Genomic DNA, 71,936 nt, shown 5'->3' with positions numbered 1-71,936 from the left:
CATTCTAGCATCTACAGATAACTTCTAATATGCAAACAAGCTTGGAGAGGGGGGCTATGGGCTTGTTTACAAGGTGATTTCAACAACATTAATTGGAGTTAGTGTTCATGTAAACTAGTTTATTGTGAGTGATAACGTTGCGAGTAAAGTGTCTCAGGGCACATTTCCAGGAGGACAAGAAATTGTGGTAAAGAGGCTCTCATGTGTCTCAGGATAAGGCTTACATGAATTTAAAAATGAGGTGGTGTCGATTGGAAAACTTCAACATAGAAATCTTGTTTGACTTCAGGGATATTGTGCAAAAGGATATGAAAAGATTTTACTCGCCTCTCTCTTTTTCTTTCGGTCCAGCTTACCCCAGCGGTGGCACGTGTAGGCGCATCCCGCTAGGAGTTCACTCTCTCTTGTCCCTTGGAGGTTCTCAGTTGGTGGATTTCTTTTAGCATTCTATTGTAAGGGATGCGCTCCCTGTAGGGGTGCTGTTTACGGTTGGATGGAGAGCCGGTTCTTTGTGGAGGCGAAGTCCTTCCGCTTTTCGATGGAAAAAGGGTCTGCTAAGCTTCGGGTGGAGGAACAGAGGAAAGGGCTTTCAGGGTTTGCTGTTTTGGGGTTGAGTTGCACTGCTTGGTTGCTGTCGAGGGTGGAAGAAGCTTTGGGTAATCCTGGGCTCGAGGATTTCGTCAAATCCTTTAGGGAAGGGTCTAAGGCAACCATCACTCGGAGAAGAGAGAACAGGTCTAGCCGGTTCTTGGAGGTAGCGGTTTACGATGTAGGCGGCCGGAAAGGGTCGATTCTCTTTCCTGAAGGTCGATACGAGCGAGGGTGGAGCCATGTTTCTGGGGAGCTGAGCAAAGTTCTGGCTTTTCTTGGAGCCACGGTTCGGGTCTCGTCTTATGGTGGTCCTCCAACAGGATTTAAGGTGGGGAAAGGAACAAGACCTCCGACGTTCGCGGAGGTGGTGAGTTTGGCGGCTACCGTCTCTGCTTTGGGATACTGGCCTCCGGGTCAAAACTTAGGTTCTAGGGCTGCGTCAAAGGTTGTAGACGTAAGGCCTTTGCCGGATTGGTGCGAGTTGGAGGAACAAGCGGTTGGTCCCTTGGGTAAAGACTATCGTGTTGATGATCTTAGTAGTTCTCAAGGTTGCATCGGGAGTCCGGCTGGCATGTCCAAGGATGCTGCTGTTGAGGGTGACGTTTCACTGCAAGGGGATGGTGTGTTTGGAGTGTTCGGGAAGGTTTTTGAGTTTCTTGGTCGCTTATCCAAGGCGTTGGCTTGGGCTTGTGGGTTTTCGAAAAGTTTGGGCTTTAAGTCTTTGTTTGGACTTAAACGAAGGGTGTTCTTTGTGGCGGGCTGGGCACTTAAGAGGGTTAATTATGTTTTCAAAGGGTTTCGATTTCGGGCTGGGGCAAAAGTGCTTAAGCCCAATGCCAAGGTGGCGGTTGTTTCGGGCCCTGAGTCGTCTTTGGGTTTTGATGCGGTTTCTGGCCGGGTCTCGGGTTCGAGATGCATTCAACGTCCGTCGGAGGTCCACGGGAGTGCTCTTCGGCCGGAGATGACAACGGCGGCAGATTCTGGGGTGGTGTCAACTTCCGGGGGTGGGTCTAGATATTTGCAGCTCAATCCAATGGTTAAGTCCGTCAAGCAGGCCTTCATTTTTCCCCCCCATTCGACTCCGAAGTTGCTGCCTCCAGTGCCTCTGAGTGATCTTCTAACTAGGGCGAGGTCTTTTTGTGGACTTTAGCTCTTCCGGTTCAGGGCTCCTCCATCGGCAGGCAGTGGTTCTTCCGTCGGCTGCCACTGCCTTGGTGAGGTCGGTTGATGGGGACCCTCAGTTTGATAAGTTTGGAGCATCGTCTGGTGGTGTAGGGCATGCAGGGTTTGGGCAGGTCTTCGTAGGGGTTTCTCCTTCAGCAAGCCTTGTTTCTTCTGGTGTCTGTTCAGGGATTCTCCATCGGCAGACAGTGATTCTTTCGAATGCCCTTACCCTGGTGAGGCTTGTTGGTGGGGTTCCTTTTTGGAAAGTTTGGAAGTCCTCCCGGGGTTTCGGCTGCCATTCCCCCTTTTTAATGGGTTTTGTTTCCTCCGAGGACAAAGCCATTCTCCTCGTGTTTGGGTGTCCCCAATTTTTTCCTGGTATGTCTTGGTGAGAACAGCAGTCGTCTTCGAGGCGGGTGAATCTTCGAAGGGGGTTGGTCCGGAGGAAGGGTTTGTTGTTTACCCCAGGGCTGTGGAAGTTGCTAAGTCATGTTTTAGCACGATGGGGATTTCTTTCAAGGGGTTGGAGGAGGACTTTCTGGATTTTTTGATTTTGGTTGATGAGGGGCAGGAATCTATTTCTGCCTCTAAAAAAAAAAAGGAAAAATGGAGGTCAAGAATCTAGAATGCTCGATCAATTTCAATGCTAGGGGTGGGGACTCTAGCCGGGTTAAAGGCAAGAAGTTGGGGGTTTAATGTAGCTTATCTTCAATTTTTTGGGTTTTTCGGGTGTTCTTCCTTTGTTTTCTGTTTTTCTTTTGTTTTGGTGTCCTTCTTATATACTTCATGTATGCTTAGGGTCGCCTTTACGTTTTTTTAATGCTATTTCGTTTATTACTTACAAAAAAAAAAAAAAAAGATTTTACTCTATGAGTACATGCTTAACAAAAGCTTAGACTCATTTATATTTGGTTGGCATCTAAACTGAATTCCTAATCTCTTGTATATTTGATAGACTATATATATCTTGTTTACTGCTAAAATTATTCTCTTGAATGACAAATGGAAACCTTGCAAGATCAAAAGCTAAGCATGTGTTTGGATTGGGATATGCGTTTCAAAATAATTTTGGGAATAGCTCGTGGGCTTTTTTATCTTCATCATGACTCCAGATTGAGGATCATCCATAGAGATCTAAAAACTAGCAACATTCTTTTAGATGATGAGATGAACCCCAAAATATCTGACTTTGTCTTGGCAATGATGATTGAAGGCAAAGAAATTGGGACAAACACAACTAGACTAGCAGAAACTTAGTAAGTTTATTATAGACACCATACAGTGTAATTGTGAAAGCTGAATCAATCCTAACTCTATTTAGACAAAAAAAAAAAAATATACAAGTGCCTAACTTATCCACTAATAAACATTTTTATGTAGTGGCTATATGTCTCCGGAGTATGCATTAAATGGACTTTTGTCAGTTAAAACCGATGATTTCAATTTGGTGTAGTTCTACTTGAGATTATAAGTGGAAAAAAGAATTATGAGTCAAATCTAGTCTTGAGCGTTATAGGTTATGTAAGTGTGTTTACTTTTTTGTAGTCATTAATTTCTTTGGTCATTTTATACTTGATTACAATTCTAGTTTTAAGATTGTCTCGGGCATGGAGTTGTGGTTAGAAAACAAGGTGTTGGATTTAATGGACCAAACTCTACGTGAAGTTTGCAATGCATATCAGTTCGAGAAGTGCGTAAACATTGGACTCATATGCGTACAAGAAGATCCAAATGACCGCCCACCATGTCAACTGTTGTTACCATGCTTGACAGTGAAACTGTAACAATCCCAACCCCAAAACGGCCATCTTTTTTTCCAGGCACAGGCCTTTATAGCACAACTAGTTCTTCTACAAGACCGGACACATGATAATCCTTGATACCAATGCAAGTTTCTGTCCTTTACTAGACTTGAAAAGGTTCTAGTGGAAAAAATATTGGATTATATAAATAAGAAGGTTGTATTTGCCATTCACCCAAATGAAACTTTTCTCCCGGTATATATTGCTTTACTTGGAACTTCTCTATGGTAACTGTATTTGGTAATGATTGTAATTTTGTGTGCCATTTTGTTCTAGTCATTGTGAAGTAACCTACATGTAAGATTTGAATATCTTCCTTTACTTGAAACTTCTCAACAGTAACTGTATTTTGTGATGATTGTAATTTCTTTTTCTTTTTCTTTTTTTTTGGGTATTCTTCTTTTTCCAATTCAAGTTTGAATAAAATCTTTCTCAATAAGATCTTATTATTCATCAAAAAAAAAGTTCGAATATAATCTCTTCTGATTCAAGTGTAATATTTTTCTTTTCATTTTTTTTTTTAATTTTTTTTTTTTTTTATTTTGAGTGGGCGGAGGATTTGAGCAGTGTCAATCACATGCAAGAATCAAGTCAAGTGAAGTTGAGCGGAGCTGGCTGCCTAGGCTTTTGACTATATCAACTTCTTCAATCCTCCTAAAGCCTATATTTACACTTCCACCCTCTATTATTCCGATCTAACATTACAATGCCAATCAATAGTTGCCTGTTGGATTCCTTTCGCTTGAGTCTCATGTTTAATTAGTTGGCAAAACCTGGCCAAGACCGTACACTTTTTGTAGACACTCCACATCCTTGGCGGGCAACCATTTTCAAGTATCTTCACATAACTATCAAGCTAACAATTACCTTAGCACTCTCCCTCAGAGAAATTTTACCTTTTACCCTAGCTAACTTAAGCGTCAAAGATTCCTTAGCCAACACCCCCTCCTCCAAGTCTCCGATTATCTTACTCCTTGTAGGCGTCCACTGTCAGAATTTGACTGCGTGATCAATTGCATCATCAATTGTCGCCATCTTTGTGAATATTTGACTACTTTCTTAGGCAAAAGCTCGTATGGTGCAAACTAAAGGCCAGAAGTTTATGAACGCAGAAGATACCATGAGCACCCAAAAGGGTCAAGACCAAGGAGAGAGCAGCCAGCCCAGCAAAAGGAGGATACAGTCTGAATCCGCAAGACCCTGAACGCAAATCCAAGAAGGCCAATGAGTGACCTAAACCTCAACAAAGGAGCTCGGGTCCACCTAATGGTTCGCCCACTTCACACCACTCAGCACTCTTCTAGAGTAGGTGCTGATGCAAATTAGGGATGACCCAAAGGTTATTATTATCCTCAAAGGTTACTGCCTCTATGTTTTTACGTCTGCATATCAATTTAAATTCCACATGTCAAAACTCTTGGCCTTATAAATCCTCACCATGTTAAACTATTTAAGTAATCAAATCCTCTAGGTGTATCCATAAATCAATGCTTAATAATTCCTTCGTCAATAGAATTATTTACTTATTTCATCATATCACAAAATATTTATCTAAAACCACAGAATTTTGGATGCTCTCAGACACAATTAATAAGCTCCTTACCACAATTTCAAGGTGTTCTGTCACGGTCATTCTGCCATGGGTATACCAAGAAAGCTAAGAGCTTGAAGTAGAAGTGAGAAGGAGACTTGTTCTGCATAAGGATCCTTTCTAAATCAATTCTAAATCAATTCCATTCCATTTCTCTTCCATTTTCTCTCTATTTCTCCTTTAACTCAGAAAACCCGTAACAATTGATATTAGCAGCCTTCGATCCCTTGCGCATGAAAACTAGATCTATGGTCATGGCTGAAAAAAATGCACCCGTGTCCCGGTCGGAATTTTCTGGTATGGTCCAGGCCTTGCAAACCCAAATGGACCGGTTGGAGGCCATGATAGTGAAACAATCGGAAGCTGGAGGAGGCTCTAAATCCCCGATGCATCACTCTGATTATCACCCTCCACCATTTGGAAGTGGGGAAAAAATTTTTCCGAGAGGCACCAGTGGTGGGGAAGGTCTTTTGAAACCCAAATCTGTTTGTTTGGATTTCCCTCGTTTTGATGGTGAGGATGCTGAGACCTGGGGGTTGTTTGTCAAGGAACAATACATTACAGTACTGTTTATATACTTTTTTTTTCATTTTTTTATACTTTTCATTACTAATCAACATCAAAACATTCCCACTTTTTTCACTTTTTTATATCACATCAATAATTTTTTATTATTATTCAAATAAAAAAATTCACTACAATACAAAACTTTTTTACTTTTTTATACAAATTCTTTTTATTTTATATCACATCATCACCTTTTACTAATTTTAAAAACTAACAACCCACTACTCTGTTCTGTTCTGTTCTGTAATGTCACTTGCCAAACAAGCCCCTGGTGCTGCCGTGCAGAGCAGTTTTTTGACTATTACAGTACTCCCGATGAACATCGTTTGCCACTATCCTCTTTTCACATGGATGGTCGTGCTCTTATTTGGTTCCATAGCTGGAGGGAATTTGTCCGTGCTTTACAGATCCGCTTTGGAAAAGGGTCCTACGATGATCCTATGGAGACGTTGTCTAAGCTAAAGCAAGACGGATTGCTGGAAGATTACAAGAACCAGTTTGACACACTGGCTCTTAAGGTGCAGCACCTACCAGAATTTCACAAACTAAGTTGTTTTGTGGGAGGCCTCAAAGATGAGATTTGACTGCCTGTGAGGATGCTGAACCCTCAAACACTGGTTGATGCCTACTCCTTAGCCCGAATGCAGGAGGAGTGTGTGATGACAACAAAAAGGTATCCCCAATCTGCTTCTTATTCTAGTCAATTTCATCAAAGTAATCAAGGCCTTAGTGTCCAAATTCCAACTGGGTTTACTAGGGGAACTACCTATCCAGATTCTACTCGGACTAATTTTCCAGCCTAGTTTAAACACAATTTTACCCTACAACCTGGGGGTGACATGTCTGGTAAGGAGGGACCTAAACCGAACCAAGCTTTGGTTCCGATTATGAAGATATCTCAGGCCCAAATGGAGGAACGGAGGCGTAAAGGCCTCTGTTATTCTTGTGATTCTAAGTGGACGAGGGGCCATGTGTGTGCTGTCCCAAAGCTTTTCCTTATTGGAAGAGTTTCCAGAGATTTCTTTGAATGCCATTACTGGCACCCCAAGTCCAAAGACTATGAGACTTATTGGTTTTTTGCGATTTCAGCCGGTTGTTATTCTAATTGACTACAGAAGCACGCCTAATTTTTTGGACACAAAATTAGCTCTGAAACTCGGCATTCAACCTCTGCAGCAAGATGAAATAAAGGTGCAGGTTGCTAATGGGGAAGAACTTACAAGCCCGGGCCGCTGCAAGGATGTGGACCTGAAGATGCAAGGGTTTCTCTTTCGGACAGAATTATTTGATCTGCTGTTAGCTGGTTGTGATGTAGTCCTTGGCATCCACTGGCTTCGCACTTTGGGGCCAATCCTTTGGGATTTTACGGAGCTTCGGATGGAATTCAATATGGGGGAGGTACTTGTATTTTGCATGGCCTTAAACAAGGTCCACAAGTCAGCCTTGATGGGGGTCCTCATTTTAAGCTTCCTAAGCAAAAGCAGAAGGGAGTGCTCTTTTAGCTCATGGACAGTCCTTCCCATTCTTTGCACTTACACGGCCACCCTGCCCACCATGAGGACCAATAAGTGTCACCTCTAGTAGAAGAGGTTTTGCAGCAGTCTGCTAATGTACTCACAGAGCCTCAAGGCTTGCCTCCGAGGCGATCTCATGACCACTGCATTGCCTTACAACAAGGGGCCCAACCCGTTTCCGTTAGGCCCTATCGCTGTCCTTTTTATCAAAAGGAGGAAATAGAGAAAATAGTACAAGACCTACTGCACTCCGGGGTTATCCGGCACAGTCACAACCCTTTCTCGTCCCTAGTTTTGCTCATTTGAAAGGTCGATGGCACATGAAGGATGTGCATGAATTACCGGGCTCTCAACAAGGTAACAATTAAAGACAAATTTCCTATCCCTATGGTTGATGAGCTTTTAGATGAATTATGGGGGGCTAAGATATTTTCTAAGCTGGACTTAAGGTCCGGTTACCACCAAATCCGCGTGGTTTATGAAGACATCCACAAAACTACTTTTAGGACTCATGAGGGACACTATGAGTTCGTCGTTATGCCCTTCGGGCTAACCAATGCCCCTTCTACGTTCCAAGGCCTTATGAACCATATATTCAAACCTTACTTAAGAAAATTTATTCTAGTCTTTTTTGATGACATTTTGGTGTATAGTAAGGATATGGAATCTCATGCCACCCACTTATCTATGACACTTGACACTCTTAGGCAGAATTCTCTATTTGCTAAGATGTCTAAGTGTAGGTTTGCTTGCTTAGAGGTGAAGTATTTGGGACATGTAGTTTCAGCTCAAGGAGTTTGTGCTAACCCAGGTAAAATTAAGGCCATAGTGGATTGGCCTTTTCCCAAAACCCTTAAGGCCTTGCGGGGATTTCTCGGACTGAGGGGTTATTATCAAAAATTTATTAAAGGGTATGGGTCCATAGCCGCCCCTTTAACAAACATGCTTAAGAAGAATTCCTTTGCCTGGACAGCAGCTGCACAAGCTGCTTTTGAAGCCCTCAAGCTGGCTGTGAGTCAAGCACCTGTCCCCGCCTTACCTAATTTCTCCAAACCCTTCATTATTGAGTGCGATACAAGTGTGGTGGGTATTGGAGTAGTCCTTCTACAGGAAAATAGGCCCATTGCTTTCCTTAGACATGCCCTTAAAGGAAAAGCACTTCATATGTCGACTTATGAGAAAGAGCTCTTTGCTCTTGTGACTGCAATTCACAAATGGAGAACCTATAACTTGATGTGTGTTTTAAATAGTACTCGCAAGTGCACGAATCGTTTTGCAATATAGTGTTATGCAAGTGCGAGGTCGATCCCACAGGGAAATGGTCAAATATTGGTATCTTGCTTAATCAACCTCATTTTAACCTAGTTCCAAAGGTTTGAGAAATGATTGAAGAACAAAAGACTAAATTAAAAAGATGTAAGGAAATATGTAAATTAAAAGGAACTAAGGTTAAGGAATCCACCAAACCAAATCCTACAACTCACACTCTTGGTTTCCACTTGAACACCCAAAGAACATTAAGCTTAGGGTGTTATCCAAGTTTCTTAACCATAAACCCAAGAACCATTAAATGAATCCAACACATTGACAAATCACAAAGAGTACCGATTGAAATCAAAACATCCAATGTATCATTCAATCACAATGGATATCATCATTCAAACCGATAAAACAATGTATTGGTCGGTTGAAACACATAAAATGTCCTCTATCCACTACTAACCACATTTATTGCAAAAGATAAAGCTTTAAATGAATGGAACTTGAACAACTAACATGATATATCATTAAATGTGCAAGTGGTATAACAAGTTTGTGAGTGTCATCAATGGAAAGGTTTCATCCTCAACCCTAGTTGAGGTTACTAGCCTTCCATGACTAAGAACACCACAAGAAAATGATGAACAACCATGGAAATGAAAGAAAAGCTCTACAAAGAGAAAGTATCTGAAAATAAAATACTGAATTACACTAAAAGAAGCACGAAATTAAACCTATCTACAGAGTTTCTGCTCTATTCTTTCCGCTCCTACTCTCTCTACTACTCTCTCAACAAGGGGATGGCTATGGCTTTTATAGAAGAAAGCCATGGCAAGAAATGACTCCTCTACCCTCCTCTAGGGTTCTTCTGCAGCTAGAGACAACCCCAAACACGAAACCAGCGTGTTCTGCAGCGGAAATCAGAGGGAGGACTGCTTTTTGGCTTCTGATTGGGCGTTCTGGCGCGCTCTGCAAAAGCAGTTTTTGGGAAAATTCGATCGATCGACTTTTATTTCGATCGATCGACTTCGGGCAAATATTCGATCAATCGAATTTTAAGTTCGATCGATCGACTTGTTAGGGTCTCCGAATTTCCAGTTATCTTCTTATGAAATTTGTCATTCCTCTCTTATTGTCCTTACAGAAACAGAAAACACAAAAACTAACCAAAACGTTAGAAAATAACAAGGCTAAAGGTCTAACTAGTGCAAATCAAGGAGTCCAAATACACAATATTTGGCACTCATCAAATACCCCCAAACTTACATTTTGCTAGTCCCTTAGCAAAAACAAATGAAAAACAAAATCAAAGCATGAAACATAAGTTCTCTTTCGTGGGAGAAACGATTGCATTTAGCATATGCAACAAGCCTTTTAAACCCCTAGGACTCCCTAGTGGACGAGTGAAGTCTCGTGAGGGTTTGCCAGAAATGATACCCACAAACATTGAAATGCCGTATTATCAATTGAGCGAAAATCATCATTCAAACACATGGTTCACACATCATGAGCATGTTTAACAAAATGAATGTCACATTGTCATATTATCAAAAATCGATCAACTCATAGATGGAAAATTGAGACAACACATGTTCAAAAGTGTAAGGTGTGAGTAACATAGAGTCATGGGGTTTCGATTTTCCTCAAAGCACATATATCCAAAAATTCGCAGGACTTCCGTCAAATAACCAAGGCTTATCTTACATTTATTATCATTTATTATTATTTTGTGTCGGCTGTACAATGTTTGACTCCTTTAAGCTTTCTAATTGACCTATGTAACGAGTGTTGGGCCAGTGACTCCCAAACCAGATGGTCTTAGGGCACTAGATGTAAAAATATCCCTAAGGGCTTAATTACTCAAGTAAAAAAGGCTACGAAGTTAAACTAGCCAAACAATCATCCAAGCTGAAATTCTCGTCTTTTTACGCGAACACCCAATGCTTAATGAGGCAAGGGGCCCGATTACTCAATGAAAAGTCAAATTGGTGATATTATTCTAAGCATTTTTTTTTTATATAATAATTAGCCAAGGTTTCATCAACAAGTTATCCTACAAATCTCAAGACACATAAATTTTAATTCAAATCTCATACCCCACAGAAACAAATGCTACTGTGCTTGTGATGAACAGTTTAAACATGTCAAGTCTCTCTACTCCAAAGATGAGTCAAAAGATCTCAGATTTTAATGATATGCAAAATTTAACATTTTAAACAAACTAATGAGATGCAAACCATAGTAAGATGTAACCATGCTCAACTAACAATAAAGCATTTTTTTTTTTTTTTTTGAATGAGTATTAACAAGGCAACACAACAAGAATTAAATGAAAACAGACAGAAATGTCTACCCCACCCCCAAACTAGAATAACACATTGTCCCCAATGTGGCTAGAGATACAATACCGAAGGGTGATGCAAGTTGGGCTCACTATAAGAGAAGCGCTCCCCCAAACTTGAATGGCGGACACTGTCCTGAAAATCACAACTAAAACACAAGAAAATCAAATGATAGGGAAAAATGATGATGAGGGTTGCCTCCCACAAGCGCTAAGTTTTCAGTCTTCAGCCAGACTTTCCATCATGACGACAATCACTCCGAGTAACTCGGGTCCTCTAAAAGGGTCGTCTCAACCTCCGAGCTCTGTAACTCCAAAAATGGCTTCAGTCGTTGCCCGTTCACCTTGAACGTGCTGCCATTTTTTGGATCCTCAATCTCAATGGCCCCATAGGAAAACACTGATCGAACTATGAAAGGGCCTATCCATCGAGATCGGAGATTCCCTGGGAACAGATGCAGACGTGAATTGTAAAGAAGGACTTTCTGACCAGGCTCAAAAGATCGTCTCAATATGTTCTGGTCGTGGGCCTTCTTCATCCGTGCTTTGTACATCCTAGCATAGTCATAGGCATCGTTCCTCAGTTCTTCCAATTCATTGAGTTGGAGCTTCCTCTGTGAGCCAGCTTTTGTGAGATCGAAATTTAGCTGCTTCATGGCCCAGTAGGCTCTGTGCTCCAACTCCACAGGCAGATGGCATGCTTTCCCGTACACGATACGGTAAGGTGACATGCCAATCGGTGTCTTGAACGCTGTCCGGTATGCCCATAATGCATCGTTCAACTGGAGAGACCAATCTTTTCTTGACGGGTTCACCGTCTTCTCCAGAATCCTCTTGATCTCTCTGTTTGAAACCTCCACTTGTCCACTCGTCTGAGGGTGATAAGGAGTGGCAACCTTGTGCGTGATGCAACATTTCTTCATCAGCTGTTCGAAGACCCGGCTGCAGAAATGCTTTCCACCATCACTAATAATTGCTCGAGGAGTACCAAAACGAGCAAATATAGTGTCTTTTAAAAATTGGACCACAACTCGGTGGTCGTTGGTCTTGCAAGCAACTGCCTCTACCCATTTGGACACGTAGTCCACAGCAACCAAAATATACAGATAGCCGAAGGAGTTTGGGAAAGGTCCCATGAAATCAATGCCCCATACATCGAAAATCTCAACAATAAGAATCGGGTTGAGGGGCATCATATTTCGACGTGAAATACTCCCTAGCTTCTGACAGTGCTCGCATGCAACACAATAAGTGTGAGCGTCTTGAAAGATGGTAGGCCAGTAAAATCCGCACTGCAAAATCTTTGCAGCGGTCTTCTTCGCACTGAATTGGCCTCCACAGGCATGATCATGACAGAAGGAAATGACACTAGATTGGTCAGGCTCGGGAATGCATCTCCTAATGATCTGATCGGGACAATACTTGAACAAGTAAGGATCGTCCCAGAAAAAATTCTTCATCATGGACATAAATTTGGACTTATCTTGCCGTCCCCAATGAAAAGGCATTTGACCGGTGACAAGATAGTTTACTATGTCAGCAAACCATGGTGAGTGAGCATGAGCAATATGCATCAACTGCTCATCGGAGAAGGTCTCAGAAATGGGGGCGGCTTCTTCCGTGAAGTCCACGGTAATCCTCGAGAGATGATCAGCCACCACGTTTTCGGAACCCTTCTTGTCCCGAATCTCAATGTCGAACTCTTGTAAGAGCAAAATCCACCGGATGAGGCGAGATTTAGCATCCTTTTTGGAAAAAAGATACTTCAATGCCGCGTGATCTGAGTAGATGATGACTTTCGATCCTAATAGGTAGGATCGAAACTTATCCAGAGCAAAAACGACTGCCAACAGCTCCTTCTCAGTGGTCGAATAATTCAGCTGGGCGTCGTTCAGAGTTCGACTTGCATAATAAACGACATGGGGAAGTTTGTCAATGCGCTGCCCCAACACAGCTCCAACGGCGTAATCGGACGCGTCACACATGATCTCGAAAGGTGTACCCCAGCTTGGGGGCCGAATGATGGGTGTGGACGTCAGAATTGCTTTCAAGGCCCCAAATGCCTTCTTACAATCTTCATCAAAAATGAAAGGGGCCTCCTTCACCAACAGTTTGCACAAGGGCCGGGCGATCTTGCTGAAATCCTGAATGAATCGCCGATAGAATCCTGTATGGCCCAGAAAAGAGCGAACCTCTTTCACCGTCCGTGGGGGAGGAAGGTTGGATATCAGATCTACCTTCGCCTTGTCGACTTCAATCCCCCGACGAGAGATGACGTGCCCGAGCACGATTCCTTATTGCACCATGAAATGGCACTTCTCCCAATTGAGCACTAGGTTCTTCTCTTTACACCTCTCCAAAACCAACGTGAGGTGGTGCAAACACTCCTCAAAAGATGACCCGAAAACCGAAAAGTCATCCATAAACACTTCCAGAAAATGCTCCACCATATCAGAAAAGATGCTAATCATGCACCGCTGGAACGTAGCGGGTGCATTGCATAAGCCAAAGGGCATGCGTCGGTAGGCGAACGTTCCGAACGGACAAGTGAAGGTTGTCTTCTCTTGGTCTTCAGGGTCCACAGGGACCTGGTTATATCCAGAATAACCGTCCAAAAAGCAATAATACTCGTGCCCGGCCAACCGCTCCACCATTTGATCAATGAATGGAAGAGGAAAGTGATCTTTCCTGGTGGCGGTGTTCAGCTTGCGGTAGTCAATGCAGACTCTCCATCCAGACTGTACTCGAGTTGGAACCAACTCGCCTTCCTTGTTTTGCACGACTGTAACTCCAGCTCGCTTGGGCACGACATGAATGGGGCTCACCCATTTGCTGTCAGAAATAGGGTAGATGATGCCAGCATCCAACAACTTGATGACTTCTCCTCTGACGACTTCTTGCATGGTCGGGTTGAGCCTTCTCTGTGGCTCCCTCGATGGCTTGGTGTCTTCTTCCAAGTGTATCCTATGCATCACCACCGAGGGGCTGATTCCCTTAATGTCTTCAATGGTCCAGCCTATAGCTTCCTTATGCTCCCTCAAGACATCTAACAACCTCTCCTCCTGAGCGGTGTGAAGATCTGAAGCTATGATTACAGGCAAAGTCTCTGCTGGACCGAGGAACTTATACTTGAGATTGTCCGGTAAGGGCTTAAGTTCCTTCTTTGGAGGCTCAGGTACTGCTGCCTCCTCTTCCTTCTTGCTCTCCAGAGGAGCAAACTCCAAAACATCATTTGCTTGCTCAAGCAGGACATCCAAGTCCAGATCCTCTCCAAATTGAGCAAGGCATGCTTCCAGGGGGTCTTGAATGCTTGATTCTTCAATGCTTTCCTCCAGGATTTCCTCTATCAAGCAGACATTGTTGATCTCATCACACTCCCTCGGCTGTTTGCTGATGGTGAAAATGTTCAGCTCTACCGTCATGTTGCCGAAAGAGATCTTCATTACCCCCGTCCTACAGTTGATCAGGGCGTTAGCCGTAGCTAAGAATGGTCGCCCTAGGATTACCTGTATCTGAACTCCAATGTTCTGTACCGGCTCGGTGTCAAGCACTATGAAATCCACGGGGAAGTAAAACTTATCCACCTTAATCAAAACATCCTCCACTATTCCCCGTGGTATCTTCACTGACCGATCAGCCAATTGCAATGTCATAGAGGTGGGCTTCAATTCTCCTAATCCTAATTGCAGGTAAACTGAATAGGGTAGGAGATTGACACTGGCTCCAAGGTCAAGCAGGGCCTTCTCAATGTGGCTGACTCCTATCGTGCAAGAGATGGTAGGACATCCAGGGTCCTTGTACTTGATTGGCAGCCTGTATTGGAGGATTGAGCTGACTTGCTCGGTCAAACAAACTTTCCTCGGGACATTGTTCCTCCGCTTGATGGTGATTAAGTCCTTCAAGAACTTGGCGTAAGACGGCACTTGCTGGATGGCATCCAAGAATGGAATGTTGATTTGCACTTGTTTGAATACCTCCCGAATGTCCTCGAATGTTCCTCCTTTCTTGGGCGCGAGAAGTCTATCAGGGTAAGGCGCCCTAGGTATAAATGGCCTAGGAGGAGGAGTCTCTACAGTCGGAGCTAATGTAGACGGCTCGGCATCTTTCTTCTCGACGCTCCTACTTCCTTGTTCTCCTTGTGCAGCAGGGTTCTCTTCTGGTTGAACCACTTGGTTGTCCACTTGTTTCCCTGATCTAAGGGTGACAACGGCTTGCACATGCTCCTGCCCATGCACTGCATTTGATGATCCTCCCTCATGAAACTGCAACTTCGGATTCGGCACAGGCTGACTAGGGAGCTTTCCCTTCTCTCTCTCCCCCAGGTGACTAGCAATTTGCCCGATCTGGGTCTCCATCTTGGCAATAGCTTGAGTGTTCACCATGGTAGCATTCTTCACGTCATTGATGGATTGGCCGGTAATCTGGATGAAGGCCTTAAGAGTGTCTTCCAACGATGATTGTGAAGAAGAGGCAGGGGCTTGAGTGGGGGACTGGTATGATGGTGCTGGCTGGGCTGGACGGTTTTGATGGTGAACCGGCTGATGAAATCCAGGGGAGTATTGAGTATGAGATTGGTGAGGAGCTCCCCCTTGAGCCATAGGCTGGTTCTGCTTCCAAGAAAAGTTAGGGTGGTTCTGCCACCCTGGATTGTACGATTCGGAGAAAGGTCCATTGGCTTGCTTTCGATAATCATTGAAAGCGTTCACTTGCTCCATTGGTGACTCGACAAAAGCCGGCAATGATGGGCAAGTCTGTGCTAAGTGCAAAGGACTAGCACAGATGGAACAGCAGTCAACATGGAATGGGTTGGCAGCATTCATGGATTTGCTAACAACTAGAGCTTCGACCTTTTTGGTAAGGGCATCTATCTTCATTTTTAATTCTACATCCTCCTTAACCTCATAGATGCCTCACTTTTTCTGAATGCGAACAGCTCTACCTCGACAGCTTGAAAAATCCCACTGTTGGGAATTGTCGGATAACTGATCTAAGGTCCTATACGCTTCCTCTCCCGTCAAACTCAGAAATGCGCCTCCGTTCATCGACTCGATCATGCTACGATTGGATTGAGTGATAGAAAAATTGCACCAGTCTCCATTTCTCGTATCCATGTGGAGGACACTTAATCAGCATATCTTGAAATCTCTCCCAACTCTCAGAAAATTTCTCATCTTCCTCTTGAGTAAATGAACTTATTTCCTTCCTACACTCATTGACTTTGGACATGGGGAAGAATTTGTTGTAGAACTTGTTGAGCAAGTTCTCCCAAGAAGTGATGGAACCAGGCATGTTTGAATCCAACCATGCTTTGGCCCTATCATGAAGTGAAAAAGGAAATAGCCTAAGATGCACAGACTCTTCAGAGAAATTTTGAAATTTGAAGGTGGCACAAATGTCCTTGAATTTCTTCACATGGCTATAAGGATTTTCGAGGTCTAAGCCATGGAATGCGGGTAGGAGTTGGATGACATGGGGCTTGAGGTCAAAATGAGTGGCATTGGTTGGGGGTAACACGATACATGAAGGAGAATTTGTTGCAACGGGTGCAAACAAATCCATAAGTGTTCTAGTATGATCCACGTTTTCTCCCCGATTCCTCTCATTTTCATTTGCATGCATGTTATCTCCCATCTCAACAAAATTTCTAAGATTTCTCCTAAGAGTTCTTTCAATTTCGGGATCTAAAGATGTCAAGTCTAAGTTCAATGATCTTCTACCAAGCATACACAAAACATACACAAATGTTTAATCCAAAGAAAACAATCAAACAAAAATAAAGAAAACAATTTGCTAATAGGGAACAAAGTTCTCCAAAGTACAATCTAGGTTAATTCTCAGGTAGGTGAGGGGGGTCACTATGGACACACTTAAATCTCAAGACCAATCCTTGCCAGAATTTACCTTGACATTGCCCTTAGATTGCTAAGTACCCTTACTAGCAAAATATTCTCCCTATTTCTCTTTTTTTTTTTTTTTTTTTTTTTTTTTTTTTTTTTTTAATTTTTTTATAACAAAGAAAAATAACACAATTAAGATAAATTGTAAAGACTAACACAAATGCATACAATTTATACTAAGAGAGCAGTAAAAGTAAAGATAAGAATACTTACAAGTTGGGACTAAAAAGAATTTTTGGTAAAAAATTTTCTGCTACTGATCGTATCCAGGAGCTGCCTTCTGAGTTGAGGTCGATCGATCGAATGTAATGGTCGATCAATCGAAAGTAGATCGATCGAACTTTTTATTCGATCGATCGAATGTTCGAAATTTGCAGGGCCAGGAACAGAAACAAAAATAGAACAGAAAATCCTTTCTTTTTCTTTTTTTTTAGAATAAAACAAATTGAGGATAATATAAAACACAAACTAAACAGAATTTGAACCAAGTTATAATGAACTAAAAGGAAATTTAAACAAACAGCAAAATACTATTAAAACAGAAACAAATTATGAACAAAAAATGAACAAAATGGACTAAAAGAAGTACTGGATCAGAGATACTCACCTAGTTCCGAGCTGCTGCTGTGCAGGAAATCGTTCGATCGAAGTATATTTCGATCGATCGAAAGTCGATCGATCGAATATATTGTCGATCGATCGTCTTTTATAGTGCAGATTCTAAGTCGACCGATCGACAGTCGACCGATCGAAAGTCGATCGATCGAATTTATTTTCGATCGATCAATTCTTCAGGGCACCTAGTAAGTTGCAGAAGCTGCAGAATAGATCCGGGAAAAACAAAGAAAAGACTTAGAATGCATAACAGAAGCTAAACAATAGCAAAAATGAAACAAAAATCTATCTAACTAGTAGAAAAACAAAATCAATCAAACAAAAACCAATTTTTGAACCGATATCCCCGGCAACGGCGCCAAAAACTTGATGTGTGTTTTAAATAGTACTCGCAAGTGCACGAATTGTTTTGCAATATAGTGTTATGCAAGTGCGAGGTCGATCCCACAGGGAAATGGTCAAATATTGGTATCTTGCTTAATCAACCTCATTTTAACCTAGTGATGTGCAAATTTTAATACTCGCAAGCGCACGAATCGTTTGCAATATAGTGTATGTGCAAGTGCGAGATCGTATCCACAGGGAATTGCGTTGCAAAAATTAATTTCTATTTAAACTAATTCTATTTTAACCTAGTTCCAAATTTGGTGAATAATAGAAAAATAAAATAAAACAAAACAAAAATGTACTAAGGTTTTAGAATCCACACCCACCAAATCACAGCAACATATTCTCATGTTCGTTAATAGATATCCGAAGTTCTCACCGTAAAAATCTTTTGAATGCTCTACTATGCTTCAAAAATTAATTAAATCATTCATTGAATCCGTTCTTTGCACAAATCACAAAAGATATCCAGTTTAAACCGAATCATCAAATGTATCCGTAGAACGAAACACAATGAATATCCAACATTTTGATAAATGAAAAATCCAAGCAATCAATTAAATGAGACAATTCTCAAATCATCACATGTATCCGGAAATCACAATAGATATCCAAGAAATCATCTCAAAAATTGAAAAGAAGTAGAACATTGAAAATATTAAATCCAATAAAATCGAATAGCAAAACTCTCATGAAAATATAGTTGCTCTTCTAAGGTGAGGTTTCATCCTCAATCTTAGTTGAAAAATTAGCTACTCATTACTAAAAAGAAAATACTAAATTTCATTAAGAACATAAAAATAAAAACTTACAAAGAATAGAAGCCAAAGAACCCAACTGTTGTTATGTACAATGTTGAGATGTTTCTTAAGTGATGCCTAGCAGGGGGTATTTATAGCAGAAGATTAGGTTAAACCCAACTTTTACAAAATGGCACCTCTACCCCTCTAAACCCTAATAGGAGAAAAGAACGCTAGGGTTTAGGGCCATTTTTTCAAAATGGCACCTCTACCCCTCAAAAACCCTAATAAGAGAAAAGAATGCTAGGGTTTGGAGTGTCTGCAGCCGCCAGGAATAAGGAAATTCGTGCTTTTATATTGCGGGTCATTTATGACATATCAGACTTTCGAATTAGGAAAATTTTATTTCACAATGATTTGTAGCATTTTGAAGTAGCTTTCCAACGCCGCTGATTTCACTTTTTTCCGATCTTTGAACTGAAAGTTATGATCAAAATACTATAACTTATGCAGAACCTGAAATTTGATCCAATCCGATTTTGACTTCCAAACTTTGCATTTTTCACTTAAAAATTACCGTTTTCTCTCCATGATCTGTAAAATACCAAAATACAAAAACTAACAAAAAAACATTAGAAAATAACAAAGTTAAAGGTCCAACTAATGCAAATTAAGGGGTCAAAATATACAATATTTTGCACTCATCACCTAGTTCCAAAGGTTTTTTGAAATGATTGAAGAACAAAAGACTAAATTAAAAAGATGTAAGAAAATATGTAAATTAAAAGGAACTAAGGTTAAGGAATCCACCAAACCAAATCCTACAACTCACACTCTTGGTTTCCACTTGAACACCCAAAGAACATTAAGCTTAGGGTGTTATCCAAGTTTCTTAACCATAAACCCAAGAACCATTAAATGAATCCAACACATTGACAAATCACAAAGAGTACCGATTGAAATCAAAACATCCAATGTATCATTCAATCACAATGGATATCATCATTCAAACCGATAAAACAATGTATTGGTCGGTTGAAACACATAAAATGTCCTCTATCCACTACTAACCACATTCATTGCAAAAGATAAAGCTTTAAATGAATGGAACTTGAACAACTAACATGATATATCATTAAATGTGCAAGTGGTACAACAAGTTTGTGAGTGTCATCAATGGAAATGTTTCATCCTCAACCCTAGTTGAGGTTACTAGCCTTCCATGACTAAGAACACCACAAGAAAATGATGAACAACCATGGAAATGAAAGAAAAGCTCTACAAAGAGAAAGTATCTGAAAATAAACTACTGAATTACACTACAAGAAGCACGAAATTAAACCTATCTACAGAGTTTTTGCTCTATTCTTTCCTCTCCTACTCTCTCTACTACTCTCTCAACAAGGGGATGGCTATGGCTTTTATAGAAGAAAGCCATGGCAAGAAATGACTCCTCTACCCTCCTCTAGGGTTCTTCTGCAGCTAGAGACAACCCCAAACATGAAACCAGCGTGTTCTGCAGCGGAAATCAGAGGGAGGACTGCTTTTTGACTTCTGATTGGGCGTTCTGGCGCGCTCTGCAAAAGCAGTTTCTGGGAAAATTCGATCGATCGACTTTTATTTCGATCGATCGACTTCGGGCAAATATTCGATCGATCGAATTTTAAGTTCGATCGATCGACTTGTCAGGTCTCCGAATTTCCAGTTATCTTCTTATGAAATTTGACATTCCTCTCTTATTGTCCTTACAGAAACAGAAAACACAAAAACTAACCAAAACGTTAGAAAATAACAAGGCTAAAGGTCTAACTAGTGCAAATCAAGGAGTCCAAATACACAATATTTGGCACTCATCAACCAACAAAGTCTCAAATTCCAGCTAGAACAGAAGATTGGCACACCATTTCAGCAGAGGTGGCTCACCAAACTTCTTGGCTATGACTTTGTGGTCGAGTACAAGAAAGGTATAGAGAATAGGGTTGCTGATGCCCTCTCTAGACGAGCCACTGCAGAGGCAGAACTTTTCTTACCCTTGTTGTCCATTCCTATTTTAAGTTGGGTGGATGATCTTAAGGCACAATATTTGGCGGATGCAAAGTTGCAGGGGTACATGGAGCAATGGCACAAACATGAGCTTGATAACCGAAGGTATTCTCTACGGGATGGACTCCTCTACAAGGACAGCATTTTGTTGGGAGAGTGCCCTCACCTAAAAGCTCAGGTCTTACTCTATGTCCATTGTGATCCCATGGCTGGCCACTCGGGTTATGAAAAGACACTGCAGCGAGCCAAAAGAGATTTTTACTGGCAAGGTATGAGGAAGGATATCAAAAAGTCCATCCGGGAATGTGACACATGTCAGCAAAACAAATATGCCAACACCCTTCCAGCCGGGTTGCTACAGCTGCTCCCAATTCCAACACAGATTTGGACCGATATCTCCATGGACTTTGTGGAGGGTCTACCTATCTCTCAAGGTCATTCTGTTATTTTTGTGGTTGTGGATAGGTTATCCAAGTATGCTCATTTTACTTCCCTATCACACCCCTATTCTGCAACCAAGATTGCCCAACTCTTTACCTCTAATGTGTTTAAGTTGCATGGAATGCCTAATACCATTGTCTCAGATCGGGATCCCACCTTCTCTAGTATTTTCTGAGGTGAGTTATTCTGTTTCCAGGGCACTACTTTGAAGCTCAATACCAGCTATCATCCCCAGACGGATGGCCAGACCGAGATTGTGAACAAGTGTGTTGAAAATTACCTATTCTATTTTACCCAAGACAACCCTAAACACTGGACTAATTGGCTACCTTGGGCTGAATATTCCTACAACACTACATGGCATTCCACTATAAAGTTAACACATTTTGAAGCCGTTTATGGTGTTCCACCACCTAAACTACTTAACTACATTCCGGGAACTACCCGAGTACAAGCAGTGGATGATGTTTTATGCAACAGAGGGCAAATACTCAATCTTCTCCATCACAATTTAAAGCATGATCAGCAAAGAATGAAGAAATATGCCGATCTCAGGCATTCTAAAAGAACGTTTGAACTTGGTCAGCAAGTTTACCTCTGATTGCAACTCTATCGGCAGTCGAAAGTGACACATCGTTGCTCCCTCAAACTTGCTCCTCACTTCTATGGCCCTTTCTCCATCATCCGGAAAGTGGTAGAGGTTGCCTATGAGTTGGATTTGCCCCGGGAGTCCAGAGTTTACCCGGTCTTCCACGTGTCCCAGTTGAAGCTCAAACTGGGCTCTTCTGCATCCGCCTTGCCAAAGCTCCCTCCTGTTGACTCTACTGGGGTTTTCCGTCTTGAGCTGGTCGAAGTCCTGGACCGCTGTTCCCGGCCATGCAACAACCGCCCTTTGATCGAACTGCTGGTTTGCTGGGAAGGCTAGAATGCCGATGATGCCACATGGGAAGAGTTTCATGCCCTTAAGGATGCCTACCACCACCTTATGGGCAAGGTGTTTTGAAAGAGGGGGGGGGGGGGGGGGGGGGTTAGTGTCACGGTCATTCTGCCATGGGTATAAATAGAAAGCTAAGAGCTTGAAGTAGAAGTGAGAATGAGACTTGGAGCCTATTTGGCAACCTGTTTTGAAAACAGATTTTCTGTTTCCAAAACAAAAAAACATGTTTCGGCACTGTAGAGTAGCATTTGGTTACTTGTTTTAAAAACAAAAACTAAGAAAACAAAAACACGAAGAAACACGAAAAATGGAAACAGGTTCAACCGGTTTCCGAAAACAGCTCTTACGAAAACAAGAAAAGGTGCCTTTGTTTTTAAGTGCACAGTGACGAAGAAAGTATGGTTGATCTGGGGTTTGATTCATGGGAATACTCAAAAGCATTTCATGTATCTCAACCTCCATAGGAACCTCATCTCTCTTTCTTCTTCACACCATGCCTCACTTCGTCTTCCTCCTCTCCCCCCCCCCCCCTGCCTCTCTCTCTCTCTGGCCACAGAAATTGGAACAAATCCTTTTGTCAATAAAATATTCCCAACAGAAACAAAAGTGGAGCTAGTAGGAGGTTTGGCCGGAGAGAAAAGTGAGAGGGAGAGGTTTAGACTCTAGCAATGGCTGCGTCAGCTTCCACAACATCGTCGCTGGCAGAGGAGGAGTTGACGCTGATAGTGAAGTGGAGTGGGAAGGAGTACGATGTGAGTGTGCAGGGACGACTCGGAGGCCGAGTTGAAGCGCCGAATCTGCGAGGTCACCACTGTGTTGCCGAAGCGGCAAAAGCTTCTCTACCCCAACGTCCTTGGAACCAAACTCGCCGATGACTCTGTCTTGCTCTCTCAACTCCCGTTCAAGGCCTCCCTCAAGATGACCATGACTGGGTATTACAATCTCTATGTGTGCGCGTTTTGGTTGTGTTCTTGTTATTTTGGTTTTTTTATTCTAGTTTGTTGTTGTTTGTTAAATTTCAAGTCAATTTTTTTTTGGTATTGAACAAAAATGAAAAAAGACAAAAGTGTTTTGATGGTTCTGTTTTTTTGTTTTTGTTTGTAACTTGGTTTCATTTAGTGTAGCAATTGGGAGTTGTTATTAGAATTTCTCCTTGTTGATTTCCAGAACATTACTTCAAAATAACATTTAAGGTTCCACTAAATTTGAAATGGGAGGTATAATTGTTATTGATGAGTTATTCAGTCGGGTGCTGGATGCAGAGATTTACCGTGTCTTTTGAACTTTTGAACTTATTACTTTGAATTGATATTGAGCTCAACTAAATCTGTAGTACTGTTGAAGATTATCTAATTGCAGAGACTGATCGCAATATCAAAACTTTGCATTTTTTTTTGCCGTTCGGATCTGTGAAAATGGAGGCTCCGCAAGGTGGATCAGAGAAGTACAAATCAAATTCGACCTCTTCTCCTACCTTACTTTTAAGTCCCGGCGATATTATAATAGCATGGAATGGTATATGATTGGAGCAAGTATGGGATGAACATGAAGATGCAATAAGTTTGAGTACACTAGCCACATAAAACAGATATTATACAAGGTGGTCATTTGTTATTGTGATTACTTTCCAACACTGTATAATTCTGGGGAGTGTTTTTTGAGGTCTTAACAAATATGCTAGGACATTATTTTAGTTTCTTAGTATAATAAAATCAAACAATTTATTGTTGCTCGATATAGTTCTAAAGTTGGGTATCGCGCACTTACTGATACTAGATATAAACTTTTATGGCTACCGTATTTGTCCGACATGGGTGCCCCCTCAGTCTGCTAGTTCCCCCCTTTCACTGTGACTATAGATTCTTGTAATGAAGTAAAGAGATGGTACTTGGAAGTTAACAAGAGAGACATAAAAATAAAAATTAAGGGTGGGTTTTGGATTGCGATTTCGTAGACAGAACATAAATCGTTTTGTGTTTTTAAAAATTACAATTTGAAAACGCAGAAAATCTGATTTTTCAAATCGTAGGTAAGAAGATATTTTTTTGAAAACGCTAAATTTTAAAGGCTAATTTACGATTTTAAAAGCAAAACTGCGAATGCGCCAAACACTTAACTGTGTTTTTTTTAAAAAAAATCACATTTTCAAATGACACATTTTAAAATTGTTTTTTGAAATCGCAAACTCAAACGAACCCTAAGTGATTTAGCCTATAGCCCAGGTCCACTAGTGAAAGTCTTATAGATTACATATTTTCTCTTAATTATTTGATTGAATACATGACTTTATTTATAGAGTTTTACAAGTGATTTGAATACTTTTAAATATAAGTAAATTCCTTAAATTAAGGTAACTAAATCCCTTAATATAGGTTAACCAAATCCTCATTCATTGTTCTTACTTTGGGTAACCCTAAAGCTGCAAAAATTAATCATAAAAATGCAATAACACTCTAGCTCTCTAGTTTATTTCTTTAGTTTCCGTGTGATTCTCTCAGCTTTTGGACTAATAAAATATAATCTGTTTGTGCTTATGATGAAACACGATGACTCTGCAAATGGAATTATATTCAGGTTACATTAAAATTCAGTACATAAGAGCACTAGCCAGGGCCGCTTCTATTAAATTTTTCTTAAATTTATGAATCAAATTATTTTTTGCTTCTATATTCAAATAAACTCAATAACTTCTCTTATCATTTTTCTTTATTATTTTAATATTCTTTTCAAATATTATAGATCTATAGCATAGAGAAAAGAGAGTGATTTCAAAATATTCTATATTAAAATAATGTTAACAGAAGTAAAAGTAGTACCATTTTCCTTGGTTTAGAGAAAATTAAAAGAGTTTGTTGCAGTAAGTTTTAAAGTATTTTTCGTACGTTTAGAAAAGTATTTGTTAGTAATCTAAGTAGCTCATTGGGCCTATTTTTCTTAGTCTGTGGGATCTATGCTAGGATAGGATGACATTCTCACACTTATTTTTCTTTGTTAGGTGGGGTCTATGCTAGGATGACATTCTCACAACATTTTAGGAGATATGTAAGTGCTTTGAAAAAAGTGAATAGTTAAAAAAAGATTAAAAAAATTAACTGAAGTAAATGTGAATGCTATATTTGATAGCAAGATGGCTGTAATTGGGCCTTTTTAAAACTTTTATTGTACAGTGATAAGCCCATTGCAAGAAAGAATAATAAGCCTAAGGAAGGTATGAACAATAGGAGAAGAGAAAGCTTGTTTGGTTGGGCATAGGGATATAATTGAGTTGAGTCGAGCTGAGTCAAGCTTGGACATTTTGGAACTGGCTCGTTTAAGCAGTTCTCTAAACGAGCTGCGCTTAGAAATTCCTCTCCGAGCTCAGCTCACTAGATAAACACCCTAGCTCGAGCTCGCTAAAAATACTATGTCGAGTTGGGATGGGTACTCGAGCGGGACAACTCTGCTCGAGCTCGAGTGAGAAAAAAGAGAGACACGAGAAAACAATTTGTTGGAAAACGAAATACTTTCTTAGGAACCAAATAGAGTTTACATTCCTACCCAACTACGTTCACACTGTCAACTACAACAGTCACACCTTTCTGGTATGTTGTGGGAGCCACGATCCATACATGGGTTCGGAGAACTAGATCAATGAATTCCCTTCGAAAAACTACACTATCATGCTAACGGTGTTGCACACGCAGCACAAGTGCCACCACTAGCCGTAGGAGTGTGTCATGAGTTTCCGTGATTCACCGGTGAGGAGATACGGTGAAAGGAGATATGCAAAAAATGCAACTTTACAGTGAGTAATCATGAACTATGTGCTTACCCGCTTTAACCTTCTCTAGAGCTTCAAATAAAGCTTTCTTCTGCCTTTCTGTAAGCCACTGAATTGAGATTTTAAAAGAATTAAGAACAGGGTAAATCAGATGAACCAAACAGAGCAACATCATGAAATCATAAGTTGGACCTTAGGTTATCTTTGAAAGTTTAATCTGCAAGTTTATGCGAATGGATCGATTTGAAGCTAATTTAACAATATTAATTATATTTATTTCATTCTTGTGCTTACTTGTGGTGCCCTTACTTGAAAAACACATGTTAGTCTGATCTAGAAGGAATAGAGAGAATATAAAGTTTTTTATATTAAAATAATGTTAAAGGAAGTAAAAGTACTACCATTTTCCTTGGTTTAGGGAAAATCAAGAGAGTTTGTTGCAGTAAGTTTTTAGGGATAACTTCACAAAAGGGTATTAAATTATACATCGTTTTGAGACAATGGTACTGAACTAGCAAATGTCTCAAACTGGAGTATTCAAGTTTCCAAACGTCTCACTTAGGGTACTCCGTTAGGATTTGCTGTTAAATCCTATAAAAAATTTTCAAATACCCTTCTTTTTTTTAGGAAGAAAAAAAATGCTAGGATTTAGGTTTTTGGTCAAAATTTAACAGAATTTGCAAAAATACTCATGCCTGAATCTTTGAAAATTTTTATAATTTTTTTTTTAAAAAAATAAACATAGAGGTATTTTATGAATTTTGGTATGATTTAACAGCAAATCCTAACGGAGTACTCTTAAGTAAAATGTTTGAAAATTTAGATACCCCAATTTAAGACATTTGCTAATTCAGTGCTCTTATTTCAAAACGACATGTAATTTAATTCCATTTTGTGAAATTATTCCAAATTTTTAAAGAATTTTTCATACATTTAAGAAAGTCGTTGCTAGTAATCTAAGTAGCATATTGGGCCTATTTTTCTTAGTCAGTGGGGTCTATGCTAGGATGGGATGACATTTTCAAATTTATTTTTCTTGGTTATGTGAGGTCTATGCTAGGATGACATTCTCACAACATTTTCGTAGATATGTAAGTGCTTTGAAAAAAAAAATAAAAAATAATTGAAGTAAATGTGCATGCTATATTTGATAGCAAGATGGCTATAATTGGGCATTTTTATAACTTTTGTTGTACAGTGATAAGCCCATTACAGGAAAGACTAATAAGCCTAAGGAAGGTATGAACAATAGGAGAAGAGAAAGCCTGTTCGGTTGGACAATCTAAATTTTATTTATTCAGGTGAGTTTTATAAGTGGTCTCTTATAATTACCTGCGCAAATTCTTTTAAATTCAAACAAATATTTGAGAGGATCCTGATCCAAAAAAGGGAGGGTGTAAAAATAGAGGATTATGATTCTCTACAAATTTCAAAGAAATCATAAATTCTCAAATTATGCAATTTAAGCATTGAAATGTTTGAAAAATATCACATATTAAAAAAGTGGCATGTTATAATTGAGAATTGAGTATATTTTTATCAAGTTCTTGCTCTCTATGTTGTAAAAAATCTTTAAGCCAAAAGTTGTATTTTGATTTTATGAATAAGAAGTGTCTTTGTAAATGTGAAGATGAAGCCTTTTTGGAAGGGAATTCTTTTTGATTGTCTTGATAACATGCCATATTTTTAATATGTAATATTTTTCAAGCATTTCAATGCTTAAAACTGACTTAAATTATGAAATTTGAAAATCTACAAATTCTTTGAAATGGTAAGAGATAAGCCATATTTTCCCGGTCAGAAAACCCTCTATTATCTGGTATCTAGGGTGTCCTAGGAAGTTGACAAGACATTTGAATAGTCGCTATTACTTATTGCACACCACAAAAATTGCTTTTGAATCAAATTCCATTCGGGGATTAAGATTTTTTACAATTTCAAAATAAATGAATAAATAAATTCTTAAATTACGTAAATTCAAGCTTTTTTTTTTTTTTTTGTTTACCTCAAATGGCTTGAAAAAATGCTTCATATTAAAGATATGACGTGGTATCGACTATCAAGGCAACAAAAAAAAAAAAATTCATTCCAAAATATTTTTTCTTCACTTTTGGAGAGATTTTTTTTTTTTTCAAGGAATAAAACATTTTAGTGAAGCCCCTTCAGTTCAGGTCTCCAAATATTTTCCTCATGGAACATCTTAGAAGAACTTTTAGAGAGACACTTATTCTTTTATAAACCAAAAAACATTTTTTTTTTTTTTTTTTGAAAGCTTTTGTACGATAGAAAGTATAAAATTCTGATAAAAATATACTCAATTCTTATTGTTAAGATATCACATTTTTAATATGGAGCATTTTTCATGTCGTTTCATGTATGAAACAACTTAAATTCACATAATTTAAAAAATTATAATTTTAAAAAAATTATAAGGAATCCTCATCCTCGGCACCCTTCAATTTTTTTTTTATTTTTTCTAATTTAAAAATTTAGACCATTACTCGATTTATCCCCTTCAAAGTTGTTTCAATAAGACGGGAGCTATGCGACCACCTTTTGGTTTTATCCCCCCATGGCAGCCTTTAACGAGCCCTTCTACACATGCACTCTCATCTCTCCTTGTCCCCCTTTTATAATAAAAAAATTGATTTTTATTAAAAAGTTGTCTCCGATGTCATATAAGAGACAACTTTTTAATAAAAATTAATTTTTTTAAAGAAAAGGGGGTGACAAGGGAGGATGAGGGATGCATATTTAGTATTTCCCGCCTTTAATATAGTGTTCCGTGTTCATGCCCACGTCCACGAACTGTGTTGTATATCTATCTCTCTTTGCAACACTTCCAGTTTTCATGCACAGTGATGTAAAGTCAAATCCTTCCTGCACAGTAGAGTTTTTAAATCTTTTTTTTTTTTTTTTTTTATTGTTTTCTGAATTAGTGAAACAGCAATAAAATTAAAAGTTGTACCTTAAATTTAAAAAAAACAAAAGTAATTCTCTTAATATTATTTTTATATTAAAAAAATATTATCTTTTCTCTCTTATTCATCTATAATTTATTTGAAACAATATTTAAATGATTTTTTTTTCTTTTATCTAGCATTTAATTTAAAGAATATTTAAATAATATAAAAAAAAATAAATGAAGCATTTAAATAAGAAAGCAAAAAGTGTGTTAGTAAAAATAATAATAAAAAAAGGACAAAGATTTCCCAGGTTGTAGGAAGTTCCTTTAACATAATCCGAAAAAAACATATGTCCATTTTTTTAATAGCATGTGAGATACACATACTTTTTAAATAAAATTCATTCCAACTTTGTTCCTATTATTAAGAATCATGTACTTTTTACATACTCAAAAAACACGTTATTTTTAAGACTAGGTTGAATAAACTTCCTCCCACAGAGTTCCCAGAAAAACTATCCATAAAAAGAGTAAAGTCAATTAAAAGAAGAAAAAAAGAAAAAAGTGAAACTTGTACATGTTTCGGGCCCCCAAATTACTCATAGACAAAACCAACCATGGAGAATCACCATGTTAGAGAGCGCGGAGTTAGAGACCTGGTGTGTGCAACAAAAGGGCTCGGAGTAACGGTGGCGCGTGCACCACAAAAACACCCGCAGACCGTAGTGGCACGTGATGGCCACGAAGCGCTACTTCAAATCTGTTTCAATAAGACGAGAGCCATGCAATGGAATTAAAATAATTTTTCAATATGTATATAATAATGTTGGAGCTTTGGATTCGTGAGATTGGCTTTGGCTATTACTATTCCAGGGCAGTTATATTTTTGTATTTTTTATTTTTTTTAACTGGAATTAACCTTCGTTAAAAACTCCAAAGGGCCAAGTTATACCGAACAGAAAGACTTTCTTAAAAGTCTCCTTAAACACTAGGTTAGAAACTGACTTGGAAGTAATTACTAAACAAATACAAGGATTACAGGACAATAATAAAAAATCTCTCTTTACAATAAAACTCACTAAAAAAACTAAGAGATGGAACATCTAAGTGGAAAAGTTAGAAAAACCAACTATCCATTATCATCCATCAAGCAGACTGCGATAACTAACATAAAAAAATAAAAAAATATGATAATAAAAAACCACCAACAGAGGCCTAGTGAGAGCAGGGAGAAACCGCCAGCAGAAAAGCATCGGATCGTTTAAAAACCGCCGTCAGCCTGACTCAGCCAGGGCAGTTTTTTGTTTGGTGAGGATCGTGAGGTCTTACAGATGTGTCTGGACATTATTTTTAGTAGCCTGTATAGCCTTTGCTATGCAACAATTTTTCATTATTATTATTTTTTTTTTTCGAAAACGTATAAGAAAAGAATAGCAAAAACATAAATGCTTATAATAATAATAATAATAAGTTTTAGAAGAATTCATTAAATTCAGCTGTTGGTTTCTTTTCCATTGCGACGGTTGGATGGCCGGATCGAATTAAACAAACTTTAATTTAAACAATAAAAAATAATAATAAAATACTACTTGTAACAAAATTAGTCACTTAAAATTATTTTATATATTAAATTTAGAGAAAATTTATGATAAATTCCTAAATAGAAACGCGATTCGAAAATAGTCATTAACTTTTTAATTTTGGATTTTAAACGCCTCAGTGCCTGCAAATTTCAAATCGGTCCCTTTGTCACATTTTCGTCCAATTTTATTGTACATCGTTAGTACCACGTTAGCATTTTTTATTTTATTTTTTTATTAAAATAACAAAAATATTATTTTAATAAAAAAATGCTGACGTGGCACTAACGATGTACAGTAAATTTGGACAACAATGTGATGGAGAGACCAATTTGAAATTTGCGAACACTCAGGCGTTTAAAATCCAAAATTAAAAAGTTAAGTACCATTTTCAAATCACTCTTTTACCCAAAGATTTATCATAGATTTTCTCTTAAATTTACTTCTTTTTTAACTTAATTTTTGAGTATGTTTGGCAAGTGAGTGTGAGTTGAATTTTTTTTAGGTAGTAGTAATAAGTGATAGATGTGAAATAAAAAAAAAAATAATAATAATAAAAAAAAAAGTATGGAAAAATGAAAAAGTTGAATTGTAGTGAATTTTTTTTATTTAAATAGTAATAAAAAATTATTGATATGATATAAAGTTGAGATATAATTCATTGCCAACTTTTCACACAACTATTTTATGTGGCAGGAAATCATAAGCTTTTTTTAAAAAAAAAAAAAAAATAATCACAACTATCTTATGATTTCCTGCCACATAAGATAATTATGTTTTTAGTTGTGTGAAAAGTTGACAAGAAATTATATTTTTATAAAGTAAAAATGTTTTGAAATTGATTATTTTTTTAAAAAGTAAAAATAAAGTGAAACTTTTTTTTTTTTTTTCACTTGCCATTGCCAAACATGCGCAAATTTATTAACCATTATTAATGAAATTGTTGTACAGATGTTGACGGAATTTAATAATTTGTAATGGGTTGTTGTAAATGGGTCAATGTGTAAGTGTAGTAATTGATAGAAAACAGGTGTCCTTGCAATTGTTATCTGCTGCCTTTAATTCATAGAAAACAGGTAGGAGAATAACTTGTGGTTGTGGCACAAATTATCTTTTTGTGTCATCCAAAGACAGAGACTAGTCAAAAAGACTGACAAGTCAACTTAAAATAAAAAAAAAAAAAAAAAAAAAAACCAAATTATAACAAATCTGAAGAAAAAAAATAAAAAATCTTTGTATTTTGCCTTATCTTTGGTTTCAACTTTCACGCATGGTGTTAAAGAATACACTTTCTTTATTTAAAAGAAATATATTATATTAATATTGTAAGTTACTCTTTTTTTTTTATAAGATTGATGATAAATAAGCTCGATGATAATCAGATTTGATTACTATTTTTATTTATCTCAATTCTCTTATAAATATGAATATTTTGTATTGTAAATCAATCAAATCAATAAGCACAATGTAATCTTTAGGGTTAATTCATAGTGATGCACTTAGGTGTGTAACACCGAATCACTCTTAATTCCTTGTGTCATTTTCTTTTTATTATTTCCGCATTTATTATTAAATTCAAGATTGATTTCTTCACATGGCTTGGTTTTACTGTAGCTTCACAAAAACCACTGCCGCCTGACTCGCCTGTACCGCCCACCTCGACCACCCGGCCGCCAACTTAAAAAAAACTCCAAAAATTGCAACAATTTATCTTTAGAACTCTACAACGCCATTACCGAATGAGACTTACAGACATTTGAGAATAATATTGCATTCTTACACAATTAAGCCTGTGTAATGAAGATTAGATTTGTACAAAAGAGAAAAAAATACCGGTGGAGCTATGGATCTGTTAAAATGAAGATTAAATCTGCAAAAAAAAAATACCGGTGATTGAGCAGCGGCGACGGAACCTTTGGCGGTTTTCTCCTGCTCTCGGCCTGGGTGGTGGACTCATATTTTTCTCTTGTTTTTTTTTTTTTTTTTTCAGATTTGGTATGATCTGACGTTTAATTTTTAATTTTTTTTTGGTTGTTTCAAGCTGACTTGTTAGTTGTTACTATCTCATTGGAAGGCACAAAAAGTTGAGTTTGTGCCAATACGGTAATACCCATTGAAGTCGCTCTCTTGTGTAAATTGTAATTGGTAAGCCACACAGACCACACCTACTCAATCACACTGACACAGTTTGAAAATTATTACTTTGAATGAACATTTTCAACCCCATAATAGTGAGTCACGTACTTTTTTCTATTGGAAATGGAAACTTTGATTGAAAAATTCCTCCACAAAAATACGCACCTAACACATCTATGATTTACACCTTACAGTCATACAGAATTACATTAATAAGTAAAAACACAACACTAATTAGGTGAGCGTTGTGATTTTCTTCAATCCTCGCTTCAGTCTTCAGCGTAGCAGGCAGCTGGTGCCCTTCCCCGACCCCCCTATCTCCGCCGTTGGAGCTTATTGGTTAGAAAGCATGCATGAACATTGAGGCATTTTTGTACCAGGAAATCCTCTGTATGCTTGAAATGAGAGAGAATTTCAATTAAATTAGTTGCCTGCATGCTTTATTAGTAATGGTAAGCCAAAGAAGAAAACTCAACTGCATATTGTCTGCAAGTAATTGCTTGCTGTCTTTCATGATCTTTTGCTTGTACATACTGTTGTTGTGTTCCTGTCGTGTGGATTGCTATGCTAGAGACACTTTAAAGCATGGCGAGTCGATTACTTTAAAGCATGGAGAAACGCTTGTCTCCAGTGGAGGACGGTTTGAACTGGGATTCTTTAATGCTACGGGAAGCGCTAGCAACAAAAGCTATGTCGGGATATGGTATCACGAATGGGATAAAAAAACATTTGTATGGATTGCCAACAGAGACAATCCAATACTTAACGGTTCCACGGGAGTTTCTTTTGGAATTGCAGAAGATGACAACCTTAAGGTATGGGATAATACTACTGGAGACGTTTATTGGAATACAAGTGTTGAGATTTCTTCGTCTGCAAATCGAACTGTGAAGCTCATGGATTCTGGAAACCTGGTCTTAAGCGATGACGGTGATGATCAGTTGGCGACGAGTCGGTGGGAGAGCTTCCAAAATCCAACTGATACATTTCTTCCAGGTATGAAGATGAATGAAAGCCTGACGTTGACTTCATGGGCAGGTGATGTTGACCCGGGAAGTGGGGAGTTCACGTTTAAGCAATACAAAGAAGAATCAGGCCACTACGTAATCACAAAAAGGCTAGGACGACTCGATTATTGGAGAAGTTGGATATCAGGCGACATCTTGAGCTTTGATGAAATGCACGAGCAGTTTGAAGTAGCCAACTTGTTATTGAATTTTAGCAGCCGGCCATGCGCGAAGCACAGCAAGTACTATCGCAGGTGTTTGCCGCAGGCTGATAGTTACAAAAGGTTAGTAATGAATCATACGGGGGAATTACAATATTTGAAGTGGGATGTGGACAGCGGAAATTGGTCTTTGGAATGGAGGGCGCCGAAAGACAAATGTAGCATTTACGATGCTTGTGGGAAATTCGGCAGTTGCAATGTTAACAATAGTGTGCTATGCAAATGTTTGCCTGGGTTCCAGCCTACTAACCCGAAGAAATGGAATTCTGGAGATTTTTTGGATGGGTGCACCAAAAATTCGACATCACCTGACAACAGCGACATGTTCTTGAACTTAAAGATGATGAAAGTGAACAACCCAGACTCTCGTATCTATGATGCAAACAATGAAACAGAATGCAGAAAGCAGTGCCTTAACTCCAGCCTGTGTCAAGCTTATTCATTGACCGACTTCTGCTGGATTTGGACTGAGAATCTAAGTAATCTTCAAGAGGAGTACACAAACGGTGGTCGTAAACTCTCTGTCCGCGTGGCAAAATCTGTTATAGGTACTCCTTTTACGCATTGGAATATATATGCTTGGATTAATTCAATAGCTGAATTGCATCCATAGATACGGATCTGGCTAATTTAGTAAATGCAATTTTTTGGAAATTAAAAAAATCATCATTGATGTCAAAAAGGAAGTGAGAAACCACCTCTGCTGGTACGGATTTTTAAAATCATAGCACTAATCTTTTTTTTTATTCTTGATTATGATATTACATTACCCTCAAAATTCATAATTCTGTTTAATTTTGTTAGACAATTTGAAGAAATAACATTGTCTACATGCACAGATCACTTGTCACCCGTGGGCTGTCAGGGTATTTACAGAAGTACTTGACTTATATATATATATATATATATATATATATATATATATATGAAATATAATTTTTTGTCACATATATGAAATATGTGACAAGATGGTTCTCTAACTAGTTTTAGAGTTTTTTTTTTTTTTTAAAAAAAAAAAAAATGTAAAAGTAAAAGTTGTCACGTGGATAAAGGTGGTCAGAAATTGTTTCTTAGGGTGACAATGTATCATATATATATATATATATAGTTTGTGGTTTGAAAATTTTTTAAATGTAAAATTTTAAATAGTTTTGGAAGAAGAGAGTCCTATATAGGAAAAAGTAAAAGTCAAGATAACATTTATAAGGCACAAATCATACTAAGCGATTGCTTTAAAGCAAGCAATGCTCAGTGTATGAGCTTGTGCTTCTGCTTTAGCTAGTATGGGACGGATGTCGTTCATGATCTGAATTAGGATTTATGGGTTTAATTATAACCTGAAAAAATATTGGTCAAAACTGGTGGAGACAAATTAATAATTTTTAAAGAAAGTGACTGGGTAACGCATGCACCTTAAGATCAAATTTTAATTTCTATTTCTAATTTTAAATACAACAAGGGCCAAAGCTCATCATTTAGTGTTTAATTACTATTCCAAATTTTATTCCTTTGCAGAATCTTCGGTTAGGAATTGTGAGCCTTGTGGCACAAACTTGATCCCCTATCCGCTGAGCACTGGACCAAATTGCGGCGACAGCATGTACTTCTATTTTGATTGTAACAGTTCCACAGGCCAGGTTAGCTTCAAGGCTCCCAGTGGCACCTATCGAGTAGCCAGTATCGATCCAATTACACGAACATTTGTCATCCAAGTCAAACAAGTAGGATATGATAGAAATTCAAGAGCAACTCAGCTTCTCGATGACTCATTGCCGTTTATTGAGAGCAACTTTAGTTCTGGCGTTGAAGCTGAAGTAGAGATTAGTTGGAAGACCCCAAACGAGCCAAGCTGTACTTCATCCAGAGACTGCAAGGACTGGCCAAATTCAACTTGCAGTAGAGCAGCAGATGAAAAGAAGAGGTGCCTTTGCAATAATGGAAGCTCCCAATGGGATGGCTCAAATTTAAATTGTACTAAAGGTTTGGAAACTATTTCATGTGCCTATGGTAGATTGAGATTGCTCTGTTAGTGAAGAAAGAATTTGACTGCTAGGAGGATCCTGTCCTATTGATATTTTGTTTTCCGTTTTTAAATTTGTTGGTTCAAGCACCTTGAGTGACCTCAAGTCGCGTCCTGGGAAGGAGTTCATCTATAAAATAAGGAAGAGGTCGTCAGAAAGCCCACCAATCCCATAAGACCAGATGCACTCTTACACCTAAAATAGTAAAATCCTTTATTGATAGAGAGCAAAGCTAGTAAATCTACACTCTTACTCTTAAAGGTAGTAATTAAGAGTATGTATGTGGATGTGGTAGTGCGTAGGGTGAGAAATTGCCTTTGATAGTGTGGTGGTGCGCAATGGTCAGTGATGGGTGTGAGTGCATGAGAGTAGGTTTTTTTAGAATCATTGCCTGGCTGATGGAGGGGTTTTGCCTGGTCTTCTATATATAGGCTAGCTGATGTTCCTGCCCTCTCTCACCTAGGGCTTTAGAGGCCTCCAGCTGGTGTTTTTGTTTAGGGAATATATATATATATATATGGCCATTTTTGGGGTGATTTTCGGCGTGGAAGGTTGTTATCTGATTTGGTGGGAGAAGGGATCGACTGTGGTGAGTCCCATTGAGACGAACGTACATCCTCCTGTTGTCAATCTTGGACATGGTGTGAATTTGTTTGTTGAGCTTGGTCCTAGCTTAGTCTTGGCCTTGTTGGTATGTACATATTTTAGGCCTCTTTTAGCTTCCAAGTAGTCGGGCCTTAGAGGCTTGTCGGTACATATATAGTATGGTTCTCGAAATCAGTTGCGATAATCAAACCCCGAACCTCTTTCTCTATTGCATTTCATCGGTGTTCCTGTTCAACTCAAGATTTGTGCAGCTTTCTAAAAGTTTTATTTTCCTTTCCCTATAATTTGTACTTCTAATTGTACATTAGAAATTTCAAGGTTTTTTTATAGAACTTTCAAATCCTTTTTAGCTTATTGCCAGGTTCAGGTTTTTGGTATCACGCTTACCTTGTACTAACATTAACAGACATTATAATTTAACTTATCACTTTGATTTTTCAATCAGGTCTTGTAGAAGGTTATTATCCTCAGACTTCAAAAGAGCATTCAAAAGGAAAGATGTCGACGTTGACTCTAATTGTTATGATTTCTCTAATAGAAGTGTTTGTTCTCACAAGTGCAACAATTGTATGTATATATTTGTGGAGAAGAAAGATAGCCAGGAGACAAGGTAACTGCTTTTCGAAAAATGTTAGATTATAAATAAAATGATTAAATTCATTAATTTCTATCAACTTAAACTTTTAGAATATTTGGTGATTTTGACAAAATTACTCTATTGTGCACAATATGTATTTCCATTTGAATCAAAATGAAGCCATTTCTTAGCTCTTTCATGTAATTAATTATCATGCAAGTGTAATTGATATATATGGTTGTCTGCTAAACTCAGACAATAGAAGAAGTAATGAAAGAAATCGAGTACTTCGCACATTAGATAGTGAAAGACATCTGAATGACTTAATGGGCTCGGGTGAGTTCAGAGAAGAAGATGAGAGAGGCATAGATGTACCCTTTTTTGATTTGGAAGGCATTCTAGCAGCTACAGATAGCTTCTCAGATGCAAACAAGCTCGGAGAGGGGGGCTATGGGCCTGTTTACAAGGTAATTTTAGTAGCATTAACTAGTGTTAGTGTTTATGTAAACTAGTATCTGGTTATTGGTAACGTTGTGAGTATGGTTTCTCGGGGCTTATTTCCAGGAAGTCAAGAAATTGCGGTAAAAAGGCTCTCAAATGTCTCAAGACAAGGCTTACAAGAATTTAAAAATGAAGTGGTGTTAATTGCAAAACTTCAACATAGAAATCTTGTTAGACTTCGGGGATATTGCATAAATGGAGATGAAAAGATTTTACTCTATGAGTACATGCCCAATAAAAGCTTAGACTCATTTATATTTGGTTGGTCTCTAAACTGAATTCCTAATCTCTTTTATATATCTTGTTTGAGTAAAAGTTGATTTGTTACTATTCTTAACACTGTTCTTTGAATGGAAAATGGAAAACTTGCAAGATCAAAAGCGAAGCATGTGTTTGAACTGGGAAATGCGCGTCAACATCATTTTAGGAATTGCTCGTGGGCTTCTTTATCTTCACCACGACTCTAGATTGAGGATCATTCATAGAGATTTGAAAACCAGCAACATTCTTTTAGATGAAGAGATGAACCCCAAAATATCTGACTTTGGCTTGGCAAGAATTATTGGAGGGAAAGAAACAGGGGCAAATACAACTAGAGTAGTTGGAACTTAGTAAGAACAAATTTCAATCCCCCAACTCTATTTTCATAAAGAATATACAAATGCTTGTGTTATCCACTGATGAAATATGTTGGCATGCATGCAGTGGTTATATGTCTCCGGAGTATGCATTAGATGGACTTTTCTCAATTAAATCCGATGTTTTTAGCTTTGGTGTAGTTCTACTTGAGATTATTAGTGGAAAAAAGAATACAGGATTTTATGAGTCAGAACTAGCCATGAGCCTTATAGGCTATGTAAGTGTTTAATTTCTTGCCATCATTAATTTCCTTGGTTATTTTATACTGCATATAAAACTCTGATTTTAAAATGTCATAGGCATGGAGATTATGGGGTGAAATGAAGGTGTTGGATTTAATGGACCCGACTCTACCTGAAGTTTGCAATGCAGATCAGTTTGTGAAGTGTGTGAATGTTGGACTCTTATGCGTACAAGAAGACCCAAAAGACCGACCCACCATGTCAAATGTTATTACCATGCTTGACAGTGAAGTTGCAACAATTCCAACTCCAAAACAGCCGGCATTTGTTTCATGGAGAGGCCTTTCTAGCAAAGCTACTTCTTCTAGTAAACCTGATACATATACGGAATTAACAAGTAGCACTGTAGAAGAAACATGATAATGCCAGCTTATGCCAATGGAAGTTATCATGAGTCTGTCGTCTATCAGACTTGCAAAAATTCAAGTGGACCAAACATTTGATATCAATTATAGTAGAGTAAAGCTGCTCGTAGATACGATGCTTACCTGAAAAATCTCATATTTTGGATAGTTGGGTTCATCATTCCTTTGCTTATGCTTTGTTTGTTTGACGTAAAATATTTTATGTATTTTTTTGTGTTTGGTGCAATCGAAAATGATAGTTAGTAAAAATCATTTTAAGTTTGATCGAAAACACTTCTTCAATTTTTGGAAACGATTTATAGTTTTAAAAATTGTAAATCATTTTCTGAATTAAAACTCTTCATTTTTGCATGCACATTTGTGAGAATTCACCACTGTCGGACATTGGAGTTTTTGACAGCCCGAATCTACAACCGAAGGTCCTCAAATTTTGGGATCCGATTGCTGGAATTCGGTTGTACTAGCTAGATTCTGGCCTAGCCTCCGTCACTAAAATCTGGCAACCACCGCCAGATTGCGATGAAACTGACCATTTGTGTGACGTCTCACATCGCCTGGGAATGAGGATGTGTTTATATGTATAAATGCACCATTTATGACACAACGTGTTTTAAAGCCTTGATGGCGATGAACCTATCAGAATTCCGCAGTTAAGCATGCTTCTGCGAGAGCAATCTCAGGATGGGTGACCTCCTAGGAAGTCTGGTTTGAGGAGCCAAAAGCGGACAATATTGTGTCATTAGGGGTGGATTGTTACAAATGGTATCAAAGCAATTGCCCAGCTTGAGATGGTGGGAGCGTGCACAAGCCCAATGAGGGACGCCAGCGGGGACGCCAGCGGGGACGCTGGGTCCAAAGAGGGGGGTGATTATGACGTCCCACATCACCTGGAAATGATGATGTGCTTATATGTATAAATGCACCATTTATGACACAACGCGTTTTAAAGCCGTGATGACGATAAACCTATCAGAACTCTGCAGTTAAGCGTGCTTCTGCGAGAGTAATCTCAGGATAGGTGACCTCCTGTGAAGTTTGGTTTGGGGAGCCAAAAGTGAACAATATTAAGTCATTGGGGGTGAGTCGTTACAATTTGAATTGGCCAGAATCTAGACGGTGCTGTCGAATTTTAGCCACCATCGCTGGAATTTCGTCTTCAGTGGTTTTTCGTCGTTGGTAATATTTTCGTACGAGCTAAATGTTAAAATTTTTTTAAAAAAATATTATTTTTTCTGAAAATTATTTCTTTAAAAATATTATACTACAAAAAAATAAAAAAATACTTTACGTCAATACAAATTGAGCAAGAAAGTTACTTTGTTATGGGCCAATATTTGAGCGGCCATTGACATAGGTAAAAGCACTTCCAATTACTGAAAGACACTCTCCACTCAAATTCTACCTGCAGGCTACAGGTTCGTCAAACATTCTCCAGCTCATGTCAATTTACGATCGGACAGTTTCCATCATTAGGAGTTTTAAACCATATTTGTGCTGCTTATATGTCAAACTAGGGAAGACTGGAATGTGTTGGAGCATCTCAGGCAATAATTTTTATTTTAACTATTCATTTTTTTTTATTATTTTAATTATCAACCTTTCAATATAAACTCTAACAGTTTACTCTCTATTTTGTTAAAATATTATTTTTTAATCATTTTCTTTTATTTTATTTTTTTCACTTCTCTCTCACTCTCCGGTCTCCCGCTCACTCTCCGGTTTTATAGTCGACTTCCTTTCCTTTCTCTCACAGTTCAGAGCCGAGAAAGTGAGAGAAAAATCCCTCTCTTTTCATCGTTCGCTTAAGGTCCACCGGAAAACGCCTCTTCGATAACCCATTCCCCGAACACCAGATACCCACCGGAAAATCTGGCCTCTCTCAAGGTTTCTGCCCATTTGGGTTCACGGGTTCACCACCGGCGGCAACCCAGTACTCCAATCTCTCAAAATCTCTCATGGGTCTCACTGTTTCTCTCTTGATCTCTCTCTCCCCCGAATCTCCCTGTTTCTCTCCCGGTCTCTCGCCCTCTCTGTGGCTCGGACGAGAAAGAAAGACCAAGAATATAAGAAGAAAAGAGAGGAGGGGAGGAAGGTTCGGGAGATTGGGAAAGAAGAAGAGAAGGTAGAGTGCGTGTACCGAAGAAAGAGAGCGACAGACAGGGAAGGAGAGGGAGAGAGAAAATATTAACTAAAAAAATCTTAACAGATGATCAGTGAATAGGCAATGTCGCCTATTCATTGTTTACTGTTAGAAAAAAACAAAAAAAAAAGGTAAAAATAATCAAATTTGACTATTTTAAAGAATTTAACTCTCCGCTGGAGATGTTCTTACACACGAATTTAATCACCTTCTGCAAGCTCTGATGGAAAAATCAAAGTGATCATAAGCCAAATTCCTCAGATATACTGTTTAGATTCATTATCGCCATTATAATGTCTATTGTTAGTACAAGGTAAGCATGATACCAAAAACCTAAACCTCGCAATAAGCTAAAGAGGATTTGAAAGTTCTACCAAAAACCTTCCAATTTCTAACATACAATTAGAAGTGATTATATATACATAAAGGAAAATAAAACTCTTTGAAAGCTGCTCAAATCCTCAGTTGAACCAAAACAGAGCAACATCATGAAATCATAAGTTGGACCTTAGGTTGTCTTTGAAAGTTTAATCTGCAAGTTTATGCGAATGGATCGATTTGAAGCTAATTTAACAATATTAATTATATTTATTTCATTCTTGTGCTTACTTGTGGTGCCCTAACTTGAAAAAAACATGTTAGTCTGATCTAGAAGAAATAGAGAGAATATAAAGTTTTTTATATTAAAATAATGTTAAAGAAAGCAAAAGTACTACCATTTTCCTTGGTACAGGGAAAATCAAGAAAGTTTGTTGTAGTAAGTTTTTAGGGATAACTTCACAAAAGGGTATTAAATTATACGTCGTTTTGAGACAATGGTACTGAACTAGCAAATGTCTCAAACTGGGGTATTCAAGTTTCCAAACGTCTCATTTAAGAGTACTCCATTAGAATTTAATGTTAAATCCTATCAAAATTCCCCAAATACCCATTTTTTTTTTTTCAGGAAAAGAAAAACGAAAAAATGCTAGGATTTAGGTTTTTGGTCAGAATTTAACAGAATTTGCAAAAATACTCATGCTTGAATCTTTGAAAAATTTTATAATTTTTTTTAAAAAATAAACATAGGGGTATTTTAGGAATTTTGGCATGATTTAACAGCAAATCCTAACGACAGAATACCCTTAAGTGAAATGTTTAAAAATTTGGATACCCCAATTTAAAACGTTTGCTAGTTCAGTACCCTTATTTCAAAACGACATATAATTTGATACCCTTTTATGAAATTATCCCAAATTTTTAAAGAATTTTTCATACATTTAAAAAAGTCATTGCTAGTAATCTGAGTAGCATATTGGGCCTATTTTTATGAAAAACGACATATTGCTAGTAACCAATATTTTATTTTTTTTTTTATTTTTTTATTTTTATTTTTATTTTTTTTTTGGTTTCTAGGCCTTTTAGGGGTGGCCGGACCACCCCCAAGGGCCTGGGGGTGGTTTCGACCACCCCATACAGCCGATCTGGGGGTGGCTGGGCTTTGGGGGTGATCCGGTCACCGACCACCCCCAAAACCCAAACTTTTTTTTTTTTTTTGGTTTCTTGGCCTTTTAGGGGTGGCCGGACCACCGTTAAGGGCCTGGGGGTGGTTTCGACCACCCCATACGGCCGATTTGGGGGTGGCTCAAACCCCAAACCCCCTAATCTTTTTTTGTTCTTTTTTTTTTTTGTTTTTTGGCTTTTAGGGGGTGGCCGGACCACCCCCAAAGTCGACTGGGGTGGACGATCCACCCCAGATCGGCCAAGGGGGTGGCTCCAGCCACCCCCTTGGCCAATAATGGGGTGGCCAGCCACCCCCTAGGGCAACGCCGGTCACCCCTTTAGTTTTTTTTATGTTTTTATAATTTTTGTTTTTAATTATTATTATGTTTATAATTTTGAAATTTAAAAAAAAATTTGCAAATTTTTTTTAATGTGATATAGTGGAAAACGGTACAGCACTCATGCGGTAGTTTTAAACTACCGCATGGAAGTCGGATCCCTTTGTGCAACACTTCCAGTTTTCATGCACAGTGATGTAAAGTCAAATCCTTCCTGTACAGTAGCATTTTTAAATCTTTTTTTTTTTTAATTGTTTTATGAATTATAGAAACAGTAAGAGAATCAAAAGTTGTACCCTAAATTTAAAAAAGTAAAAGTGATTCTCTTAATATTATTTTTATATTAAAAAAAATAATATCTTTTCTCTCTCATTCATTTATCATTTATTTGAAACAATATTTAAATAATTTTTTTTCTCTTTTATCTAGCATTTAATTTAAAGAATATTTAAATAATATAGGAAAATAATAAAGGAAGCATTTAAATAAGGAAACAAAAAGTGAGTTAGTAAAAATAATAATAAAAAAAATGACAAAGATTTCCTAGGTTGGAGGAAGTTCCTTCAACATAATCTGAAAAAATAACATATGTCCATTTTTTTAATAGCATGTGAGATACACATACTTTTTAAATAAAATTCATTCCAACTTTGTTCCTATTATTAAGAAAACATGTGCTTTTTACGTGCTCCAAAAACACGTTAATTTTAAGACTAGATTGAAGAAACCTCCTCCAGCAGAGTTCCCAGAAAAACTGTCCATAAAAAAAAGTAAAGTCAATTAAAAGAAGAAAAGAAAAAAGTGAAACTTGTACATGTTTGGGGCCCCCAAATTACTCAGACAAAACCAACCATGGAGAATCACCATGATAGAGAGCGCGGAGTCAGAGACCTGGCGCGTGCAACAAAAGGGCTCGGAGTAACAGTGGCGCGTGCACCACAAAAACACCCGCAGACCGTAGTGGCACGTGATGGCCACGAAGAGCTGCTTCAAATCTGTTTCAATAAGACGAGAGCCGTGCAATGGAATTAAAATAATTTTTCAATATGTATATAATAATGTTGGAGCTTTGGATTCGTGGGATTGGCTTTGGCTATTACTATTCCGGGGCAGTTTTATTTTTTTATTTTTTATTTTTTTAACAGGAATCAACCTTTGTTAAAAACTTCAAAGGGCCAAATTATACCGAACAGAAAGACTTTTTTAAAAGTCTTTTTAAACACCAAGTTAGAAACTGACTTGAAAACAGCTACTAAACAAATACAAGGATTACAGGACAGCAATAAGGAATCTCTCTTTACAATAGAGCTCACTAAAAAACCTAAGAGATGAGACATCTAAGCTGAAAAGTTATAAAAACCAACTATCCATTATCATCCATCAAGCAGACTGCGAAAACTAACATAAAAAAACAAAAAAAAACATGATAATAAAAAACCACCAACAGAGACCCGGTGAGAGTAGGGAGAAGCCGCCAGCAGAAAAGCATGGATCGTTTAAAAACCGCCGTCAGCCAGGGCAGTTTTTTGTTTGGTGAGGATCGTGAGGTCTTACAGATGTGTCTGGACATTATTTTTAGTAGCCTGTATAGCCTTTGCTATGCAACAATTTTTCATTATTATTATTTTTTTTTTCCGAAAACGTATAAGAAAAGAAGAAGCAAAAACATAAATGCTTATAATAATAATAATAAAAAGTTATAGAAGAATTCATTAAATTCAGCTGTTGGTTTCTTTTCCATTGCGACGGTTGGATGGCCGGATCGAATTAAACAAACTTTAAACAATAAAAAATAATAATAAAATACTACCTGTAACAAAATTAGTCACTTACAATTATTTTATATATTAAATTTAGAGAAAATTTATGATAAATTCCTAAATAGAAACGCGATTTGAAAATAGTCATTAACTTTTTAATTTTGGATTTTAAACGCCTCAGTGCCCGCAAATTTCAAATCGATACCTCTGTCACATTTTCGTCCAAGTTTGTTGTACATCGTTAGTATCACGTTAGTATTTTTTATTTTATTTTTTTATTAAAATAACAAAAATATTATTTTTAATAAAAAAAATGCTGACGTGGCACTAACGATGTACAGTAAATTTGGACAACAATGTGATGGAGAGACCGATTTGAAATTTGCGAACACTCAGGCATTTAAAATCCAAAATTAAAAGTTAAGTACCATTTTCAAATCGCGCTTTTACCCAAAGATTTATCATAGATTTTCTCTTAAATTTACTTCTTTTTTAACTTAATTTTTGAGTATGTTTGACAAGTGAGTGTGAGTTGAATTTATTTTAAGTAGTAGTAAGAAGTGATAGATGTGATATAAAAAAAAATAAAAAATTAAAAAATTAAAAAAAATTGTATGGAAAAATAAAAAAGTTTTGTATTGTAGTGAGTTTTTTTTTTTTTTTTTTTTTTTTTTTAATTTAAATAGTAATAAAAAATTATTGATATGATATAAAGTTGAAATATGATTCCTTGTCAACTTTTCACACAACTATTTTATGTGGCAGGAAATCATAAGCTTTTAAAAAAAAAAAAAAATGACAACTATTTTATAGTTTCCTGCCATATATGATAATTATGTTTTTAGTTGTGTGAAAAGTTAGCAAGAAATTATATTTCTATAAAGTTAAAATGTTTTGAAATTGATTATTTTTTAAAAAAGTATAAATAAAGTGAAAATTTTTTTTTCTCACCTGCCAAACATGCGCAAATTTATTAACCATTATTAATGAAATTGTTGTACAAATGTTGACGGAATTTAATAATTTGTAATGGGTGGTTGTAAATGGTTTAATCACAGTAGTAAAAACAAACTTAAACATGTTTTCAGATCTAATTGGTAGTACAAGGTAAGCAATATTTATTTAATTTTGAGATAGACCAAATATTATATCATCTTAATCCTAATAAGTGATGGCAAAAGCTCTAAAATATAGACATAAATTAGTTACAAATTGGTTTTTAACTAATTTCTATAAACTAGTCTCAAAAAATTAGCTACAAATCCGTCCGCAATTTACCATTGACTCTGAAGCCAAATCAAGGAGTTCGAAACCCTGTTCAAAAAAAGAAAAAGAAAAAAAAAAGAGTTTGAAACCGAAGTCGCCACATGGGCTTGAACCCGGAGGCGCCCCTGAAAACCATTTACTGGTTTTGAATGGAAAAACCTTCAACATGGAATTAATTATGCTTGTTCATTATATAATTCAAGGAAAAGGAGAGTAGCTCCGCAAAGTATCACAAAACACCTGTTTTTTATAGTCCTCTCCTCTCTTGCCAAGAAGATTCTATTTTATTTTATTTCTATCTCTCTTTTTTTTTTTTTTTTTTTTTTTTTTTTTTTTTTTACCCCCGATACACTGATACACTGACACAGTTTGAAAATTATTAGTCTGAATGAACATTTTCAACCCCATAATAATGAGTCACGTGCTTTTTGCTATTGGAAATGGAAACTTTGATTGAACATTAATTCTCCTCCACAAAAATACGACACCTCACACATCTATGATTTACACCTTACAGTCATACAGAATTACATTGATAAGTAAAAACACGTACAACACTAAGTGAGCGTTGTGATTTTCTTCAATTCTCGCTTCAGTCTTCAGCGTAGCAGGCAGCTGGTGCCCTTCCCCGCCCCCCCTATCTCCGCCGTTGAAGCTTATTGGTTAGAAAGCATGCAAGAACATCGAGGCATTTTTGTACCAGGAAATCCTCTGTATGCTTGAAATGAGAGAGAATTTCAATTAAATTAGTTGCCTGCATGCTTTATTCGTAATGGTAAGCCAAAGAAGAAAACTCAACTGCATATTGTCTGCAAGTAATTGCTTGCTGTCTTTCATGATCTTTTGCTTGTACATACTATTGTTGTGTTCCTGTCGTGTGGATTGCTATGCTAGAGATACTTTAAAGCATGGCGAGTGGATTACTTTAAAGCATGGAGAAACGCTTGTCTCCAGTGGAGGACGGTTTGAACTGGGATTCTTTAACGCTATGGGAAGCGCTAGCAACAAAAGCTATGTCGGGATATGGTATCACGAATGGGATCAAAAAACATATGTATGGGTTGCCAACAGAGACAAACCAGTGCTTAACGGTTCCACGGGAGTTTCTTTTGGAATTGCAAAAGATGGAAACCTTAAGGTATGGGATATTAATACTAGAGAAGTTTATTGGACAGCAGATGTTGAAAATTATCGGTCTACAAATCGAAATTTGACGCTCATGGATTCTGGAAACTTGGTCTTCAGGGATGAACAGTATGCAACGACTCTATGGGAGAGCTTCCAAAGTCCAACTGATACATTTCTTCCAGGTATGAAGATGGATGAAGAGTTGGCGTTGACTTCATGGATAGGTGATGGTGACCCGGGAACTGGGAACTTCACGTTTAAGCAAGATCAAGAAGGAGAGGGCCGCTACATTATCTCAAAAAAGACAGGCTATTATTGGAGAAGTTGGATGTCAGGCAACTTCTTTAGCTCAGATGAAATGCCCAATTTCCCGGATGACATAGCCAACTTATTATCAAATGTCAACAACTGCGTGATGCGTGGCACGTATACCAAATGTGGGGGGGTTTCTAGTAACAAAAGGTTAGTGATGAATTATAACGGGGAATTACAGTATCTGAACTGGGATGTGGACAAGGGAAATTGGTCTTTGAAATGGAGGGAGCCGAAAGACGAATGTAGCATTTACAATGCTTGTGGGAAATTCGGCAGCTGCAATATTAACAATAGGTTGGTATGCAAATGCTTGCCCGGGTTCAGGCCTAGTTACCCAGAGCATTGGAATTCTAGAGACTTTTTTGGTGGGTGTACCAGAAATTCATCTAACAAGGGCCACATGTTCTTGAGCTTAAAGATGATGAAAGTGGGCAAGCCAGACTTACAGTTCAAGGTAAAAAATGAAACAGAATGCAGAAACGAGTACTGCCTTAACAACAGCGAGTGCCAGGCTTATTCATACAATACTACTAGGACCGACATCTGCTGGATTTGGACATCGGATCTAAGTAATCTTCAAGAGGAGTACACAAAGGGCCGTGGTGGTAACCTCTTTGTCCGCGTGCCCAAATTTGATATAGGTACTCCTTCTACACATTAATTCAGTAGCTGAATTGCATCCATAGATACTGATCTGGCTAATTTAGTAAAGGCAATTTTTTGGAAATTAAAAAAATATCATTGATGTGAAAAGGAAGTGAGAAGCCACCTCTGCTGGTACGGATTTTTAAAATCATAGCACTAGTCTTTCTTTTTATTCTTGATTATGACATTACATTACCCTCAAAATCTATAGTTCTATTTAATTTCGTTAGACAATTTGAAAAATTAACCTCATTTGTACATTATCACTTGTCACCTGTGGGTTGCCAGGGTATTCACAGCGGTAATTGAGATGTCAAGCAGCTTGTTACCTTGCAAATTTGAGTATTTAATTACTATTAAAAAATTTATACCTTTGCAGAATCAACCGTTAGGAATTGTGAGCCTTGTGGTACAAACTTGATCCCTTACCCGCTGAGCACTGGACCAAATTGCGGTGACCTCATGTACTACAGTTTTGATTGCAACAGTTTCACAGGCCAGGTAAGCTTCAAGTCGCCACTCAATGGCACGTCCTATCGTGTCACCAGTATCAATTCAAGTGCACGAACATTTGTCATCCAACTCAAACAATATGACGACAATCCTGAAGCTAGAAATTCAAGAGGAAATCAGCTCAATCCGCCATTCAAGTTGATCAACTGGTTTAATGCTGATGAACTAATAATTAGTTGGGAGATCCCGAAGGAGCCAAGCTGTAATTCATCCAGAGACTGCAAGGACTGGCCAAATTCAACTTGCAATAGTGCAAGTGATGGAAAGAAGAGGTGCCATTGCAATAGAAACTTCCGATGGGATGGCTTAAATTTAAACTGTAGCACTAAAGGTTAGGACACTATTTCATGTGTCTATGGCACATTAAGATTGCTCTATTAATAGCGAAGAAAGAATTAATCCACTAGGAGGATCCTGTCCTATATATTGATATTTTGTCTTCCTTTTTTAAATTTGTTGGTGCAAGCACCTTGAGTGACCTCAAGCCGCCTTCCGAGAAGGAGTTTCTCTACAAAATAAGGGAGAGGTCGTCAGAAAGCCCATCAGTCCCGTAGGACCAGATGCACTCCGACGCCTAAATTAGTAAAATCCTTTTTTCTTAGAGAGCAAAGCTAGTAAATCTAGATTAAAGGTAGTAAGACAATGTATGTGGATGTGGTAGTGCATAGGGTGTGAGAAATTGCATTTGGCAGTGTGGTGGTGCGCATGCAATGGTCAGTGGATGGGTGTGAATGCTTGAGACTAAGTTTTCTTAGAATCATTGCCCAGTTGATGGAGGGGTTTCGCCTTCTATATATAGGCTGATGTTCCTGCCCTGTCTCGCCTAGGGCTTTAGAGGCCTCCAGCTGGCGTTTTTGTTTAGGGAATATATATATGGCCATTTTTGGGGTGATTTTTGGCGTGGAAGGTTGTTATCTGACTTGGTGGGAGAGGGGATCGACTGTGGTGAGTCCCATTGAGACGAACGTACATCCTCCTGTTGTCAATCTTGGACATGGTGTGAACTTGTTTGTTGAGCTTGGTCCTAGCATAGTCTTGACCTCGTTGGTATGTACATATTTTAGGCCTCTTTGAGCTTCCTAGTAGTCGAGCCTTAGAGGCTTGTCGATACATAGTATGGTTCTCAAAAATCAGTTGTGATAATCAAACCTCGGACCTCTTTCTCTATTGCATTTCATCAGTGTTAAGAAAAATTTTCCCTATTCAACTCAAAATTTGTGCTCCTTTCTAAAATTTTTATTTTCCTTTATGTATAATCAGTACTTCAAATATATTGTACATTAGAAATTTCAAGGTTTTTTATAGAACTTTCAAATCCTTATTTAGCTTATTGCCAGGTTTAGGTTTTTGGTATCATGCACGCTTACCTTGTACTAACATTAATAGACATTATAATTGCGATAATGAATCTGAATAGTATATCTGTGAAATTTAACTTATCACTTTGATTTTTCAATCAGAGCCTGTAGCAGGTGATAATCATCCTCAGACTTCAGAAGAGCATTCAAAAGGAAAGATGCATTCAAAAGGAAAGATGTCGTTGAGTACTCTAATTGTTTTGATTTCTCTAATAGTAGTGTTTGTTCTCGCAAGTGCAATTGTATGTATATATTTGTGGAGAAGAAAGATAGCCAATAGACAAGGTAACTGCTTTTTGAAAAATGTTAGATTATAAATTAAATGATTAAATTCATCATTTTCTATCAATTTAAGCTTTTGAAATATTTTATGATTTTAACAAAATTAATCTATTGTGCACAATATGTATTTCCATTTAAATCAAAATGAAGCCATTTCTTAGCTCTTTCATGTAATTAATTATCATGCAAGTGTAATTGATATATATATGGTTGTTTGCTAAACTCAGATAACAGAAGAAGTAATGAAAGAAATCGAGTACTTCGCACATTAGATAGTGAAAGACATCTGAAAGACTTAATGGGCTCGGGTGAGTTCAAAGAAGAAGATGAGAGAGGCATAGATGTACCCTTTTTTGATTTGGAAGGCATTCTCGCAGCTACAGATAGCTTTTCAGATGCAAACAAGCTCGGAGAGGGGGGTTATGGGCCTGTTTACAAGGTAGTTTCAGCAGCATTAACTAGTGTTAGTGTTCATGTAAATTAATTTCTGGTTATTGGTAACGTTGTGAGTATGGTTTCTCAGGGCTTATTTCCAGGAGGTCAAGAAATTGCGGTAAAAAGGCTCTCAAGTGTCTCAGGACAAGGCTTACAAGAATTTAAAAATGAGGTGGTGTTGATTGCAACACTTCAACATAGAAATCTTGTTAGACTTCGGGGATATTGCATAAAAGAAGATGAAAAGATTTTACTCTATGAGTATATGTCCAATAAAAGCTTAGACTTATTTATATTTGGTTGGTCTCTTAACTGAACTCCTAATCTCTTGCGGTGCTTGATAGACTATATATCTTGTTTAAGTAAAAGCTGATTTGTTACTATTCTTGACACTATTCTTTGAATGGAAAATGGAAAACTTGCAAGATCAAAAGCTAAGCATGTGTTTGGACTGGGAGATGCGCTTCGACATCATTTTGGGAATCGCTCGTGGGCTTCTTTATCTTCACCAAGACTCCAGATTGAGGATCATCCATAGAGATCTGAAAACCAGCAACATTCTTTTAGATGAGGAGATGAACCCCAAAATATCTGACTTTGGTTTGGCAAAGATTATTGGAGGCAAAGAAACCAGGGCAAACACAACCAAAGTAGTTGGAACTTAGTAAGCATAATTTTAAATCCCCCAACTTTGTTTAAAGTGCCTACCTTATCCATTGATGAAATATGTTGGTATGCAGTGGCTATATGTCTCCAGAGTATGCATTAGATGGACTTTTCTCAGTTAAATCCGATGTTTTTAGCTTTGGTGTAGTTCTACTTGAGATTATAAGTGGAAAAAAAAAATACAGGATTCTATCAATCAAAACTAGCCATGAGCCTTATAGGCTATGTAAGTGTGTTTAATTTTTTGCAATCATTAATTTCCTTGGTTATTTTATAATGCATATAAAACTCTGATTTTAAAATGTCATAGGCATGGAGATTGTGGGGTGAAATGAAGGTGTTGGATTTAATGGACCCGACTCTACATGAAGTTTGCAATGCAGATCAGTTTGTGAAGTGCGTGAATGTTGGACTCTTATGCGTACAAGAAGACCCAAATGACCGCCCCACCATGTCAAATGTTGTTACCATGCTTGACAGTGAAGCTGCATCAGTTCCAACTCCAAAACAGCCGGCATTTGTTTCTTGGAGAGGCTTTTCTAGCAAAGCTACTTCTTCTAGTAAACCAGATAGTGCATATACGGAATTAACTTATAGTTTAGAAGAGAAACATGATAATGCCTGATACCAATGCAAGTTATCATGAGTTTGTCTTCTATTGGACTTGCAAAGACTCTATGGGAATTAAACGCTACTTTGTTATGGGCCAATATGCGTGCAACCATAAACATTACTAGTCCATACATATAGGAAGTGCATGTACCTAAACACAGGAAAAATTAAGAAGCCCTTCGTGCTTTTCCAATTACCCAAAGGCATCAAGCTACTTATTGTATTAAGTTTTTTTTTTTTTTTTTTTTTTTTTTTTTTTTGCCTATTGACCTCTACCAACAAATTTTTTTGGCCCCTTGGTTCCTTCCTTTCTACCATCTTTTCAGCTGGTTTCATCTCATATGGGATGATAGCTTTATTGTCAAAACTTTTTTCTTCTAATATTTCATAAGTAGCAACAAACATGTTTGAGAAGGGTAACAATTGAATGAGCTTTATAAAGTTACAGAGGTTTTGTTCAAAGTAAAGGAAAATGGTTCAATAAAGTAGTGCATTGGAGAAAAACAAGTGTGGACTCTTGCACACCTGGCAAAGTTCAATTTTCTAAGGATGCATGGCAAATGTAGCGTAAAATGGGAATTCATTGCAATACAGCTAGATGACATTAGAGAAGTCTAGAAGATATGCGTTTCATTTGTTTTGTGTTGTGTTTAGTTGAATTTTTTTTGTGTATAATAATATACTGCATTTTGTATAATAGTTAGTGGGCTATTGTATTAGTTAATTAGAGTAGGCAAGGCTAACAAAAGGAGTAAGAAAATATTAGTTTCAAGAACCATGTCATCCAAGTAAAGCCTTGTGAGAAACATACAATTTTATCTAATTGAAATTTCTCAATTCTAGTACAGAAACTAAGACCCCTTTTTTCTTTTTCTTTTTCTTTTTTTTTTTAATAATATGAAGTAATATATACTACATAAATGACCATTTAGACAAGAGGACATTGACTTATAATTTTGAATTTATATATATTCATACTTTAACCACCACTTTTAAAAAATAAAACAAATAAAAAAATAAATTATTTAGCCTCACTCCTCCCATTAAAATGCATGGCACCGTCCCAGCATATGAGCTTCTAGATTGATATTGAACAGATGAATAGTGTTGTTTTAACCACCAATGGTGGATTCTGCATCCCAAGACGCGTGTGGTATGCACATGTTGCATAACCAATTTCATCTGCCTTTTGGGAATTCTCAATGACTAATTAGTCATTTCCACCTTTAAATTAAAATGATTAATCAATTCACTAAAAACATTCCTATGTCCGATTATGCAAATCAAATGTAAATTGTTGTCTTTGCACCATTCACACATGCATCTCTTTTTTATTTGTTTATCTTTTTTTTTTTTTCACTTTCTTAGCTTTCTCACCAAAACTCATTTACGCTATAACAATATTATAATATATCTTTAAATTTGAGAAATTGAATTTCAGAGTAGGTTTATATGACAAAATTTATGTTTGCCATTTTAAGGTCACACTCATGTGAATCATCTCAGATGAGAAAAAAAAATAAAATTGCTAACTTAATTTATAGCAAATAATTATAAAAAAATAACTTAATAGATAATCGGATGAGAAAAAATATTTAAATGATATAGTGAAATAATAGATAATCGGATGTATGGTACATTTTAAAACACATTAGTTAAAATAGATAAAATAAGTTTTGGTTAGTTATTTATATATAAAAATGCATTAGCCATTGAGAGTGCCTTTACGTTATGTTATCATGTAAAACAAATGTTACAGCAAGATGAATTAAGCACGAAATAAATTAGACAAACTTGAACTTAATATATAGTTCAATGATAAATATTTCGAGCTCAACTTATATTTGAAATAAAATTAAATAAATCAAAATTAACATGAGATACTAAGTTCGAATCTAACCTAGAAGAATGAAATGCGCGTCGGGATGGGGCCATTTGTATTTGCGATCCAATGACAAACATTGGAGAAAATGAGAGTTGAGTTTCTTGGTGGGCCGGATTATGAATTGAGAGGGTTGGACTTTGTCGGTTCCTACCTAACCATGAAGGTGGGAAGTTGGCCAGGTTGGCTTAAGTTGAAACGTGAGGTAGCTGTCAACCACTTTCGTTAATGCTTGGTTCTCTTCACAAACGAGGATTTTGCCAAGCAGTTTCTTGGCCCTCTTTTTCTGATGCAACGCGGCATCGGAGCAGCGGCACGAAGAAGTTTCTTGGAGACCTTTGGTACGGTATTTCTGCAACTCTCGCAATTTTTTCTATAAGTCTTGCATACATAGAGTATAACTTCTTCCATGGCCACCTTCCACGGAGCCTCTTCCTCTTCCCTTTCGTCTTCTATTAATCAGTGTGCTTACCATGCATTTTTGAGTTTTAGAGGCCAAGATACTCGCAGAGCTTTTACTGCCCATCTATATGCAGCTTTGCGTCGAAATGATATCAACACCTTCATGGATGACAAGCTTAGAAGCGGTGAAGAAATTTCACCAGCACTTCACAAAGCCATTGAAGAGTCGGCGATTTCAATCATTGTACTCTCTAAAAACTATGCATCCTCCCGATGGTGCTTGGACGAGCTGATGAAGATCCTCGAGTGTAGAAAAACAAGGGGGCAACACGTTCTACCCTTGTTTTATCACGTACATCCGTCGGAAGTACGGAATCAAACAAATAGTATTGGAGAAGCATTCGCTAAACTTGAAGAAAGGTTTAAGCATGATCAAATGAAGTTGCAAAAGTGGAAGACAGCCCTATCACAAGTGGCCAATTTGTCCGGGAGGCTTTTGGGGAACAAGTATTTCTAACAACTCTTTTTATCTTATAAGAAAGAATTCTAAATTCATTAAAAATTTCATTTGCATTAAGATCATGTTTTGAACATTAGTCATTCTAATTTAACACTGTATTTTTACAAATTTTGTATTGATAGGAATGAACCTGAATTTATTCATGAAATTATTCAATGGGTGAATTCAATATTGGTAAAAAATAAATACTTCCAAGTTGCCCAATATTCAGAGTCTCGTGTACAATATGTGAAGCCACTTTTAGATATAGAGAAGAATGACAGTACATGCATGGTAGGTATCTTTGAAACTGGTGGAATTGATAAGACAACTATCGCTAAAGCCATCTACAACTCGATTGCATCCCTAACTGAAGGTAGTTGTTTTCTTAAAAACATTAGAGAAACTTACGGTTCTAATTCTAGCTATTGCTTTTCGTAATGCACACTGTGCACAATACGAGTTTTTGTCCCTTTGAATTAAAATAAAACTATTTATCATTTCATGTAACTTATATCTATATGCATGATTGTCTTCTGAACTCAGAAAACAGGATAAGTGACGTAAGAAATCAAGTACTCTGTGCATTAGACAGTGAAAAAAAGGTCAAAGACTTGATAGACCCGGGTGAGTTCTTGTAAACATGAAGAAACTTTTGGCCTAAAGGTCTCATCCATTTGCAAAACTCTCAATTGTTCTAATCATGTGGCTTTTCATAATGCACACTGTCCCTTTGAACTAAAATGAAACTATTTGTCCTTTCATGACATTATTATGTAACTAATATATATATATATGGTTCTCTTTGGAACCCAGAAAACAGAAGAAGTGACAGAAGAAATCGAGCATTACTTGGTGCATTAGACAGTAAAAAACTTCTCAAAGCAGTTAACCATTGCTTGTTATTCATAAAAGAAAAAGGAAAACATGTCAAAGACTTGATAGACTTGGGTGTGTTCAGAGAAGAAAATAGGAACGGTGTGTTCAAAGAAGAAAATGTGGAAGACATAGATGTACCATTTTTTCATTTGGAATGCATTCTAGCAGCTACATATAACTTCTCAGATGCAAAGAAGCTTGGACAAGGAGGGTTTGGAAGTGTTTACAAGGTGATTTCAATAGCATTAATTGGTAGTTAATCTTGATGTAAACTAATTTCTAGTTGGTAGTAATATCATGAGTATGGTGACTTCAATCCCAGGGCACATTTCCAAGTGGTCAAGAGATTGCTATAAAGAGGCTTTCAAGAAACTCATGTCAAGGTGTTCAAGAATTTAAAAGGGAGCTGTTGATCATTGCAAAACTTCGACACAGGAATATTGTTAGGCTTGAGGGATATAGCATGGAAGGAGAAGAAAAAATTTTACTCTACGAGTACATGCGGAACAAAAGCTTACACTCATTTATATTTGGTTAGTTCTAAACCAAATTCCTAATATCTTGCAATGCTTGATAAACTGTATCTTGTTTGAGTAAAAGCCAATTTATTATTGCTGCTAAAATTGTTCTCTGGAATGGCAAATTGAAACCTTGCAAGATCAAAAGCTAAGCATGTGTTTAGACTGGAAAAAGCGCATCAACATCATTTTGGGAATAGCTCGTGGACTTTTTTATCTTCACCACGTCCTTGAATTGAAGATCATCCATAGAGACTTGAAACCAAGCAACATTCTTTTAGACGACCAGATGAACCCCAAAATATGTGACTTTGGCTTAGCAAGGATTATTGGAAGCAAAGAAACTGGGGTATTTAAAGCTTTGTAAGCACAATTTTCAATCTCTCAACTCCGTTTACACAGAAATATACAAGTGCCTACCCTTATCTACTGATGAATGTTGGCATGCAGTGACGATATGTTTTCACAAGCCGAGGAAATGATTACCACAATAGCTGGAACTATGTAAGCACAATTTTCAGTCCCCCAACTCTATTTACACATAATATACAAGCGTCTTTATTATTTACTAATGAATTTTGGCATGTAGTGGTTATATGCCTCCGGAGTCACTAGTTCATGGAATATACTCAACCAAATCCGATGTTTATAGCTTTGGTGTACTTCTACTTGAGATTATAAGTGGAAGAAGGAGAGCAGAATTTACTATGTCAAAACCACATAAGAACATTATAGGATATGTAAGTGTGTTTAATTTTCCATAATGACTATATTGTTTTGGTTATTTTTTGCTTCATTCCAATTCTAAATTTAAAATTGTCTCAGGCGTGGAGATTGTGGGCAGAAAACAAGGTGTTGGATTTAATGGACCCAACTCTTCATAAAGTTTGCAACGCAGATCAGTTTGTGAAGTGTGTACATATTGGACTCTTATGCGTACAAGACGACCCAAATGACCGTCCCACCATATCAAATGTTGTTACCATGCTTGACGGTGAAACTGGAACACTTCCAACTCCAAAACAGTCTACATATGTTTCAGGCCTTTCTAGCACAGTTAGTTCTTTTAGGATAACGTATTCATATACGGAATTAACTAATAGTTTTGAGTTTGAAGGAAGATAATGGTTGATACCAATGCAAAGATTCCAGTGGACCAAACATTTGATATCAATTATGGTACTCGACTGTAGATATATATATATATATATATATATATATATGGTACTTACCTGAAAAATCTCTCATGTAGTATTTTGGAACATTGGGATTGTCATTCCGTTGCTCAGAAGTTACCATGGGAATCATAAACTTAAGAGTGTTTAGTCATTTTTTAGAATTTTAAAAACTATTTATCAAAATTTCAAACCACATAGACAAATTTAAGAGCATTCCTAATGGGCTCTCTACATTTGGCTTTACTTTAAAAAACTTGACAAAAAAACATCATATAATAGGCTCTTTAGCTAATGTTATATTTAACATCGGTAAGAATTCCTCTTTAAATTTCAAAAAGCAAAAGTCAACTTTGTTTAATATTATTTCCTCCCTTTGCACAACAAAGTTTTGATTTATAGTTATAGTTGGGCAGAGAAATTAAATTCTGATATGTAGTTAGTTTCACTAATAAAAAATAATATTTAGTTAAAGTCATTAAATATTTAAAGAGTTTGATATTTAGTAGACTTAAAAAGTGGCTAACTTAATAATTTTTTAGAGTTAAATTTACAGAAGTTCCATTGTACCCATAAAATGGTATACCAAAACTGACATTTAATCTAATTTGTGAACCCGAATTGCCCCCATAGTATATTCCAAACAAAAGGATGCATCTACAGCTAATCTAAAGTTGGGCATGATTCTCAAGGTGCGTCTCATGGGAATCTAAAGTTGAATCAACGGTCGTCAAAAAAAAAAAAAAAAAATCCGGGTAATCATGTCGAGTTTTTTATTATTTTTCTAGGCACATAATCATGTCTATTTTATTACTTTTTATTATTTTTCTAGGCACATAATCATGTCGATTTTTTTATTATTTTTCTAGGCACATAATCATGTACTTGATTATTCTAATTTCTCACAACGATAACGAGAAAAGTAAAGCTACCAAGACTATACTGCAGAGGGAAATGGACGAATTGCAGACCAAAATAATGAAAATTGCTGATCAGTAAAGCTTCTTCGTTACAAAGCATGCAAGAACATCGTGGCATTTTTGTATCAGAAAATTGTGAGGGCAACGAGATGATAAGCAGCCTCAGTATGGTTGAAATGAGAGAAAATTTCAATTAAATTATTCGTAATGGTAAGCCATAGAAGAAAAATCGACTGTATATTGTCTTCAAGTTGCTTGCTGTCTTCCATCTTTTCCTTGTACATACTCTTGTTGTGTTCCTGTCGTGTGGATTGCCACGCTAGAGATACTTTGAAGCAGGGCGACTGGATTATTGACGATGGAGAAACAACCCTTGTCTTCAGTGGAGGAATTTTTGAACTGGGATTCTTTACCTCTAGCCACAAAAGGTTCTTTGGGATATGGTACAAACAGGATCAACAAACAGTTGTATGGGTTGCCAACCGAGACAGCCCAGTAGTTAACGGTTCCACTGGACCTTTTGGAATTGCAGGAGATGGCAACCTTAAGGTACGGGATAATACTACTGGACACCTTTATTGGAATATAAGTGTTGAGATTTCTTCGTCTACAAATTGAACTGTGAAGCTCATGGATTCTGGAAACCTGGTCTTAAGCGATGATGATGATCAGTTGGCGTTGAGTCTGTGGGAGAGCTTCCAAATCCAACTGATACATTTCTTCCAGGTATGAAGATGTATGAAAGCCTGACGTTGACTTCATGGACAAGTGATGTTGACCCGGGAGGTGGGGAGTTCACGTTTAAGTAATACAAAGAAGAATCAGGCCAGGACTACTCGATTATTGGAGAAGTTGGATGACAGGCGACTTCTTAAGCTTTGATGAAATGCACGAGCATTTTGAAGTAGCCAAGTTGTTATAAAATTTCAGAGGGCAGCAATGCGTGAAGCGCAGCAAGTACTATTGCAGGTGTTTGCCGGAGGCTGATAGTTACAAAAGGTTAGTAATGAAGCATACAGGAGAATTACAGTATTTGAAGCGGGATGTGGACAGCGTAAATTGGTTCTTGGAATGGTGGGCGCCGAATGACAAATGAAGCATTTACAATGCTTGTGGGAAATTCGGCAGCTGCAATGTTAACAATAGCGTGCTATGCAAATCTTTATCCCCTACTTACGCGGGGAAATGGAATTCTGGAGATTTTTTGGATGGGTGCACCAAAAATTCGACATCATCTGACAACAGCGACATGTTCTTGAACTTAAAGATGATGAAAGTGAACAACCCAGACTCTCGTATCTATGATGCAAACAATGAAACAGAATGTAGAAAGCAGTGCCTTAACTCCAGCCTATGTCAGGCTTATTCATTGACCGACATCTGCTGGATTTGGACTAAGAATCTAAGTGATCTTCAAGAGGATTACACAGACGGTGGTCGTAACCTCTCTGTCCGCGTGGCAAAATCTGTTATAGGTACTCCTTTTACACCTTGAAATATGCTAGGATTAATTCGGCAGCTAAATTAAAAAATCATCATCAATGTTATAAAGGGAAGTGAGAAAACACCTCTGCTGATATGGAATTTTAAAATCATATCACTAATCTTTCTTTTTATGCTTGACAATGACATTAAATAGTTCTATTTAATTTTGTTCGACAAATTAAAAAAATAACATTGTCTATACATGATCACTTGTCACCCGTGGGCTGCCAGGGTATTTATATAAGTACTTGACATGTCAAGCAGCTTGTTATAATTACTATTCCAAATTTTATACCTTTGCAGAATCAACTATTAGGAATTGTGAGCCTTGTGGCACAAACTTGATCCCCTATCCGCTGAGCACTGGACCAATGAGCAAGACTCGTTATTTTCCTAATTTATGATAATACGACACTTACCTAATTTAAAACCTAATTCTAATTACCCTAGATACGTAACACTAGTCGTTGCTCACCCACAGCCCCACCACAAATCGACCCGGCAGTACAATCACTGCCCAAAACCACATCCCCACCACCATGCAAGGACCCAAAACCCATCTCCTCTCAAAAGGAGGACCAACCCCCATCATCGGCACAAACACCACCCCAAAAGCTTTCAAGTTCAGCCACCCCCACCATTGCAAGCCCTCAAACCCGCCACAAACCACATATGTTAGCCTCACCTTCGCCCAATACCCACAGCCCCCTCAATCCACATAAAACCTCACCACCACTGATCAAACCATCACCACCCAAAATCCCACCCAAAAATCAAACAAAACCCACCAAGCACAATGCAAACCCACATAGCCATTTCTTTGGGCTCTGCCGCAACACTCCATCTCTAGCTGTTGCTTTGCTTTTGGGTGCAAGAGGGAAGAAAAGACGGGCTTGTGACTGGTTTCGAAGAAGGAAAAGGGCACGGTACAAGCCAAGTTGTGTAGCCGACAGAAGAAACGCAACAAAAATCAAGGGAGAGCTTGCCGAGTTCCTTGCTTTGGGCGTGAAGGTGTCGGGCCGTGGAAAGGAAGACCAGGGCTCGGGCAAGGGAGGGCCGAAGAGGTTGAGAAAAGGGCTTCGGCGCAACACCCGGCGCTCCTTGAAGCCGGCGAATCGGCGTTGGGTGGCAAGGAGGGGGCTCGGGGAGCCGACCCAGACTGGGCCGTGGCACAGAGCGTCGTTCCCTGGCCGGTGGCAAGAAGCAAGAGCCAAAAGAATGGGTAGAGGGCCGAAGGAGCGAGTTTCCCCTCCGGACGAATTTTCCAGTCGCCGGAGGTCACCCAAACGACCCCCAGACGGTGATTGCACGAGGAATGGAGATTTCGGCATGAAGAGCGGCAGCCAGACCTTCACTGGCGGAGGAGGAAGTTCGTCCGAGATTTTCTGGCGGAGGAAGACCGAAGATTGTGTCCGTGATTTTTGGATTTTTTGGGCTGGAAGAGGAGCGAAATCGGGTGAGGAGGGACAAGTATCGGGGCAGCATGCAAGCAGGGATATTGTTGGGGGGAATCAAAATCGGTGATGCTGAGTCATCCAAAAAAAAAAAAAAAAAGGAAGTTACCCTCCGGTCAGCAGCAATTGGAGCATATTTCTAGGACCTTGAGGACAAGGTCCATTTGAAGAGGGTAGGAGTGTTACGTATCTAGGGTAATTAGAATTAGGTTTTAAATTAGGTAAGTGTCGTATTATCATAAATTAGGAAAATAACGAGTCTTGCTCATAAAGCAAGAATCCCAAGATTAAGGGATTTATATCCCATTATATTAGGTTTTTTATTAGGAAGGAAATAAGGGAATTAATTATCCCATTAGGTTATAAGATAATAGATTATTTGGCTTTGAATGCTTGCTCATCTAGTGAGCGTCTATTCAATATATATAGAGATTACATAGAATACAAGATAACTTCTAACTTCTAGCTTCTAGCTTCCTGATCTAATACTATCTCTTGGAGATGAGTCTTATCTAATACAAACTGTAATCAGTAATCTAAGACTAATTTAAATACAAGTAGAACTCTTATCCCTAGGAACCTAAATACAAGTAGAACTCTTATTCCTAGGAACCGGCTGTCACTAGGAGTTGTGAACTACCGGAAGTCTTATCAATACACTCACTAGAACTCTTATGTGGTAGAGACGAGTTAGGAGTGTGTTGTGTGTTAATATCCTCCCTCAAGTTCAACGGGAGTTCACGGACGTTGAGCTTGTATGATAGACGATTGAATCTCTTTGAAACCAGGGGCTTAGTGAGGACATCTGCAAGTTGATCTTCACTTGGAACAAATAGAATCTCTAGGTCTTTGGAGGCAACCAGCTCACGAACAAAATGAAAGTCAATGGCTACATGTTTGGTGCGAGCATGGAAAATAGGATTAACGGACAAATAAGTTGCACCAATATTGTCACACCATATCTTTGGTGGAGTAGACAGTGTAAGACCAAGTTCTTTGAGTAGAGATCGGATCCAGATCACTTCAGTAGCCGTGTTAGCAACAGATTTGTATTCAGATTCTGTAGAAGACCTAGAAACAGTAGGCTGTTTACGAGAACTCCAAGAAATCAAGTTGGTGCCAAGAAAAACACAATAAGCACCAGTTGAACGGCGATCATCCGAGCATCCTGCCCAATCAGCATCCGAGTATGAAGAGAAGTTGTTGAGGTCTTTTGTAACAACAAACCATGAGTGATGGTGCATTTGAGGTATCTAAGGATTCGCTTGACAGCTTGCCAATGAAGTTTGGTTGGTCGATGCATAAATTGGCACACACGATTAACCGCAAATGCCAAATCCGGGCGTGTAAGAGACAAGTACTGAAGTGAACCCACCGTCTATATAAGGAGGGGTCTTCCATAGGGTCACCTGTATAGGCGGATAAGGCTGTAGAAGACGACATGGGAGATGATACTGGTTTTGCTTCCGTCATGTTTGTTTTGGAGAGTAAATCCCGAATGTAGTGCTGCTGGGAAAGTAAGAGACCATCTTTCACGGGTATAACTTCAATTCCAAGGAAGTAGTGTAACTTTCCAAGGTCTTTAACAGCAAAATCAGTGCTTAATAGCTGTAAGAGTTCATCAATGGCAGTGGGAACAGATGAAACAATAATAATATCATCAACGTAAATAAGTAAATACATAGAGACGGCTGCAGTATGATATATAAACAGAGAAGAATCTGCTTTTGAGCCAATAAACCCAAGGTCAACCAATTTCCCACTAAGTCGAGCAAACCATGCTCGTGGTGCCTGCTTCAAGCCGTAGAGAGCCTTTTTCAGTTTGCAGAGGTGATGCGGATACGAAGGATGTATAAACCCCGGAGGTTGCTCCATATAAACATCCTCGGATAAGAAACCATGCAGAAAAGCATTTTGGATGTCAATTTGTCTCATAGACCACCCAGCAGAATAGGCATGTGATAACACAGTTCGGATGGTAGTTGGTTTGACAACAGGGCTGAATGTCTCACCAAAATCAATGCCTGCATGTTGGTGAAAACCCTTAGCCACCAATCGAGCCTTATGACGTTCGATAGTCCCATCTGCCTTCCTTTTTAGTTTAAAAATCCATTTGCAGCCAACCACATTTGTCGCAACCGAAGGAGGAACAAGTGTCCAAGTGTTGTTTTTGAGCAAAGCATTAAATTCGGTTTGCATGGCAGTGCGCCATTCACTAATCTTGATAGCATTGGTGAAACATATAGGTTCTGTAAGAGCAGCTTCAGAAAGTAAGGCCCGAGGGAGAGGGTAGCGCATTGTCCCGTCAGTGAGCTGTCTGATGGTCCGAACATTATTTTGAGATCGGGTCCGCATAGGATGTACACGGAGAGGTTGCTGTATAGAGGACACAACCGGTTCTGCAAGAGATGAAACAGAAGAGATAGAAGGGCTAGAAATACCGACACTAGTAGGGGAAGAAGGGGTATTGAGAGCAGGATTGGTGGGTGGAGTTGACAGTGCTAGGGTGTTGGGAAAAGATGGGGTTAATGAAACTGAAACAGAATTGGACGAGGAAGGAACTAGAGCTGGAGTAGTGTTGGAGAAGGGAAAGACATCTTCATGGAAGATGACATCCCGGGAGATAAATATGCGGCCATTTTCAGGGTGGTAGCATTTATAGCCCTTATGATTTGTGCTATATCCTAAGAAGACGCAGGGTTTGGATCTAAGTGAGAATTTGTGAGAATTATATGCCCGAAGATTAGGAAAACACTGACACCCAAATACCTTAAGAAACTTATAATCCGGAGTTTGAGAGAACAGTTTCTCAAAAGGAGACAGGTTTTTGAGGAGGGGAGTCGGCAGTCGGTTTATGTGGTAGCAGGAAGTTAAGCATGCATCATCCCAAAATTTCTTTGGGAGTGAGCTGGTTGCTAAGAGAGCCAAGGTTGTATCGATGAGGTGTCTATGTTTCCTTTCCACACACCCTTGTTGTTGATGAGTGTGAGGGCAAGAAACACGATGGACAATGCCAATGGACTGAAAATATTGGTGGAGGTTGCGATATTCACCCCCCCAATCAGTTTGAACAGATTTTATTTTGGTATTAAGAAGGCATTCAGTCATGGATTGAAATTTGATAAATACTGGCATAACATCAGATTTGGCCTGAATAGGGTAGACCCAAGTAAACCGACTGAAAGCATCCACAAAAGAGACATAAAAACGATTTCCATTTATTGAAATAGATGGGGAAGGACCCCAGACATCGGAATAAATTAAGTCTAACGGTTTACAAATAGAAGTTGTAGACACTGAAAAGGGCAATTGATGACCCTTTGCTCGTGGACAGACCGGGCAGGGCACTGTTGCCTTATTGGATAAAACAGGAAGCTGAAACTTGGATAGAACAAAGTTGACCGTTCGAAGAGCTGGATGTCCCAAACGGTGGTGCCAACTATGTGAAGAAGTCCTCTCACCAACGAGTGCTAGGGATGGAGATGAATGCACTGGTGACGGAAAGAGGTGATAAAGGCCATCCTTAAGTGGGCCGTGATGAATTGGGAGCCTGGTCTTGCAATCCTTAATAGTAAAAAAAGAAGAGTGAAACTCAAAGAAAACATCATTGTCAAGGGCAAATTGACGAACTGAGAGGAGATTCTTGCATATATGAGGAACATGAAGAAGTTGTTTGAGGAGAAATTTTCGACGAGATAAAGAGAGAGTTGCAGAACCGGAGTGAGAGATAGACAGACCTGTACCATTACCTATTCGGATTTGATCTTGACCAGTGTACTCCTCAGAGGATATGTTCAGATTCTGCAAGTTGCTGGTACGGTGGTGTGTTGCACCAGTATCCGGGTACCAGTTTTCTTCTGGAGGAAGAGTAGGGGAAAAGTAATAGGCCTGAGCAGGCTGGTACTGGGCTGAGGGAGGGCCAGCAAGTGCAGGGTCAGGACGCTGATAGCATCTAGGGGCAGTGTGCCCAATTTTGCCACAGAGCTGGCAGACGGGCCTAGAAGACTGGCCTGAGTCAGAGTAAGAGGTGCTTCCTCTGCCGCGGCCAGGAGAGAAATATCCTCGACCACGAGAATTGTTGGTGCGACCACGACCGCGATAGCCCCGACCGCGTGAAGATGCACCTCGTGTTGAAAAGTTGGCAGTGGGCACGACAGGCTCAGGAGCAAGATGGTGTTCGATTCGCATCTCATGCGCCAGAAGATGGCCGTAGATTTCATCGAGAGTCAGAGGATCAAGCCGTGTGGTGATGGAGGTAACAAACGGATCGTAATTTGTCCCGAGACCGGCTAGGAAATAGGATGTTCGTTCAAAGTCGTTGAGGTGTTGGCCGGCAGCAGCAAGGTTGTCACAGAGAGCCTTGAACGTTTGGAAATATTCCGTGATTGATGCACTACCCTTCTTGGAGGTAGCAAGTTGATAATGAATCTGCATAACCCGAGACCGGGCTTGAGAGGCAAACATGGACACTAAGGTAGTCCAAAGTTGGTGCGCGGTAGCACAACCAACAGCATGAACAACGAGTGGTTCAGTAAGCGTGGAGATGAGCACGCTGAGTAGCATCTGATCACGTTGGCACCAAGCTCAAAATTCTGGATTTGCTATGGTGGCAGGAGCATTCGGAGTAGTGCTCGGATTTGGAATTGTCTGGGCTGGAGGTGTGGAAGTACCATCCAGGAAGCCATAAGAATCTTGGGCTTTAACAAAAGCCATGATCTGAGTTCTCCAGCTAGGAAAGTTGGCATTGGAGAGTTTGATTTGCAGAGTATGATTCATGTTTGGGACGGTAAACAGGACGTTGGATGAATCAGACTTGGAGGTAGAAGTCGGGGAAGCAGACATGATGTTGAACGAGAAAAAAAATTGAGACGTGAGTCTATAGTGGCTCTGATACCATATAAGATAATAGATTATTTGGCTTTGAATGCTTGCTCATCTAGTGAGCGTCTATTCAATATATATAGAGATTACATAGAATACAAGATAACTTCTAACTTCTAGCTTCTAGCTTCTAGCTTCTAGCTTCCTGATCTAATACTATCTCTTGGAGATGAGTCTTATCTAATACAAACTGTAATCAGTAATCTAAGACTAATTTAAATACAAGTAGAACTCTTATCCCTAGGAACCTAAATACAAGTAGAACTCTTATTCCTAGGAACCGGCTGTCACTAAGAGTTGTGAACTACCGGAAGTCTTATCAATACACTCACTAGAACTCTTATGTGGTAGAGACGAGTTAGGAGTGTGTTGTGTGTTAATATAGGTTTAGTATTATTTATGTAATATTTATTTATTTATTGTTTCCGTATTTTTAGCTTGTAACCCTATAAATAGGGGTATTGAAGAATGAATAATATAAAGAAGAAAAATTATAAAACAACTCTAGTAGTTGCTTTGGGAGTTTTTTAGAGTTTCTCGAATAACCCTAATTTTAGGAGGCCTAAGGTATCGGGTAATTAGAATTAGGTTTTAAATTAGGTAAGTGTCGTATTATCATAAATTAGGAAAATAACGAGTCTTGCTCATAAAGCAAGAATCCCAAGATTAAGGGATTTATATCCCATTATATTAGGTTTTTTATTAGGAAGGAAATAAGGGAATTAATTATCCCATTAGGTTTAGTATTATTTATGTAATATTTATTTATTTATTGTTTCCGTATTTTTAGCTTGTAACCCTATAAATAGGGGTATTGAAGAATGAATAATATCAAGAAGAAAAATTATAAAACAACTCTAGTAGTTGCTTTGGGAGTTTTTTAGGGTTTCTCGAATAACCCTAATTTTAAGAGGCCTAGGGTACCTCGAATACCCTACTATCCCACACATTCCCCATCCAAATTATCCACCGTCCACCCCTCGTTACGGAGGTCCGTAACAACTTGGTATCAGAGCCAAGTTTCGAAGCAATGGAGCAACGACTCGAACGCATTCAGAAGAAAGTGAAGGCACTCACAGATGGGATGGAACGGATGGTCAAAAGAATGGAGGAGTTTATGGCTGCCTGTGACATCAAGCTCCAGCCGTCCCATGCAGAAGACCCATCTTGCCCAGAAGTCATCCGTATAGAAGAGCAACCCACAAAAGAAACTTTACCCTCACCCTTGGCAAACCCACCCGGACAACAACTCACCAAAACCATAGCCACACCAAAAACCAACCCCCCAGCACACCCACTACCTAAACCCACAGCCCCACCACAAATCGACCCGGCAGTACAATCACTGCCCAAAACCACATCCCCACCACCATGCAAGGACCCAAAACCCATCTCCTCTCAAAAGGAGGACCAACCCCCATCATCGACACAAACACCACCCCAAAAGCTTTCAAGTTCAGCCACCCCCACCATTGCAAGCCCTCAAACCCGCCACAAACCACATATGTTAGCCTCACCTTCGCCCAATACCCACAGCCCCCTCAATCCACATAAAACCTCACCACCACTGATCAAACCATCACCACCCAAAAATCAAACAAAACCCACCAAGCACAATGCAAACCCACATAGCCGTTTCTTTGGGCTCTACCGCAACACTCCATCTCTGGCTGTTGCTTTGCTTTTGGGTGCAAGAGGGAAGAAAAGACGGGCTTGTGACTGGTTTCGAAGAAGGAAAAGGGCACGGTACAAGCCAACCTGTGTAGCCGACAGAAGAAACGCAACAAAAATCAAGGGAGAACTTGCCGAGTTCCTTGCTTTGGGCGTGAAGGTGTCGGGCCGTGGAAAGGAAGACCAGGGCTCGGGCAAGGGAGGGCCGAAGAGGTAGAGAAAGGGGCTTCGGCGCAACACCCGGCGCTCCTTGAAGCCGGCGAATCGGCGTTGGGTGGCAAGGAGGAGGCTCGGGGAGCCGACCCAGACTAGGTCGTGGCAAGAAGCAGGAGCCGGAAGAATGGGTAGAGGGTCGAAGGAGCGAGTTTCCCCTCCGAACGAATTTTCCAGTTGCCGGAGGTCACCCAAACGACCCCCAGACGGTGATTGCGCGAGGAATGGAGATTTCGGCATGAAGAGCGGCAGCCAGACCTTCACTGGCGGAGGAGGAAGTTCGTCCGAGATTTTCTGGCGGAGGAAGATCGAAGATTGTGTCCGTAATTTTTGGATTTTTTGGGCTGGAAGAGGAGCGAAATCGGGTGAGGAGGGACAAGTATCGGGGCAGCATGCAAGCAGGGATATTGTTGGGGGGAATCAAATCGGTGATGCTGAGTCATCCAAAAAAAAGGAAGTTACCCTCCGGTCAGCAGCAATTGGAGCATATTTCTAGGACCTTGAGGACAAGGTCCATTTGAAGAGGGTAGGAGTGTTACGTATCTAGGGTAATTAGAATTAGGTTTTAAATTAGGTAAGTGTCGTATTATCATAAATTAGGAAAATAACGAGTCTTGCTCATAAAGCAAGAATCCCAAGATTAAGGGATTTATATCCCATTATATTAGGTTTTTTATTAGGAATGAAATAAGGGAATTAATTATCCCATTAGGTTTAGTATTATTTATGTAATATTTATTTATTTATTGTTTCCGTATTTTTAGCTTGTAACCCTATAAATAGGGGTATTGAAGAATGAATAATATCAAGAAGAAAAATTATAAAACAACTCTAGTAGTTGCTTTGGGAGTTTTTTAGGGTTTATCGAATAACCCTAATTTTAGGAGGCCTAGGGTACCTCGAATACCCTATTATCCCTCACATTCCCCATCCAAATTATCCACCGTCCACCCCTCGTTACGGAGGTCAGTAACACGAACACATGTACTTCAGTTTTGATTGCAACAGTTCCACAGGCCAAGTTAAATTCAAGGCTCCCAGTGGCACCTATCGAGTAGCCAGTATCGATCCAAGTACACGAACATTTGTCATCCATGTCAAATATGTAGGATATGAAAGAAATTCAAGAGGAACTCAGCTTCTCAATGACTCAATGATGTTTATTGAGCTTTTCAATGATTCTGGCAAATTTAGTTCTAGCGTTGAAGCTGAAATAAAGATTAGTTGGGAGACCCCGAGCGAGCCAAGCTGTAATTCTTCCAGAGATTGCAAGGAATGGCCAAATTCAACTTGCAATATAACAAGAGATGGAAAGAGGTGTCTTTGCACAGGAAACTTCCAATGGGATGGCTCAAATTTAAACTGCACTAAAGGTTAGGATTCTATTCCATGTGCCTCTGGCAGATTAAGATTGCTTTATTAGTGAATGAGGATCCTGTCCTACTGATTTTTTTTTATTTTTTTATTTTTTAAATTAGTTGTGATAATTAAACCCCAGACCACTTTCTCCTTTGCATTTCATCAGTATTAAGAAAAATTTACCCTGTTCAACTGAGGATTTGTGCAGCTTTCTAAAAGTTTTATTTTCCTTTATGTATATATAATCACTTCTAATTGGAAGGTTTTTGGTAGAACTTTCAAATCTTCTTTAGCTTATTGCGAGGTTTAGGTTTTTGGTATGATGCTTACCTTGTACTAACAATAGACATTATAATTGCGATAATGAATCTAAACAGTATATTTGAGGAATTTGGCTTATGATCACTTTGATTTTTCCATCAGAGCTTGTAGAAGGTGATTATCCTCAGCCTTCAGAAGAGCATTCAAAAGGAAAGATGTCGTTGACTCTGATTGTTATGATACCTCTAATAGTAGTGTTTCTCCTTGCAAGTGCAATTTTTTGTATATATACGTGGAGACAAAAGATGGCCAAGAGACAAGGTAACTGCTTTACAAAATGCACTCTAAAGTGCACAATCTGTAGCATTTCCATTTGACTCAAAATAAAGCCATTTATTAACTCTTTCATGTAATTAATTATCATGTTAGTGTAACGACTAATATATCTAGTTGTCTTCTAAACTCAGAAAACAGAAGAAGTGATGAAAGAAATCGAGTGCTTCGCACATTAGACAGTGAAAAACATCTCAAAGACTTGATGGGTTCGGGTGAGTTCAGAGAAGAAGATGAAAAAGGCATAGATGTACCCCTTTTTGATTTGGAAAGCATTCTAGCAATTACAGATAACTTCTCAGATGCAAACAATCTCGGAGAGAGGGGTTATGGGCCTGTTTACAAGGTGATTTCAACAACATTAATTGATGTTAGTGTTCATGTAAACTAGTTTATGGTGAGAGGTAACATTGTGAGTAAGGTGTCTCAGGGCACATTTTCAGGAGGACAAGAAATTGCAGTAAAGAGACTCTCAAGTGTCTCAGGACAAGGCTTACATGAATTTAAAAATGAGGTGGTGTTGATTGGAAAACTTCAACATAGAAATCTTGTTCAACTTCGGGGATATTGTGCAAAAGGATATGAAAAGATTTTACTCTATGAATACATGCTTAACAAAAGCTTAGACTCATTTATATTTGGTTGGCTTCTAAACTGAATTCCTACTCTCTTGTAGTGCTTGATAGACTATATATCTTGTTTACTATAGCTAAAATTATTCTCTTGAATGACAAATGGAAACCTTGCAAGATCAAAAGCTAAGCATGTGCTTGGACTGGGATATGCGCTTCAAAATAATTTTGAGAATAGATCGATGGGTGCTAGGAGAAACACTGTGGACACTATGGTCTAAGGACCTCACGAAAACCCACCTCATGACCCCTAGGACCAACATATCTCCATGCTAGACCTCCACCGGCAATGCCTCAACCGGAACATGAACCTATTCCAGCAACAAAAGCAAATGTTAATGCAGGGACCAAAGACCCTCCTATCGCGATGAACTGGAGCCACCTATAGGAGGGAAGAAGATGAATTTCCTAAAGCAAAAAGCCAGAAGGGGGGCTAGACCGTGAAAACCAATGTGAATCCCTAGAAAATTTTTTGAATGGAAAGCACATGGAGGAGTTAGAAGCATCTAGCCACGTAGAGGAGCAGCTGAAGGAGATGCGGGCCAAATTGGACGGCATGATGGAGGCCCTCAATGAGAAAAAAAAAAATAATGATAGTTGTGGACGAGCTTTTCCATTGGTCAAACTTCAAGTTCACCCCTCAGATAATGGAACTTCCCCTTCCCAGAAGTTCAAGATGTCCCAACTGGAAATATTTGATGGTACCCAAGACCCCTTGGACCAGCCGAAACTTACAAGGCCCTCATGCACTAGCAACTGATCCCTAATGAGATCATATACAAGTCCTTCCCAATGTTAAAGAGATCAGGTTGGAGGTTGTTCAAAAGGCTGAAATGAGGGCCAATCAGCTCCTTCACTGAGCTAAGCCGACAATTCGTGTGGCACTTCCTCGGGGAACAGAGACAACTGACGCCAGCAACATACCTCCTGAATATCTAGCAAAATACTGACGAATCCCTTCGAGACTACATGTGTCAGTTCAATCGGGAAATGATGTTGGTAGACGACATAGATGAGAAGGGGGTCTTGACAAACCCCACGGGAGGTATACGGTCATCAAAATTCGTTATCTCCCTATTAAAGCACAACACACTCCTAACTCTTCTCTAACACAAGAGTTCTAGTGAGTGTATTGAGAAGACTTCTGGTAGTTCACAACTCCTAGTAACAACCGGTTCCTAAAGATAAGAGTCCTGCTTGTATCGAGTGAAAGAGTTTTACTTGTATTTAAGTTAGTCTAGATTATTGATTACAATTTTGTATTAGATAAGACTTATCTCTAAGAGATAGTATTAGATCAAGAAGCTAGAAGTTAGAAGTTATCTTGTGTTCTGTACAAACTCTATATAATGGAATAGACACTCACAAGTTGAGTAAGCTTTGAAAGCCAAATAATATGTTTTTATATGGTATCAAAGCCCTCTACAACCACTTCGGGCGAAACAACTCCCACCCTTACTTCATCGTCGCCCAATATTGTGTTCTTTATCCCAAACATGAATCATACCCTGCAAATCAAACTCTCCAATGCCAATTTTCCAGAGAACTCAGATCATGGCTTTTGTTAAAGCCCAAGACTCTTATGGTTTCCTGGATGGTACTTCTACACCTCCAGCCTAGACAATTCCGAATCCGAGCACCACTCCAGATGCTCCTACCACCATAGCAAATCCAGAATTTTTAGCTTGGTGCCAACGTGATCAGATGCTACTCAGTGTGCTCATCTCCACGCTTACCGAACCGCTTGTTGTTTATGCTGTTGGTTGTGCTACCGCTCACCAACTTTGGACTACCTTAGTGTCCATGTTTGCTTCTCAAGCCCGTTCTCGGGTCCTACAAATTCATTATCAACTTGCTACCTCCAAGAAGGGTAGCGCATCAATCACGGAATTCTTTCAAACGTTCAAGGCTCTATGTGACAACCTTGCAGCCGCTGGCCAACACCTCAACAACTTTGAACGAACCTCCTATTTCCTAGCAGG

General features: G+C 38.5%; 4 protein-coding genes, 1 non-coding gene and 2 pseudogenes across 5 annotated transcripts in view; 6 read left to right on the top strand and 1 right to left on the bottom strand.

The window, feature by feature from the left end:
• Positions 1–3,191, top strand: part of LOC133860224 (uncharacterized) — a 5,502-nt gene extending 2,311 nt beyond the window's left edge. The window contains exons 5-6 of the mRNA XM_062295867.1: positions 1–73; positions 3,136–3,191. The exon at positions 1–73 is cut by the window's left edge and continues 139 nt beyond it. Coding sequence (XP_062151851.1) covers positions 1–28 — 28 coding nt within the window. The 3' untranslated portion in view covers positions 29–73; positions 3,136–3,191. The remainder of the gene's footprint in view (positions 74–3,135) is intronic.
• A 24,615-nt stretch (positions 3,192–27,806) lies between these two features.
• On the bottom strand, positions 27,807–27,872 carry LOC133862119 (small nucleolar RNA Z159/U59). The gene has a single exon (XR_009899142.1). It is a non-coding gene; the product is annotated as a small nucleolar RNA Z159/U59 (small nucleolar RNA).
• Positions 27,873–32,533: 4,661 nt separating this feature from the next.
• LOC133860223 (uncharacterized) lies at positions 32,534–51,419 on the top strand (annotated as a pseudogene).
• A 2,071-nt stretch (positions 51,420–53,490) lies between these two features.
• On the top strand, positions 53,491–54,400 carry LOC133860741 (disease resistance protein RPV1-like). The gene has a single exon (XM_062296346.1). The coding sequence runs from the start codon at positions 53,682–53,684 to the stop codon at positions 54,189–54,191; it is 510 nt and encodes a 169-aa protein (XP_062152330.1). The 5' UTR covers positions 53,491–53,681; the 3' UTR covers positions 54,192–54,400.
• Positions 54,401–54,417: 17 nt separating this feature from the next.
• On the top strand, positions 54,418–56,754 carry LOC133860738 (G-type lectin S-receptor-like serine/threonine-protein kinase At4g03230). The gene is made up of 8 exons (XM_062296344.1): positions 54,418–54,549; positions 54,720–54,800; positions 54,990–55,282; positions 55,375–55,585; positions 55,711–55,933; positions 56,021–56,074; positions 56,160–56,310; positions 56,396–56,754. Exons 1-8 carry the CDS (start codon positions 54,465–54,467, stop codon positions 56,693–56,695), a joined length of 1,398 nt encoding a protein of 465 aa, XP_062152328.1. The 5' UTR covers positions 54,418–54,464; the 3' UTR covers positions 56,696–56,754.
• Positions 56,755–57,869: 1,115 nt separating this feature from the next.
• On the top strand, positions 57,870–58,508 carry LOC133860740 (G-type lectin S-receptor-like serine/threonine-protein kinase At4g03230; annotated as a pseudogene).
• A 9,842-nt stretch (positions 58,509–68,350) lies between these two features.
• LOC133860739 (wall-associated receptor kinase-like 15) lies at positions 68,351–69,878 on the top strand. Its single transcript, XM_062296345.1, has 3 exons — positions 68,351–68,742; positions 69,152–69,310; positions 69,457–69,878. Exons 1-3 carry the CDS (start codon positions 68,352–68,354, stop codon positions 69,711–69,713), a joined length of 807 nt encoding a protein of 268 aa, XP_062152329.1. The 5' UTR covers position 68,351; the 3' UTR covers positions 69,714–69,878.
• The last annotated feature ends 2,058 nt before the right edge of the window (positions 69,879–71,936 follow it).

Source organism: Alnus glutinosa, chromosome 2 (genome assembly GCF_958979055.1).
Source record: "Alnus glutinosa chromosome 2, dhAlnGlut1.1, whole genome shotgun sequence".
NCBI classification, from domain to species: Eukaryota; Viridiplantae; Streptophyta; class Magnoliopsida; order Fagales; family Betulaceae; genus Alnus; species Alnus glutinosa.
The sequence above is the reverse complement of the archived record's forward strand: the minus strand, read 5'-3'. Positions and strand labels throughout refer to the sequence as shown.

Bases quoted from the DNA above. Each gene is read 5' to 3' on its own strand.
- LOC133860741 (XM_062296346.1), top strand. From the start codon at position 53,682: ATGGCCACCTTCCACGGAGCCTCTTCCTCTTCCCTTTCGTCTTCTATT.
- LOC133860738 (XM_062296344.1), top strand. From the start codon at position 54,465: ATGGTAGGTATCTTTGAAACTGGTGGAATTGATAAGACAACTATCGCT. The intron at 55,283-55,374 runs GTGATTTCAATA...CTTCAATCCCAG, and splicing joins GGTTTGGAAGTGTTTACAAG to GGCACATTTCCAAGTGGTCA. The intron at 56,311-56,395 runs GTAAGTGTGTTT...AAATTGTCTCAG, and splicing joins ATAAGAACATTATAGGATAT to GCGTGGAGATTGTGGGCAGA.
- LOC133860739 (XM_062296345.1), top strand. From the start codon at position 68,352: ATGTACTTCAGTTTTGATTGCAACAGTTCCACAGGCCAAGTTAAATTC. The intron at 68,743-69,151 runs GTTAGGATTCTA...TTTTTCCATCAG, and splicing joins AAATTTAAACTGCACTAAAG to AGCTTGTAGAAGGTGATTAT. The intron at 69,311-69,456 runs GTAACTGCTTTA...TTCTAAACTCAG, and splicing joins AAAGATGGCCAAGAGACAAG to AAAACAGAAGAAGTGATGAA.